Genomic DNA, 72,089 nt, shown 5'->3' with positions numbered 1-72,089 from the left:
CATTCAACGGAATATCAGGAGAGTTCTCATACAACGCTCGCCGAGTCAACAAAAACACCGTCGAGTAAATTGAACCGTCTTTTACAACTGGTTGTGGTTACCATCGTTGCACGTGGGCAATCCATTGTCGAAATTATTAACCATTGTCGAATTACACTTACGCTAAAGAATTTAATTTTTTGATCGACTCTATAATTCTTCGCCTCGTCGGAAAATAATAACTTTTGATGGGACAACAGACCCCATTACATTTATTTAGCACCTCGAGGTGCCACTGCTTACGAAGTCAACGTTGAAAACAAGCCGCAAGCCATTCCCCGTCTCTTGACGGACACCGCGGAACACTGGTTCAGGACAAGCCTGATACTCGGAAAATCATGGACAAATTTCAAGAACGTTTCTGGAGCTCTTTCTGCCACCGAGGTATTTTCAGACACTCGAGGACGGGATCCGCACCAGAAACCAGCCCCAACGGTAAAAATGTTTAAACAATACTTGGTGAATATTCGACATATGATCCAAAGAGCGGGATACAGTTCGGAACAGGAATTGGAACGAATATATGAAAATCTACGACCAGATTACCAGCTGTTCACCAGGAGACACGAGTTCGCGATACTGGAGCAACTGACCGCCTTAGCGGTAAACTACGAAGTAAGACGAGGTCGAGATATAGGAAATCGGAGGATGGCCGAACTGCAGCCATCGCCGAGGAGAACTGACCACGGAACCGCGGTATATTCAGGCAAACCACCAATGAGTCGCCAGAACGTCACGCCAAAACCCAAACGAACACTACTACAAGCTGCTGCGATTCCAGAGCAGATTCCTCGAGTGGGAAATTTGTCAACGGTGCCGAACTTCAGACTCACTTGCATTGTGCAGAAGAGGGACATCTTTCACACAAGTGCCGCAATCCCAGAGTTTTCTTCTGTTGGGAGTGTAGTCGCCAAAAAATACGGACAGTAGAATGCTGCCGTCGTATCCGCTCGGGAAACGAGAGCAGTCTTCGCCATCTCGGGGAGCGGCCGAAGACAGCAAGGAGGAATCCCCGGAATTGGGAGATATACAACAGGTCCATGCCAGCAGAATTATCGCACAGGTACGAATTAAGGGTCGGGTGTTCAACGTAACTATAAATATAGGGCCCAGCTAAAGCTTTGTAAGCGAAAGAGTCGTCCAACTCGTAGGAACACCACACGGACGGACGGTACGCACGCAGGTTAGCCTTCATATGGGCCATCAGGAAACTATGGTGTTACCTGGAAAGGTACCGATTCAAGGTAATAACGGACCACCTCACCTTGAACTGGCTCAACTCATTCGATAACCCCACTGGCCGGATCGCACGCTGGGCGTTGGAACTGCAGCAATACCAGTTCGACGTCACATACCGGCGCGGGAACCAGAATATTGTCGCGGACGCCAGGAGGATATACCTGCATGCACATGCAATCAGCGGATTCAAACTCGTCCAGGACAAGCCAGAAGATTTCCCAGAGTACGTGTACGAAAACCAACAGTTATATAACATATTGGATAAAGGCTTCAATAGCAGTTTTCAAACAGACGTCATTTACACTGACTTTAGTAAAGCATTTGACTCTGTAAATCACTTACTTCTTATTCAAAAACTTGACCTGTTAGGTTTTCCAATTGATCTGCTTAAATGGATTTCAAGTTATCTGAACGGCAGGTCACAAAGGGTCCTTTTTAAATATTCAATTTCTGAAATTCTCCGTGTTACCTCCGGTGTCCCACAAGGGAGCCATCTGGGTCCTTTATTTTTTACATTATTTATTAACGATCTTCCCTCAATTATAAGTCATTCTCGCGTACTTATGTACGCAGATGATGTTAAGTTGTGCCTGCAGTATAAGGACATTTCCTGCCATTTAGACTTGCAATCCGATCTAGATAATTTTCAAAACTGGTGCCGAGATAATTTACTAAATTTAAACCCATCCAAGTGCAAGCTGATGACTTTTTATCGGGTCAATCCGATATACGCGACATACACATTAAGTGGCAGCTCTTTAGATAGAATAACTCTTGTAAACGATCTTGGCGTTCTCTTGGACCCTAAACTAAAATTTTCAAACCACATTTCGTCCATGGTTAATAAAGCCAGAGGAGTGCTTGGATTTATTAAAAGGTGGTCAAAAGAATTCGATGATCCTTATTTAACTAAAACTTTATTTATTTCGTTAGTCCGTCCGATTCTGGAGTATGGGTCTCCCGTCTGGAGTCCGCAATACGGAATACATATTGGTCTGGTATTGAATCAGTACAAAAAAACTTTCTTCTTTTTGCTTTACGGCGCCTAAACTGGGATGCAAATCTTAACTTACCTTCTTATTCTAGTAGACTTCTGTTGATTAATTTACCCTCCCTAGCCAACCGTAGAACGATGCTTGGTACTGTCTTCATTTATAACCTTATACATGGAGATATTGACTCCCCCGACTTGGTAAGTCGGCTTAACTTTTCTGTGCCAAGTAGATTAACTAGAAATTATATTCCCCTAATATTAAATCATTGTAGATCTAACTATGCCTTGCATGAGCCTTTCAGAGTATTGTGTTCTGACTATAATAGATTTTTTCCTATAATCTCAAATCTTGACTCTCTGCCGCTCTTAAAACGATTAATACTAGCTTCATTGGCACAAAATTGATTTACTATTACTTTTTTCCCCGGACTATTACCTATATTTCCTTATCTCGCGTCTATCTTCTCGCGAATCGTGCCGTACGATACACGGCTGCGCCCCTCGGTCGGTTGGGCGGGTAAATGGGCCGTGGGACTCCGCGCGAAAAAAAAAAAGACCCGACGATGAGGACTTTGTGCCATGGAAACTGTGTGTGGCTAAGGAACATCGACAGCGAGTGCTCTCGGAGTGTCATGACCAGCCCACGGCAGGACATATCAGAATCAGAAAGACAACCACCCGGATCGCCCAGAAGTATTACTGGCCGTGACTCTTTCGTGATGTAGCCAGTTATGTTCGTAAGTGTGCCAACGGTTCAAGGTAAGCCAAAACAAACCAGCGGGTAAGAGGTTTACCAGGCAGATCAGTGAACCCTTTGACACCGTCTGCGCCGATTTTATTGGACCCCTTCCGTGGTCTAAGAGCGGAAATACAATGCTTTTGGAATTTTTGAACGCCTTTTCAAAATGGGTTGAGTTAGTCCCCTTAAGAAAAGCTACATTAGCGCATCTTGAGAAATCCTTTTGGGAAAGAATTCTAAATCACTTTTGGATTCCATTCAACCCGTCCTTCGTTATTCAAGGCAATGATCCATGACTCCCAGGGGCCCTGTATGATGAGCGGTGCTCCCCGATCACCCGTCGTGAAGGCGGAAATGCTTCGAGACGTGATCAAGGTGGTCCAAACGCAGAGTAAGCAGCGCAGAACAGCATCACTCGGAGACCTGAAGGAAGCGATCTACGATCCCGCAACCCAGGGCCTGGTACCCGAAAAGCTGGTCAACACAAAGGACGCCAAGATGACAGCTCAAGCTTAGCGGTCGAGTGACGCTAAACTCCAGAGCAGCAGGAAGCCCGAACGACGGCGGCACAACATCAGGAAGCCCCCACGGCGGCAAAGCATCTAAGGGGGAAACTCAACGCTTTCAGTGTCTACACTAAATCACCGCTCGAAAACTAACGCCTAACATCGACCACAAACGCTTGGTAGCCCCTTAGTAAACGTAAAACTAATAACACTTGTTTCCCCACAGATATGGCGTCGGGCGACTTCCCCGATTGGATGCACCTGGTGCAGTGCATCGAGGAAGCCATTGGGTCATGTCCAGGCCACACGTACAAGCACCTGCAAGGAGCCGGACGAGGCCCCTTCGACGAACGAGATCGCACCGCATTTATTGCGGGTCAAGACGGGCGGTCCCATTGCCGTTCTGGAGGGCCTCGATCCGGACGGTGTCGTCCTCGATTACCCGGGGAAAACGAGGACGACGGCCAGACCAACGCTCACTATGTCAGAGACGATCACCATATCGGACTAGGGCGAACCCGCCAAATCCCCGCCGGTTGCCACGGGCGGCAGCTTTGGACAGAAAACAGGCCATAGCCCGAATCCCCAGGACGACAAACTTTCGTGGGAGGTTAACAGCTTGGACCTTACCCCGCCCCGAGACCCCGGCCGAAGCAGTCTGCTCGGAGACACCGGCAGCCCGCCGGCTTCCCTGATCACTTCACTGATCAGGCATGGGAGCGACGATTTAGCCACATTGACGACCGTGGACAAGCGGTGGATATGGAACCCACTCTGCACACTGCGCGGGAAGATCCTTCAAGGCCAACGACGGAGGGACACTCGAGCCTGGGACAAGGCTCACGAATACGCAGATGTGGACAAGGAAATACCAGCTCTGATTCCCCGCGACGCTCCCGGCGATACAGACACCTGAATGCCAGCTCTGATTCCCTTCTGTGGACGCGACACCAACATTTGGAAGCTGGGCAGAAGATATGGACTGGGAAAACAAACAACGCGAGGAGACGCGAGGAGATGCGAAAAGCCATCCCGAGTCCATCGCGGTGACGCCCCCTACTACATACACTGACGAGGACTGGGTTCGGCCGCCGGGCCACTGGCACATTCGAGTAGATGGGGACCATCGCTCGCTCATGGACCATCTCCACCCACAGGAGGGCACCCACCGGCGAGTGGACCGGAAGTTCCTCTGCCTTGCCGGGGAGACGGAATTCACGGTCCACATTAACATGCTCGTCGAGATCACTATCTCTCAATGACGAAGAAGGGCGATTATAAGCATTAAATATAAGTAGTAAATAACTTAGATTTAAGACCAAGAGGCATAACGACAGTTAGAAACAACGCTCATCCGCACACGAACACAAAAATACCAACGCAAACACAGAAACTCACCAAACAGTGGAGAAAATAAATGTTGGATTGCCACTTCTTCGGCAAGAGGAGTGGAAACGACGCGTAGCCAGGTGGTCGCTTGACACCTGTGCCGATCCGTGCCACTACCCAGCAGCAGATCCGGGCATCAATAAGCCCTACTCAGCAGCGCCAGGCCTAGAGTCCCATCAGCAGTCGATTGATGGTGACTGCGCGGCCTATCGGAGCCCCAGGAGGACCACCAAGAAGAATGGGTCTCTCTTCTCGTCGAGTGACGACTGGAGTCAAGGAGAAGACCAGCAGAGGAACGGTTGTGCCGGCCCAGGACCAGCGGCGGAGCGCAAGCCTTCACACAGCGTGCGTGTGTGTGCGCGAGACGGGTGAGTGGAACTAGGTGAAACTGCAATGAGTGGCCAGAAGAAATACCACGAGGAAAAGGGTGAAACAATACAAATGCAACGGGAAGAAAACTTGTAAAACCTAGAAACTCTTGGCAAACTTATTTCTCCTAAATATATACATATGCGCATACCTATTTACTTGGCAGGGGTCAGTCGAAGCCGACCATATACATCGCATTGGGCCTGTCAGCGAGTGCTGGCGATGGTGCATCGGACCCATGGTGGCGACCCATACGGAGAGTGCCGGAAGTGATCCCACCTGGCGGATGCATAGGATCTCACGAGGAAGCCCTGCCCTAGAACTGTGAGAAGCGTTCCCTGATTTATTCTTCATTTAGGCCTCCTGTCGAGTGCCGTGATTCCGGCCCAATACGCGTTGCCGCTGACCCTTTTCTCTTAATGCTAGAACCAAACAAAACCGGTTTCCTACTTTATAACCCGGTGGCTGACAACCTACATCAGCCCACCGTTCATCGAAGACCCCTGTCCTATCTTTTATAAATTGTCTGTAAAGAGATCTTGGCGTAACTGAGTTTCACCTCAGCCTTAGAACTACTTCACAGATGGCGCCCAGGCCGGGACATGGGGCTTACGAATTTTAGATGAGTATATATGGCCTAAGAACCCATCTCGTTACCCTTAGATAGAGAGTAGAATTTTTCAGTTGGTACGCAGAGCCCTACATATCAAGGAACACAAGAAATAAAAACAAAAGGAATCGAGAATATATATATATTTGCGCGAGAACAAAATGGCACGTGCATAACCTAGAAAACCAGAGACATGGATAGTTAAGCAAACATTCTGAGTAACGAGATCACGCGGCCAGAATACCGTGTGAGCCGCTATACATAAGCAAAGCAATCAGAACAAAAGAGAAAACCGCTACATAGCAAAGAGAGAGAGGGGGGCCCTCTACAGGTAAACCAGTCAGGTTGTGAGATTTAAAAGCACAAGGCAGGGTGAAGCTAACCTATACTCCTCACAGCGCAGCCATCTTGATTCACTCTCGTCGTCGTCTCTTACACTTCCACCACATTCAACGGAATATCAGGAGAGTTCTCATACAACGCTCGCCGAGTCAACAAAAACACCGTCGAGTAAATTGAACCGTCTTTTACAACTGGTTGTGGTTACCATCGTTGCACGTGGGCAATCCATTGTCGAAATTATTAACCATTGTCGAATTACACTTACGCTAAAGAATTTAATTTTTTGATCGACTCTATAATTCTTCGCCTCGTCGGAAAATAATAACTTTTGATGGGACAACAGACCCCATTACATTTATTTAGCACCTCGAGGTGCCACTGCTTACGAAGTCAACGTTGAAAACAAGCCGCAAGCCATTCCCCGTCTCTTGACGGACACCGCGGAACACTGGTTCAGGACAAGCCTGATACTCGGAAAATCATGGACAAATTTCAAGAACGTTTCTGGAGCTCTTTCTGCCACCGAGGTATTTTCAGACACTCGAGGACGGGATCCGCACCAGAAACCAGCCCCAACGGTAAAAATGTTTAAACAATACTTGGTGAATATTCGACATATGATCCAAAGAGCGGGATACAGTTCGGAACAGGAATTGGAACGAATATATGAAAATCTACGACCAGATTACCAGCTGTTCACCAGGAGACACGAGTTCGCGATACTGGAGCAACTGACCGCCTTAGCGGTAAACTACGAAGTAAGACGAGGTCGAGATATAGGAAATCGGAGGATGGCCGAACTGCAGCCATCGCCGAGGAGAACTGACCACGGAACCGCGGTATATTCAGGCAAACCACCAATGAGTCGCCAGAACGTCACGCCAAAACCCAAACGAACACTACTACAAGCTGCTGCGATTCCAGAGCAGATTCCTCGAGTGGGAAATTTGTCAACGGTGCCGAACTTCAGACTCACTTGCATTGTGCAGAAGAGGGACATCTTTCACACAAGTGCCGCAATCCCAGAGTTTTCTTCTGTTGGGAGTGTAGTCGCCAAAAAATACGGACAGTAGAATGCTGCCGTCGTATCCGCTCGGGAAACGAGAGCAGTCTTCGCCATCTCGGGGAGCGGCCGAAGACAGCAAGGAGGAATCCCCGGAATTGGGAGATATACAACAGGTCCATGCCAGCAGAATTATCGCACAGGTACCAATTAAGGGTCGGGTGTTCAACGTAACCATAAATATAGGGCCCAGCTAAAGCTTTGTAAGCGAAAGAGTCGTCCAACTCGTAGGAACACCACACGGACGGACGGTACGCACGCAGGTTAGCCTTCATATGGGCCATCAGGAAACTATGGTGTTACCTGGAAGGTACCGATTCAAGGTAATAACGGACCACCTCACCTTGAACTGGCTCAACTCAATCGATAACCCCACTGGCCGGATCGCACGCTGGGCGTTGGAACTGCAGCAATACCAGTTCGACGTCACATACCGGCGCGGGAACCAGAATATTGTCGCGGACGCCAGGAGGATATACCTGCATGCACATGCAATCAGCGGATTCAAACTCGTCCAGGACAAGCCAGAAGATTTCCCAGAGTACGTGTACGAAAACCAACAGTTATATAACATATTGGATAAAGGCTTCAATAGCAGTTTTCAAACAGACGTCATTTACACTGACTTTAGTAAAGCATTTGACTCTGTAAATCACTTACTTCTTATTCAAAAACTTGACCTGTTAGGTTTTCCAATTGATCTGCTTAAATGGATTTCAAGTTATCTGAACGGCAGGTCACAAAGGGTCCTTTTTAAATATTCAATTTCTGAAATTCTCCGTGTTACCTCCGGTGTCCCACAAGGGAGCCATCTGGGTCCTTTATTTTTTACATTATTTATTAACGATCTTCCCTCAATTATAAGTCATTCTCGCGTACTTATGTACGCAGATGATGTTAAGTTGTGCCTGCAGTATAAGGACATTTCCTGCCATTTAGACTTGCAATCCGATCTAGATAATTTTCAAAACTGGTGCCGAGATAATTTACTAAATTTAAACCCATCCAAGTGCAAGCTGATGACTTTTTATCGGGTCAATCCGATATACGCGACATACACATTAAGTGGCAGCTCTTTAGATAGAATAACTCTTGTAAACGATCTTGGCGTTCTCTTGGACCCTAAACTAAAATTTTCAAACCACATTTCGTCCATGGTTAATAAAGCCAGAGGAGTGCTTGGATTTATTAAAAGGTGGTCAAAAGAATTCGATGATCCTTATTTAACTAAAACTTTATTTATTTCGTTAGTCCGTCCGATTCTGGAGTATGGGTCTCCCGTCTGGAGTCCGCAATACGGAATACATATTGGTCTGGTATTGAATCAGTACAAAAAAACTTTCTTCTTTTTGCTTTACGGCGCCTAAACTGGGATGCAAATCTTAACTTACCTTCTTATTCTAGTAGACTTCTGTTGATTAATTTACCCTCCCTAGCCAACCGTAGAACGATGCTTGGTACTGTCTTCATTTATAACCTTATACATGGTGATATTGACTCCCCGACTTGGTAAGTCGGCTTAACTTTTCTGTGCCAAGTAGATTAACTAGAAATTATATTCCCCTAATATTAAATCATTGTAGATCTAACTATGCCTTGCATGAGCCTTTCAGAGTATTGTGTTCTGACTATAATAGATTTTTCCTATAATCTCAAATCTTGACTCTCTGCCGCTCTTAAAACGATTAATACTAGCTTCATTGGCACAAAATTGATTTACTATTACTTTTTTCCCCGGACTATTACCTATATTTCCTTATCTCGCGTCTATCTTCTCGCGAATCGTGCCGTACGATACACGGCTGCGCCCCTCGGTCGGTTGGGCGGGTAAATGGGCCGTGGGACTCCGCGCGAAAAAAAAAAGACCCGACGATGAGGACTTTGTGCCATGGAAACTGTGTGTGGCTAAGGAACATCGACAGCGAGTGCTCTCGGAGTGTCATGACCAGCCCACGGCAGGACATATCAGAATCAGAAAGACAACCACCCGGATCGCCCAGAAGTATTACTGGCCGTGACTCTTTCGTGATGTAGCCAGTTATGTTCGTAAGTGTGACCCAACGGTTCAAGGTAAGCCAAAACAAACCAGCGGGTAAGAGGTTTACCAGGCAGATCAGTGAACCCTTTGACACCGTCTGCGCCGATTTTATTGGACCCCTTCCGTGGTCTAAGAGCGGAAATACAATGCTTTTGGAATTTTTGAACGCCTTTTCAAAATGGGTTGAGTTAGTCCCCTTAAGAAAAGCTACATTAGCGCATCTTGAGAAATCCTTTTGGGAAAGAATTCTAAATCACTTTTGGATTCCATTCAACCCGTCCTTCGTTATTCAAGGCAATGATCCATGACTCCCAGGGGCCCTGTATGATGAGCGGTGCTCCCCGATCACCCGTCGTGAAGGCGGAAATGCTTCGAGACGTGATCAAGGTGGTCCAAACGCAGAGTAAGCAGCGCAGAACAGCATCACTCGGAGACCTGAAGGAAGCGATCTACGATCCCGCAACCCAGGGCCTGGTACCCGAAAAGCTGGTCAACACAAAGGACGCCAAGATGACAGCTCAAGCTTAGCGGTCGAGTGACGCTAAACTCCAGAGCAGCAGGAAGCCCGAACGACGGCGGCACAACATCAGGAAGCCCCCACGGCGGCAAAGCATCTAAGGGGGAAACTCAACGCTTTCCAGTGTCTACACTAAATCACCGCTCGAAAACTAACGCCTAACATCGACCACAAACGCTTGGTAGCCCCTTAGTAAACGTAAAACTAATAACACTTGTTTCCCCACAGATATGGCGTCGGGCGACTTCCCCGATTGGATGCACCTGGTGCAGTGCATCGAGGAAGCCATTGGGTCATGTCCAGGCCACACGTACAAGCACCTGCAAGGAGCCGGACGAGGCCCCTTCGACGAACGAGATCGCACCGCATTTATTGCGGGTCAAGACGGGCGGTCCCATTGCCGTTCTGGAGGGCCTCGATCCGGACGGTGTCGTCCTCGATTACCCGGGGAAAACGAGGACGACGGCCAGACCACGCTCACCATGTCAGAGACGATCACCATATCGGACTAGGGCGAACCCGCCAAATCCCCGCCGGTTGCCACGGGCGGCAGCTTTGGACAGAAAACAGGCCATAGCCCGAATCCCCAGGACGACAAACTTTCGTGGGAGGTTAACAGCTTGGACCTTACCCCGCCCCGAGACCCCGGCCGAAGCAGTCTGCTCGGAGACACCGGCAGCCCGCCGGCTTCCCTGATCACTTCACTGATCAGGCATGGGAGCGACGATTTAGCCACATTGACGACCGTGGACAAGCGGTGGATATGGAACCCACTCTGCACACTGCGCGGGAAGATCCTTCAAGGCCAACGACGGAGGGACACTCGAGCCTGGGACAAGGCTCACGAATACGCAGATGTGGACAAGGAAATACCAGCTCTGATTCCCCGCGACGCTCCCGGCGATACAGACACCTGAATGCCAGCTCTGATTCCCTTCTGTGGACGCGACACCAACATTTGGAAGCTGGGCAGAAGATATGGACTGGGAAAACAAACAACGCGAGGAGACGCGAGGAGATGCGAAAAGCCATCCCGAGTCCATCGCGGTGACGCCCCCTACTACATACACTGACGAGGACTGGGTTCGGCCGCCGGGCCACTGGCACATTCGAGTAGATGGGGACCATCGCTCGCTCATGGACCATCTCCACCCACAGGAGGGCACCCACCGGCGAGTGGACCGGAAGTTCCTCTGCCTTGCCGGGGAGACGGAATTCACGGTCCACATTAACATGCTCGTCGAGATCACTATCTCTCAATGACGAAGAAGGGCGATTATAAGCATTAAATATAAGTAGTAAATAACTTAGATTTAAGACCAAGAGGCATAACGACAGTTAGAAACAACGCTCATCCGCACACGAACACAAAAATACCAACGCAAACACAGAAACTCACCAAACAGTGGAGAAAATAAATGTTGGATTGCCACTTCTTCGGCAAGAGGAGTGGAAACGACGCGTAGCCAGGTGGTCGCTTGACACCTGTGCCGATCCGTGCCACTACCCAGCAGCAGATCCGGGCATCAATAAGCCCTACTCAGCAGCGCCAGGCCTAGAGTCCCATCAGCAGTCGATTGATGGTGACTGCGCGGCCTATCGGAGCCCCAGGAGGACCACCAAGAAGAATGGGTCTCTCTTCTCGTCGAGTGACGACTGGAGTCAAGGAGAAGACCAGCAGAGGAACGGTTGTGCCGGCCCAGGACCAGCGGCGGAGCGCAAGCCTTCACACAGCGTGCGTGTGTGTGCGCGAGACGGGTGAGTGGAACTAGGTGAAACTGCAATGAGTGGCCAGAAGAAATACCACGAGGAAAAGGGTGAAACAATACAAATGCAACGGGAAGAAAACTTGTAAAACCTAGAAACTCTTGGCAAACTTATTTCTCCTAAATATATACATATGCGCATACCTATTTACTTGGCAGGGGTCAGTCGAAGCCGACCATATACATCGCATTGGGCCTGTCAGCGAGTGCTGGCGATGGTGCATCGGACCCATGGTGGCGACCCATACGGAGAGTGCCGGAAGTGATCCCACCTGGCGGATGCATAGGATCTCACGAGGAAGCCCTGCCCTAGAACTGTGAGAAGCGTTCCCTGATTTATTCTTCATTTAGGCCTCCTGTCGAGTGCCGTGATTCCGGCCCAATACGCGTTGCCGCTGACCCTTTTCTCTTAATGCTAGAACCAAACAAAACCGGTTTCCTACTTTATAACCCGGTGGCTGACAACCTACATCAGCCCACCGTTCATCGAAGACCCCTGTCCTATCTTTATAAATTGTCTGTAAAGAGATCTTGGCGTAACTGAGTTTCACCTCAGCCTTAGAACTACTTCACAGATGGCGCCCAGGCCGGGACATGGGGCTTACGAATTTTAGATGAGTATATATGGCCTAAGAACCCATCTCGTTACCCTTAGATAGAGAGTAGAATTTTTCAGTTGGTACGCAGAGCCCTACATATCAAGGAACACAAGAAATAAAAACAAAAGGAATCGAGAATATATATATATTTGCGCGAGAACAAAATGGCACGTGCATAACCTAGAAAACCAGAGACATGGATAGTTAAGCAAACATTCTGAGTAACGAGATCACGCGGCCAGAATACCGTGTGAGCCGCTATACATAAGCAAAGCAATCAGAACAAAAGAGAAAACCGCTACATAGCAAAGAGAGAGAGGGGGGGCCCTCTACAGGTAAACCAGTCAGGTTGTGAGATTTAAAAGCACAAGGCAGGGTGAAGCTAACCTATACTCCTCACAGCGCAGCCATCTTGATTCACTCTCGTCGTCGTCTCTTACACTTCCACCACATTCAACGGAATATCAGGAGAGTTCTCATACAACGCTCGCCGAGTCAACAAAAACACCGTCGAGTAAATTGAACCGTCTTTTACAACTGGTTGTGGTTACCATCGTTGCACGTGGGCAATCCATTGTCGAAATTATTAACCATTGTCGAATTACACTTACGCTAAAGAATTTAATTTTTTGATCGACTCTATAATTCTTCGCCTCGTCGGAAAATAATAACTTTTGATGGGACAACAGACCCCATTACATTTATTTAGCACCTCGAGGTGCCACTGCTTACGAAGTCAACGTTGAAAACAAGCCGCAAGCCATTCCCCGTCTCTTGACGGACACCGCGGAACACTGGTTCAGGACAAGCCTGATACTCGGAAAATCATGGACAAATTTCAAGAACGTTTCTGGAGCTCTTTCTGCCACCGAGGTATTTTCAGACACTCGAGGACGGGATCCGCACCAGAAACCAGCCCCAACGGTAAAAATGTTTAAACAATACTTGGTGAATATTCGACATATGATCCAAAGAGCGGGATACAGTTCGGAACAGGAATTGGAACGAATATATGAAAATCTACGACCAGATTACCAGCTGTTCACCAGGAGACACGAGTTCGCGATACTGGAGCAACTGACCGCCTTAGCGGTAAACTACGAAGTAAGACGAGGTCGAGATATAGGAAATCGGAGGATGGCCGAACTGCAGCCATCGCCGAGGAGAACTGACCACGGAACCGCGGTATATTCAGGCAAACCACCAATGAGTCGCCAGAACGTCACGCCAAAACCCAAACGAACACTACTACAAGCTGCTGCGATTCCAGAGCAGATTCCTCGAGTGGGAAATTTGTCAACGGTGCCGAACTTCAGACTCACTTGCATTGTGCAGAAGAGGGACATCTTTCACACAAGTGCCGCAATCCCAGAGTTTTCTTCTGTTGGGAGTGTAGTCGCCAAAAAATACGGACAGTAGAATGCTGCCGTCGTATCCGCTCGGGAAACGAGAGCAGTCTTCGCCATCTCGGGGAGCGGCCGAAGACAGCAAGGAGGAATCCCCGGAATTGGGAGATATACAACAGGTCCATGCCAGCAGAATTATCGCACAGGTACGAATTAAGGGTCGGGTGTTCAACGTAACCATAAATATAGGGCCCAGCTAAAGCTTTGTAAGCGAAAGAGTCGTCCAACTCGTAGGAACACCACACGGACGGACGGTACGCACGCAGGTTAGCCTTCATATGGGCCATCAGGAAACTATGGTGTTACCTGGAAAGGTACCGATTCAAGGTAATAACGGACCACCTCACCTTGAACTGGCTCAACTCAATCGATAACCCCACTGGCCGGATCGCACGCTGGGCGTTGGAACTGCAGCAATACCAGTTCGACGTCACATACCGGCGCGGGAACCAGAATATTGTCGCGGACGCCAGGAGGATATACCTGCATGCACATGCAATCAGCGGATTCAAACTCGTCCAGGACAAGCCAGAAGATTTCCCAGAGTACGTGTACGAAAACCAACAGTTATATAACATATTGGATAAAGGCTTCAATAGCAGTTTTCAAACAGACGTCATTTACACTGACTTTAGTAAAGCATTTGACTCTGTAAATCACTTACTTCTTATTCAAAAACTTGACCTGTTAGGTTTTTCAATTGATCTGCTTAAATGGATTTCAAGTTATCTGAACGGCAGGTCACAAAGGGTCCTTTTTAAATATTCAATTTCTGAAATTCTCCGTGTTACCTCCGGTGTCCCACAAGGGAGCCATCTGGGTCCTTTATTTTTTACATTATTTATTAACGATCTTCCCTCAATTATAAGTCATTCTCGCGTACTTATGTACGCAGATGATGTTAAGTTGTGCCTGCAGTATAAGGACATTTCCTGCCATTTAGACTTGCAATCCGATCTAGATAATTTTCAAAACTGGTGCCGAGATAATTTACTAAATTTAAACCCATCCAAGTGAAAGCTGATGACTTTTTATCGGGTCAATCCGATATACGCGACATACACATTAAGTGGCAGCTCTTTAGATAGAATAACTCTTGTAAACGATCTTGGCGTTCTCTAAAAAAAAAAATTTATAAAAGGTGGTCAAAAGAAAATTCGATGATCCTTATTTAACTAAAACTTTATTTATTTCGTTAGTCCGTCCGATTCTGGAGTATGGGTCTCCCGTCTGGAGTCCGCAATACGGAATACATATTGGTCGTATTGAATCAGTACAAAAAAATTTCTTCTTTTTGCTTTACGGCGCCTAAACTGGGATGCAAATCTTAACTTACCTTCTTATTCTAGTAGACTTCTGTTGATTAATTTACCCTCCCTAGCCAACCGTAGAACGATGCTTGGTACTGTCTTCATTTATAACCTTATACATGGAGATATTGACTCCCCCGACTTGGTAAGTCGGCTTAACTTTTCTGTGCCAAGTAGATTAACTAGAAATTATATTCCCCTAATATTAAATCATTGTAGATCTAACTATGCCTTGCATGAGCCTTTCAGAGTATTGTTCAAATCTTGACTCTCTGCCGCTCTTAAAACGATTAATACTAGCTTCATTGGCACAAAATTGATTTACTATTACTTTTTTCCCCGGACTATTACCTATATTTCCTTATCTCGCGTCTATCTTCTCGCGAATCGTGCCGTACGATACACGGCTGCGCCCCTCGGTCTGTTGGGCGGGTAAATGGGCCGTGGGACTCCGCGCGAAAAAAAAAAAAGACCCGACGATGAGGACTTTGTGCCATGGAAACTGTGTGTGGCTAAGGAACATCGACAGCGAGTGCTCTCGGAGTGTCATGACCAGCCCACGGCAGGACATATCAGAATCAGAAAGACAACCACCCGGATCGCCCAGAAGTATTACTGGCCGTGACTCTTTCGTGATGTAGCCAGTTATGTTCGTAAGTGTGACACTTGCCAACGGTTCAAGGTAAGCCAAAACAAACCAGCGGGTAAGAGGTTTACCAGGCAGATCAGTGAACCCTTTGACACCGTCTGCGCCGATTTTATTGGACCCCTTCCGTGGTCTAAGAGCGGAAATACAATGCTTTTGGAATTTTTGAACGCCTTTTCAAAATGGGTTGAGTTAGTCCCCTTAAGAAAAGCTACATCAGCGCATCTTGAGAAATCCTTTTGGGAAAGAATTCTAAATCACTTTTGGATTCCATTCAACCCGTCCTTCGTTATTCAAGGCAATGATCCATGACTCCCAGGGGCCCTGTATGATGAGCGGTGCTCCCCGATCACCCGTCGTGAAGGCGGAAATGCTTCGAGACGTGATCAAGGTGGTCCAAACGCAGAGTAAGCAGCGCAGAACAGCATCACTCGGAGACCTGAAGGAAGCGATCTACGATCCCGCAACCCAGGGCCTGGTACCCGAAAAGCTGGTCAACACAAAGGACGCCAAGATGACAGCTCAAGCTTAGCGGTCGAGTGACGCTAAACTCCAGAGCAGCAGGAAGGCCGAACGACGGCGGCACAACATCAGGAAGCCCCCACGGCGGCAAAGCATCTAAGGGGGAAACTCAACGCTTCCAGTGTCTACACTAAATCACCGCTCGAAAACTAACGCCTAACATCGACCACAAACGCTTGGTAGCCCTTAGAAAACGTAAAACTAATAACACTTGTTTCCCCACAGATATGGCGTCGGGCGACTTCCCCGATTGGATGCACCTGGTGCAGTGCATCGAGGAAGCCATTGGGTCATGTCCAGGCCACACGTACAAGCACCTGCAAGGAGCCGGACGAGGCCCCTTTGACGAACGAGATCGCACCGCATTTATTGCGGGTCAAGACGGGCGGTCCCATTGCCGTTCTGGAGGGCCTCGATCCGGACGGTGTCGTCCTCGATTACCCGGGGAAAACGAGGACGACGGCCAGACCACGCTCACCATGTCAGAGACGATCACCATATCGGACTAGGGCGAACCCGCCAAATCCCCGCCGGTTGTCACGGGCGGCAGCTTTGGACAGAAAACAGGCCATAGCCCGAATCCCCAGGACGACAAACTTTCGTGGGAGGTTAACAGCTTGGACCTTACCCCGCCCCGAGACCCCGGCCGAAGCAGTCTGCTCGGAGACACCGGCAGCCCGCCGGCTTCCCTGATCACTTCACTGATCAGGCATGGGAGCGACGATTTAGCCTCATTGACGACCGTGGACAAGCGGTGGATATGGAACCCACTCTGCACACTGCGCGGGAAGATCCTTCAAGGCCAACGACGGAGGGACACTCGAGCCTGGGACAAGGCTCACGAATACGCAGATGTGGACAAGGAAATACCAGCTCTGATTCCCCGCGACGCTCCCGGCGATACAGACACCTGAATGCCAGCTCTGATTCCCTTCTGTGGACGCGACACCAACATTTGGAAGCTGGGCAGAAGATATGGACTGGGAAAACAAACAACGCGAGGAGACGCGAGGAGATGCGAAAAGCCATCCCGAGTCCATCGCGGTGACGCCCCCTACTACATACACTGACGAGGACTGGGTTCGGCCGCCGGGCCACTGGCACATTCGAGTAGATGGGGACCATCGCTCGCTCATGGACCATCTCCACCCACAGGAGGGCACCCACCGGCGAGTGGACCGGAAGTTCCTCTGCCTTGCCGGGGAGACGGAATTCACGGTCCACATTAACATGCTCGTCGAGATCACTATCTCTCAATGACGAAGAAGGGCGATTATAAGCATTAAATATAAGTAGTAAATAACTTAGATTTAAGACCAAGAGGCATAACGACAGTTAGAAACAACGCTCATCCGCACACGAACACAAAAATACCAACGCAAACACAGAAACTCACCAAACAGTGGAGAAAATAAATGTTGGATTGCCACTTCTTCGGCAAGAGGAGTGGAAACGACGCGTAGCCAGGTGGACGCTTGACACCTGTGCCGATCCGTGCCACTACCCAGCAGCAGATCCGGGCATCAATAAGCCCTACTCAGCAGCGCCAGGCCTAGAGTCCCATCAGCAGTCGATTGATGGTGACTGCGCGGCCTATCGGAGCCCCAGGAGGACCACCAAGAAGAATGGGTCTCTCTTCTCGTCGAGTGACGACTGGAGTCAACGAGAAGACCAGCAGAGGAACGGTTGTGCCGGCCCAGGACCAGCGGCGGAGCGCAAGCCTTCACACAGCGTGCGTGTGTGTGCGCGAGACGGGTGAGTGGAACTAGGTGAAACCGCAATGAGTGGCCAGAAGAAATACCACGAGGAAAAGGGTGAAACAATACAAATGCAACGGGAAGAAAACTTGTAAAACCTAGAAACTCTTGGCAAACTTATTTCTCCTAAATATATACATATGCGCATACCTATTTACTTGGCAGGGGTCAGTCGAAGCCGACCATATACATCGCATTGGGCCTGTCAGCGAGTGCTGGCGATGGTGCATCGGACCCATGGTGGCGACCCATACGGAGAGTGCCGGAAGTGATCCCACCTGGCGGATGCATAGGATCTCACGAGGAAGCCCTGCCCTAGAACTGTGAGAATCGTTCCCTGATTTATTCTTCATTTAGGCCTCCTGTCGAGTGCCGTGATTCCGGCCCAATACGCGTTGCCGCTGACCCTTTTCTCTTAATGCTAGAACCAAACAAAACCGGTTTCCTACTTTATAACCCGGTGGCTGACAACCTACATCAGCCCACCGTTCATCGAAGACCCCTGTCCTATCTTTATAAATTGTCTGTAAAGAGATCTTGGCGTAACTGAGTTTCACCTCAGCCTTAGAACTACTTCACAGATGGCGCCCAGGCCGGGACATGGGGCTTACGAATTTTAGATGAGTATATATGGCCTAAGAACCCATCTCGTTACCCTTAGATAGAGAGTAGAATTTTTCAGTTGGTACGCAGAGCCCTACATATCAAGGAACACAAGAAATAAAAACAAAAGGAATCGAGAATATATATATATTTGCGCGAGAACAAAATGGCACGTGCATAACCTAGAAAACCAGAGACATGGATAGTTAAGCAAACATTCTGAGTAACGAGATCACGCGGCCAGAATACCGTGTGAGCCGCTATACATAAGCAAAGCAATCAGAACAAAAGAAAAAACCGCTACATAGCAAAGAGAGAGAGGGGGGGCCCTCTACAGGTAAACCAGTCAGGTTGTGAGATTTAAAAGCACAAGGCAGGGTGAAGCTAACCTATACTCCTCACAGCGCAGCCATCTTGATTCACTCTCGTCGTCGTCTCTTACACTTCCACCACATTCAACGGAATATCAGGAGAGTTCTCATACAACGCTCGCCGAGTCAACAAAAACACCGTCGAGCAAATTGAACCGTCTTTTACAACTGGTTGTGGTTACCATCGTTGCACGTGGGCAATCCATTGTCGAAATTATTAACCATTGTCGAATTACACTTACGCTAAAGAATTTAATTTTTTGATCGACTCTATAATTCTTCGCCTCGTCGGAAAATAATAACTTTTGATGGGACAACAGACCCCATTACATTTATTTAGCACCTCGAGGTGCCACTGCCTACGAAGTCAACGTTGAAAACAAGCCGCAAGCCATTCCCCGTCTCTTGACGGACACCGCGGAACACTAGTTCAGGACAAGCCTGATACTCGGAAAATCATGGACAAATTTCAAGAACGTTTCTGGATTTCTTTCTGCCACCGAGGTATTTTCAGACACTCGAGGACGGGATCCGCACCAGAAACCAGCCCCAACGGTAAAAATGTTTAAACAATACTTGGTGAATATTCGACATATGATCCAAAGAGCGGGATACAGTCCGGAACAGGAATTGGAACGAATATATGAAAATCTACGACCAGATTACCAGCTGTTCACCAGGAGACACGAGTTCGCGATACTGGAGCAACTGACCGCCTTAGCGGTAAACTACGAAGTAAGACGAGGTCGAGATATAGGAAATCGGAGGATGGCCGAACTGCAGCCATCGCCGAGGAGAACTGACCACGGAACCGCGGTATATTCAGGCAAACCACCAATGAGTCGCCAGAACGTCACGCCAAAACCCAAACGAACACTACTACAAGCTGCTGCGATTCCAGAGCAGATTCCTCGAGTGGGAAATTTGTCAACGGTGCCGAACTTCAGACTCACTTGCATTGTGCAGAAGAGGGACATCTTTCACACAAGTGCCGCAATCCCAGAGTTTTCTTCTGTTGGGAGTGTAGTCGCCAAAAAATACGGACAGTAGAATGCTGCCGTCGTATCCGCTCGGGAAACGAGAGCAGTCTTCGCCATCTCGGGGAGCGGCCGAAGACAGCAAGGAGGAATCCCCGGAATTGGGAGATATACAACAGGTCCATGCCAGCAAAATTATCGCACAGGTACGAATTAAGGGTCGGGTGTTCAACGTAACCATAAATATAGGGCCCAGCTAAAGCTTTGTAAGCGAAAGAGTCGTCCAACTCGTAGGAACACCACACGGACGGACGGTACGCACGCAGGTTAGCCTTCATATAGGCCATCAGGAAACTATGGTGTTACCTGGAAGGGTACCGATTCAAGGTAATAACGGACCACCTCACCTTGAACTGGCTCAACTCAATCGATAACCCCACTGGCCGGATCGCACGCTGGGCGTTGGAACTGCAGCAATACCAGTTCGACGTCACATACCGGCGCGGGAACCAGAATATTGTCGCGGACGCCAGGAGGATATACCTGCATGCACATGCAATCAGCGGATTCAAACTCGTCCAGGACAAGCCAGAAGATTTCCCAGAGTACGTGTACGAAAACCAACAGTTATATAACATATTGGATAAAGGCTTCAATAGCAGTTTTCAAACAGACGTCATTTACACTGACTTTAGTAAAGCATTTGACTCTGTAAATCACTTACTTCTTATTCAAAAACTTGACCTGTTAGGTTTTCCAATTGATCTGCTTAAATGGATTTCAAGTTATCTGAACGGCAGGTCACAAAGGGTCCTTTTTAAATATTCAATTTCTGAAATTCTCCGTGTTACCTCCGGTGTCCCACAAGGGAGCCATCTGGGTCCTTTATTTTTTACATTATTTATCTTCCCTCAATTATAAGTCATTCTCGCGTACTTATGTACGCAGATGATGTTAAGTTGTGTCTGCAGTATAAGGACATTTCCTGCCATTTAGACTTGCAATCCGATCTAGATAATTTTCAAAACTGGTGCCGAGATAATTTACTAAATTTAAACCCATCCAAGTGAAAGCTGATGACTTTTTATCGGGTCAATCCGATATACGCGACATACACATTAAGTGGCAGCTCTTTAGATAGAATAACTCTTGTAAACGATCTTGGCGTTCTCTAAAATGGTCAAAAGAATTCGATGATCCTTATTTAACTAAAACTTTATTTATTTCGTTAGTCCGTCCGATTCTGGAGTATGGGTCTCCCGTCTGGAGTCCGCAATACGGAATACATATTGGTCGTATTGAATCAGTACAAAAAAATGTTCTTCTTTTTGCTTTACGGCGCCTAAACTGGGATGCAAATCTTAACTTACCTTCTTATTCTAGTAGACTTCTGTTGATTAATTTACCCTCCCTAGCCAACCGTAGAACGATGCTTGGTACTGTCTTCATTTATAACCTTATACATGGAGATATTGACTCCCCGACTTGGTAAGTCGGCTTAACTTTTCTGTGCCAAGTAGATTAACTAGAAATTATATTCCCCTAATATTAAATCATTGTAGATCTAACTATGCCTTGCATGAGCCTTTCAGAGTATTGTGTTCTGACTATAATAGATTTTTTCCTATAATCTCAAATCTTGACTCTCTGCCGCTCTTAAAACGATTAATACTAGCTTCATTGGCACAAAATTGATCTTACTATTACTTTTTACCCCGGACTATTACCTATATTTCCTTATCTCGCGTCTATCTTCTCGCGAATCGTGCCGTACGATACACGGCTGCGCCCCTCGGTCGGTTGGGCGGGTAAGTGGGCCGTGGGACTCCGCGCGAAAAAAAAAAAAAAAAGCCCCGACGATGAGGACTTTGTGCCATGGAAACTGTGTGTGGCTAAGGAACATCGACAGAGAGTGCTCTCAGAGTGTCATGACCAGCCCACGGCAGGACATATCAGAATCAGAAAGACAACCACCCGGATCGCCCAGAAGTATTACTAGCCGTGACTCTTTCATGATGTAGCCAGTTATGTTCGTAAGTGTGACACTTGCCAACGGTTCAAGGTAAGCCAAAACAAACCAGCGGGTAAGAGGTTTACCAGGCAGATCACTGAATCCTTTGACACCGTCTGCGCCGATTTTATTGGACCCCTTCCGTGGTCTAAGAGCGGAAATACAATGCTTTTGGAATTTTTGAACGCCTTTTCAAAATGGGTTGAGTTAGTCCCCTTAAGAAAAGCTACATCAGCGCATCTTGAGAAATCCTTTTGGGAAAGAATTCTAAATCACTTTTGGATTCCATTCAACCCGTCCTTCGTTATTCAAGGCAATGAGCCACGACTCCCAGGGGCCTTGTATGATGAGCGGTGCTCGCCGATCACCCGTCGTGAAAGCGGAAATGCTTCGAGACGTGATCAAGGTGGTCCAAACGCAGAGTAAGCAGCGCAGAACAGCATCACTCGGAGACCTGAAGGAAGCGATCTACGATCCCGCAACCCAGACCCTGGTACCCGAAAAGCTGGTCAACACAAAGGACGCCAAGATGACAGCTCAAGCTTAGCGGTCGAGTGACGCTAAACTCCAGAGCAGCAGGAAGTTCGCACGACGGCGGCACAACATCAGGAAGCCCCCACGGCGGCAAAGCATCTAAGGGGGAAACTTAACGCTCCCAGTGTCTACACTAAATCACCGCTCGAAAACTAACGCTTAACATCGACCACAAACGCTTGGTAGCCCCTTAGTAAACGTAAAACTAATAACACTTGTTTCCCCACAGATATGGAGTCGGCCGACTTCCCCGATTGGATGCACCTGGTGCAGAGCTTCGAGGAAGCCATTGGGTTATGTCCAGGCCACACGTACAAGCACCTGCAAGGAGCCGGACGAGGCCCCTTCCACGAACGAGATCGCACCGCATTTATTGCGGGTCAAGACGGGCGGTCCCATTGCCGTTCTGGAGGGCCTCGATCCGGACGGTGTCGTCCTCGATTACCCGGGGAAAACGAGGACGACGGCCAGACCACGCTCACCATGTCAGAGACGATCACCATATCGGACTAGGGCGAACCCGCCGAATCCCCGCCGGTTGCCACGGGCGGCAGCTTTGGACAGAAAACAGGCCATAGCCCGAATCCCCAGAACGACAAACTTTCGTGGGAGGTTAACAGCTTGGACCTTACCCCGCCCCGAGACCCCGGCCGAAGCAGTCTGCTCGGAGACACCGGCAGCCCGCCGGCTTCCCTGATCACTTCACTTATCAGGCATGGGAGCGACGATTTAGCCACACTGACGACCGTGGACAAGCGGTGGATATGGAACCCACTCTGCACACTGCGCGGGAAGATCCTTCAAGGCCAACGACGGAGGGACACTCGAGCCTGAGACAAGGCTCACGAATACGCAGATGTGGACAAGGAAATACCAGCTCTGATTCCCCGCGACGCTCCCGGCGATACAGACACCTGAATGCCAGCTCTGATTCCCTTCTGTGGACGCGACACCAACATTTGGAAGCTGGGCAGAAGATATGGACTGGGAAAACAAACAACGCGAGGAGACGCGAGGAGATGCGAAAAGCCATCCCGAGTCCATCGCGGTGACGCCCCCTACTACATACACTGACGAGGACTGGGTTCGGCCGCCGGGCCACTGGCACATTCGAGTAGATGGGGACCATCGCTCGCTCATGGACCATCTCCACCCACAGGAGGGCACCCACCGGCGAGTGGACCGGAAGTTCCTCTGCCTTGCCGGGGAGACGGAATTCACGGTCCACATTAACATGCTCGTCGAGATCACTATCTCTCAATGACGAAGAAGGGCGATTATAAGCATTAAATATAAGTAGTAAATAAATTAGATTTAAGACCAAGAGGCATAACGACAGTTAGAAACAACGCTCATCCGCACACGAACACAAAAATACCAACGCAAACACAGAAACTCACCAAACAGTGGAGAAAATAAATGTTGGATTGCCACTTCTTCGGCAAGAGGAGTGGAAACGACGCGTAGCCAGGTGGTCGCTTGACACCTGTGCCGATCCGTGCCACTACCCAGCAGCAGATCCGGGCATCAATAAGCCCTACTCAGCAGCGCCAGGCCTAGAGTCCCATCAGCAGTCGATTGATGGTGACTGCGCGGCCTATCGGAGCCCCAGGAGGACCACCAAGAAGAATGGGTCTCTCTTCTCGTCGAGTGACGACTGGAGTCAAGGAGAAGACCAGCAGAGGAACGGTTGTGCCGGCCCAGGACCAGCGGCGGAGCGCAAGCCTTCACACAGCGTGCGTGTGTGTGCGCGAGACGGGTGAGTGGAACTAGGTGAAACCGCAATGAGTGGCCAGAAGAAATACCACGAGGAAAAGGGTGAAACAATACAAATGCAACGGGAAGAAAACTTGTAAAACCTAGAAACTCTTGGCAAACTTATTTCTCCTAAATATATACATATGCGCATACCTATTTACTTGGCAGGTGTCAGGCGAAGCCGACCATATACATCGCATTGGGCCTGTCAGCGAGTGCTGGCGATGGTGCATCGGACACATGGTGGCGACCCATACGGAGAGTGCCGGAAGTGATCCCACCTGGCGGATGCATAGGATCTCACGAGGAAGCCCTGCCCTAGAACTGTGAGAAGAGTTCCCTGATTTATTCTTCATTTAGGCCTCCTGTCGAGTGCCGTGATTCCAGCCAAATACGCGTTGCCGCTGACCCTTTTCTCTTAATGCTAGAACCAAACAAAACCGGTTTCCTACTTTATAACCCGGTGGCTGACAACCTACATCAGCCCACCGTTCATCGAAGACCCCTGTCCTATCTTTATAAATTGTCTGTAAAGAGATCTTGGCGTAACTGAGTTTCACCTCAGCCTTAGAACTACTTCACAGATGGCGCCCAGGCCGGGACATGGGGCTTACGAATTTTAGATGAGTATATATGGCCTAAGAACCCATCTCGTTACTCTTAGATAGAGAGTAGAATTTTTCAGTTGGTACGCAGAGCCCTACATATCAAGGAACACAAGAAATAAAAACAAAAGGAATCGAGAATATATATATATTTGCGCGAGAACAAAATGGCACGTGCATAACCTAGAAAACCAGAGATATGGATAGTTAAGCAAACATTCTGAGTAACGAGATCACGCGGCCAGAGCACCGTGTGAGCCGCTATACATTAGCAAAGCAATCAGAACAAAAGAGAAAACCGCTACATAGCAAAGAAAGAGAGAGAGCGGACCCTCTACAGGTAAACCAGTCAGGTTGTGAGATTTAAAAGCACAAGGCAGGGAGAAGCTAACCTATACTCCTCACAGCGCAGCCATCTTAATTCACTCTCGTCGTCGTCTCTTACACTTCCACCACAGTCAGCGGAATATCAGGAGAGTTCTCATACAACGGTCGCCGAGTCAACAAAAACACCATCGAGCGAATTGAACTGTCTTTTACAACTAGTTGTGGTTACCATCGTTGCACGTGTCGAAATTTATAACCATTGTCGAATTACACTTACGCTATAGAATTTGATTTTTTTTTAAGATTCGTTCGACCGACTCTATAATTCTCGTCGGAAAATAATAACTTTTGATGGGACAACAGACCCCATTTTATTTATTTAGCATCTCGAGGACGAGATCCGCACCAGATACCAGCGCCAAGGAAAAATGTTCAAGCAATACTTGGTTATTATTCGACATATGATCCAAAGAGCGGGATACAGTCCGGAACAGGAATTGGAACGAATATATGAAAATCTACGACCAGATTCCCAGCTGTTCACCAGGAGTCACGAGTTCGCGATACTGGAGCAACTGACCGCCTTAGCGGTAAACTACGAAGTAACACGAGGTCGAGATATAGGAAATCATGCCAGGAGGATGGCCGAACTGAAGCCATCGCCGAGGAGAACTGACCACGGAACCGCGGTATATTCAGGCGAGCCACCAATGAGTCGCCAGAACGGCACGCCAACACCCAAAACAGATTCCTCGAGTGGGAAATTTGTCAACGGTGCCGAACTTCAGACTCGCTTGCATTGTGCAGAAGAGGGACATCTTTCACACGAGTGCTGCAATCCCAGAGTTTTCTTCTGTTGGGAGTGTAGTCGTCAAAGAATACGGACAGTAGAATGCTGCCATCGTATTCGCTCGGGAAACGAGAGGAGTCTTCGCCATCTCGGGGAGCGGCCGGAGACAGCAAGGAGGACTCCCCGGAATTAATAGATATACAACAGGTCCATGCCAGCAGAATTATCGCACAGGTACGAATTAAGGGTCGGATGTTCAACGCAACCATAAATACAGGGCCCAGCTAAAGCTTTGTGAGCGAAAGAGTCGTCCAACTCGTAGGAACACCACATAACGTACGGACGGTTCGCACGCAGGTTAGCCGAAGGCTCACGAAAGGAAATAACCAAGTCACTCGTAGCAAAAGTCCAGTTGGACCAACGCTGTGTCACATTTTCACTCTTTGTTTTTTTTAGCCTCAATTATGGAAGATGTGCTTTTAGGCATGGACTTTCTCTGCAGTGTGTCCGCCACCTTTCAAAGTGGTCGCGTTGCTCTCCAGCTTAATCAACTTCTTTTAACCAGCACCAAGAACGATTCAGTCCTTTCCTCTCTTTCTATAAATGAGTCTTCTCCAAAGTCAGCGTCGAATTCACCGCACCGGACCCATAAATCAACGAACCAGATCGCGGAATGAAAGCCGTCCTGACAAACAGTATTTTAGGGCCCCAAGACGAATCAGCCGTGCGAAGCAACCCGTTTCGAAGGAACCAGGGGACCATTTTTACTAGGATAACTCAAACACGAGAGGAAGTATCAGAACGAAGCAGAGATGAGAGTAACGCCCGAGGTGACTTACTCCCCAGCCAGACCAAAGTATTCACCTGACGCTGCAGGAACACTAGGAGTTCAAGGAGACCGCAGAGCTGCTGCGCAACGATTTTATAGACCCCTCTCTGAGCCCCCATAGCGCCCCTATTGTACACGTGGGCAAGAAATCTTGTGATATGAGGCTATGTGTGGATTTTCGGCAACTGAACGCCGCCTCTATTCCAGATGAATAGACATGAACAACGCCAGTCGCGAGAGCACTGCGTTTACGGTTCCAGGGAGAGGACTGTACCACTGGAAAGTTAAGCCCTTTGGTCTCCACTCAGCACCAGCCACTTTTCAGCGGGCGCTCGATAGCGTTATTGGGCCCGATATGGAGCTCAACGCATTTGCCTACTTGGATGATATGTTATCATCGGACGTACTCTCGAGGAACACGTGCAGGATTTGCAGAAAGTATTCCGACAGCTACGGATGGCGAAGAAATGTAGTTGCTTTAAGCGCAGCCTGGTATACTTAGCGCATGTCATCAGTGAGGAAGGAATTCACACTGACCCCGAGAAGATTTCGGCCGTACGTCAGCTGAGTCCGCTCACTTCATGCAAGGAGTAACGAAGGTGTCTTGGTATCGCCTCATGGTACAGGAGATTTGTGCCAAACTTTGCAAGCATAGTGCTCAAGATAGGAAAAAATTGGCAATGGCAACAAGAGCAACAGGAAGCGTTTGAAGAACTAACGAGGAAGGTGCACCCGTGCTTGCTTGCCGGGATTTTAACGAAAAGTTTGTTATCCAAACGGACTCTAGCGACATAGGTCTAGGAGCCGTTTTAACCCAGAGGATCCAGGGAGAGGAACGAGTAATTGCATTCGCTAGCAGACGTCTCATAGTCGCTGAGGAGAATTACTCCGCCACAGAGGAGTGTCTGTCTCGCGGACGCCAGGAGGATATACCTGTGCATGCAATCAGCGGATTCAAACTTGTCCAGGACAAGTCAGAAGATTTCCCAGTTCCCAACAGTTCCAATATGTTATATATATTGGATGAAGGCTTCAATAGCAGTTTTCAAGCAGACGTCATTTTCACTGACTTTAGTAAAGCATTTGACTCTGTAAATCACTTACTTCTTATTCAAAAACTTGAACTGTTAGGTTTTCCAATTGATCTGCTTAAATGGATTTCAAGTTATCTGAACGGCAGGTCACAAAGGGTCCTTTTTAAAAATTCAATTTCTGAAATTCTCCGTGTTACCTCCGGTGTCCCACAAGGGAGCCATCTGGGTCCTTTACTTTTTACATTATTTATTAACGATCTTTCCTCAATTATAAGTCATTCTCGCGTACTTATGTACGCAGATGATGTTAAGTTGTGCCTGCAGTATAAGGACATTTCCTGCCATTTAGACTTGCAATCCGATCTAGATAATTTTCAAAACTGGTGCCGAGATAATTTACTAAATTTAAACCCATCCAAGTGCAAGCTGATGACTTTTTATCGGGTCAATCCGATATACGCGACATACACATTAAGTGGCAGCTCTTTAGATAGAATAACTCTTGTAAACGATCTTGGCGTTCTCTTGGACCCTAAACTAAAATTTTCAAACCACATTTTGTCCATGGTTAATAAAGCCAGAGGAGTGCTTGGACTTATTAAAAGGTGGTCAAATTAATTCGATGATCCTTATTTAACTAAAACTTTATTTATTTCGTTAGTCCGTCCGATTCTGGAGTATGGGTCTCCCGTCTGGAGTCCGCAATACGGAATACATATTGGTCGAATTGAATCAGTACAAAACAACTTTCTTTTTTTTTGCTTTACGGCGCCTAAACTGGGATGCAAATCTTAACTTACCTTCTTATTCTAGTAGACTTCTGTTGATTAATTTACCCTCCCTAGCCAACCGTAGAACGATGCTTGGTACTGTCTTCATTTATAACCTTGTACATGGAGATATTGACTCCCCCGACTTGGTAAGTCGGCTAAACTTTTCTGTGCCAAGTAGATTAACTAGAAATTATATTCCCCTAATATTAAATCATTGTAGATCTAACTATGCCTTGCATGAGCCTTTCAGAGTATTGTGTTCTGACTATAATAGAGTTTTTCCTATAATCTCAAATCTTGACTCTCTGCCGCTCTTAAAACGATTAATACTAGCTTCATTGGCACAAAATTGATCTTACTATTACTTTTTTCCCCGGACTATTACCTATATTTCCTTATCTCTCGTCTATCTTCTCGCAAATCGTGCCGTACGATACACGGCTGCGCCCCTCGGTCGGTTGGGCGGGTAAATGGGCGTGGGACTCCGCGCGAAAAAAAAAAAAAAGACCCGACGATGAGGACTTTGTGCCATGGAAACTGTGTGTGGCTAAGAAACATCGACAGCGAGTGCTCTCGGAGTGTCATGACCAGCCCACGGCAGGACATATCAGAATCAGAAAGACAACCACCCGGATCGCCCAGAAGTATTACTGGCCGTGACTCTTTCGTGATGTAGCCAGTTATGTTCGTAAGTGTGACACTTGCCAACGGTTCAAGGTAAGCCAAAACAAACCAGCAGGTAAGAGGTTTACCAGGCAGATCAGTGAACCCTTTGACACCGTCTGCTCCGATTTTATTGGACCCCTTCCGTGGTCTAAGAGCGGAAATACAATGCTTTTGGAATTTTTGAACGCCTTTTCAAAATGGGTTGAGTTAGTCCCCTTAAGAAAAGCTACATCAGCGCATCTTGAGAAATCCTTTTGGGAAAGAATTCTAAATCACTTTTGGATTCCATTCAACCCGTCCTTCGTTATTCAAGGCAATGAGCCATGACTCCCAGGGGCCCTGTATGATGAGCGGTGCTCCCCGATCACCCGTCGTGAAAGCGGAAATGCTTCGAGACGTGATCAAGGTGGTCCAAACGCAGAGTAAGCAGCGCAGAACAGCATCACTCGGAGACCTGAAGGAAGCGATCTACGATCCCGCAACCCAGAGCCTGGTACCCGAAAAGCTGGTCAACACAAAGGACGCCAAGATGACAGCTCAAGCTTAGCGGTCGAGTGAAGCTAAACTCCAGAGCAGCAGGAAGCCCGAACCACGGCGGCACAACATCAGGAAGCCCCCACGGCGGCAAAGCATCTAAGGGGGAAACTCAACGCTTCCAGTGTCTACACTAAATCACCGCTCGAAAACTAACGCCTAACATCGACCACAAACGCTTGGTAGCCCCTTAGTAAACGTAAAACTAATAACACTTGTTTCCCCACAGATATGGCGTCGGGCGACTTCCCCGATTGGATGCACCTGGTGCAGTGCAACGAGGAAGCCATTGGGTTATGTCCAGGCCACACGTACAAGCACCTGCAAGGAGCCGGACGAGGCCCCTTCGACGAACGAGATCGCACCGCATTTATTGCGGGTCAAGACGGGCGGTCCCATTGCCGTTCTGGAGGGCCTCGATCCGGACGGTGTCGTCCTCGATTACCCGGGGAAAACGAGGACGACGGCCAGACCACGCTCACCATGTCAGAGACGATCACCATATCGGACTAGGGCGAACCCGCCGAATCCCCGCCGGTTGCCACGGGCGGCAGCTTTGGACAGAAAACAGGCCATAGCCCGAATCCACAGGACGACAAACTTTCGTGGGAGGTTAACAGCTTGGACCCTACCCCGCCCCGAGACCCCGACCGAAGCAATCTGCTCGGAGACACCGGCAGCCCGCAGGCTTCCCTGATCACTTCACTGATCAGGCATGGGAGCGACGATTTAGCCACACTGACGACCGTGGACAAGCGGTGGATATGGAACCCACTCTGCACACTGCGCGGGAAGATCCTTCAAGGCCAACGACGGAGGGACACTCGAGCCTGGGACAAGGCTCACGAATACGCAGATGTGGACAAGGAAATACCAGCTCTGATTACCCGCGACGCTCCCGGCGATACAGACACCTGAATGCCAGCTCTGATTCCCTTCTGTGGACGCGACACCAACATTTGGAAGCTGGGCAGAAGATATGGACTGGGAAAACAAACAACGCGAGGAGATGCGAAAAGCCATCCCGAGTCCATCGCGGTGACGCCCCGTACTACATACACTGACGAGGACTGGGTTCGGCCGCCGGGCCACTGGCACATTCGAGTAGATGGGGGTCACATTTCTCGCTCGCTCATGGACCATCTCCACCCACAGGAGGGCACCCACCAGCGAGTGGACCGGAAGTTCCTCTGCCTTGCCGGGGAGACGGAATTCACGGTCCACATTAACATGCTCGTCGAGATCACTATCTCTCAATGACGAAGAAGGGCGATTATAAGCATTAAATATAAGTAGTAAATAAATTAGATTTAAGACCAAGAGGCATAACGACAGTTAGAAACAACGATCATCCGCACACGAACACAAAAATACCAACGCAAACACAGAAACTCACCAAACAGTGGAGAAAATAAATGTTGGATTGCCACTTCTTCGGCAAGAGGAGTGGAAACGACGCGTAGTCAGGTGGTCGCTTGACACCTGTGCCGATCCGTGCCACTACCCAGCAGCAGATCCGGGCATCAACAAGCCCTACTCAGCAGCGCCAGGCCTAGAGTCGATTGGTGGTGACTGCGCGGCCTATCGGAGCCCCAGGAGGACCACCAAGAAGAATGGGTCTCTCTTCTCGTCGAGTGACGACTGGAGTCAAGGAGAAGACCAGCAGAGGAACGGTTGTGCCGGCCCAGGACCAGCGGCGGAACGCAAGCCTTCACACAGCGTGCGTGTGTGTGCGCGAGACGGGTGAGTGGAACTAGGTGAAACCGCAATGAGTGGCCAGAAGAAATACCACGAGGAAAAGGGTGAAACAATACAAATGCAACGGGAAGAAAACTTGTAAAACCTAGAAACTCTTGGCGAACTTATTTCTCCTAAATATATACATATGCGCATACCTATTTACTTGGCAGGGGACAGTCGAAGCCGACCATATACATCGCATTGGGCCTGTCAGCGAGTGCTGGCGATGGTGCATCGGACCCATGGTGGCGACCCATACGGAGAGTGCCGGAAGTGATCCCACCTGGCGGATGCATAGGATCTCACGAGGAAGCCCTGCCCTAGAACTGTGAGAAGCGTTCCCTGATTTATTCTTCATTTAGGCCTCCTGTCGAGTGCCGTGATTCCGACCCAATACGCGTTGCCGCTGACCCTTTTCTTTTAATGCTAGAACCAATAAAAACCGGTTTCCTACTTTATAACCCGGTGGCTGACAACCTACATCAGCCCACCGTTCATCGAAGACCCCTGTCCTATCTTTATAAATTGTCTGTAAAGAGATCTTGGCGTAACTGAGTTTCACCTCAGCCTTAGAACTACTTCACAGATGGCGCCCAGGCCGGGACATGGGGCTTACGAATTTTAGATGAGTATATATGGCCTAAGAACCCATCTCGTTACCCTTAGATAGAGAGTAGAATTTTTCAGTTGGTACGCAGAGCCCTACATATCAAGGAACACAAGAAATAAAAACAAAAAGAATCGAGAATATATATATATTTGCGCGAGAACAAAATGGTACGTGCATAACCTAGAAAACCAGAGACATGGATAGTTAAGCAAACATTCTGAGTAACGAGATCACGCGGCCAGAATACCGTGTGAGCCGCTATACATAAGCAAAGCAATCAGAACAAAAGAGAAAACCGCTACATAGCAAAGAGAGAGAGGGGGGCCCTCTACAGGTAAACCAGTCAGGTTGTGAGATTTAAAAGCACAAGGCAGGGTGAAGCTAACCTATACTCCTCACAGCGCAGCCATCTTGATTCACTCTCGTCGTCGTCTCTTACACTTCCACCACATTCAACGGAATATCAGGAGAGTTCTCATACAACGCTCGCCGAGTCAACAAAAACACCGTCGAGCAAATTGAACCGTCTTTTACAACTGGTTGTGGTTACCATCGTTGCACGTGGGCAATCCATTGTCGAAATTATTAACCATTGTCGAATTACACTTACGCTAAAGAATTTAATTTTTTGATCGACTCTATAATTCTTCGCCTCGTCGGAAAATAATAACTTTTGATGGGACAACAGACCCCATTACATTTATTTAGCACCTCGAGGTGCCACTGCTTACGAAGTCAACGTTGAAAACAAGCCGCAAGCCATTCCCCGTCTCTTGACGGACACCGCGGAACACTGGTTCAGGACAAGCCTGATACTCGGAAAATCATGGACAAATTTCAAGAACGTTTCTGGATTTCTTTCTGCCACCGAGGTATTTTCAGACACTCGAGGACGGGATCCGCACCAGAAACCAGCGCCAACGGTAAAAATGTTTAAACAATACTTGGTGAATATTCGACATATGATTCAAAGAGCGGGATACAGTCCGGAACAGGAATTGGAACGAATATATGAAAGTCTACGACCAGATTACCAGCTGTTCACCAGGAGACACGAGTTCGCGATACTGGAGCAACTGACCGCCTTAGCGGTAAACTACGAAGTAAGACGAGGTCGAGATATAGGAAATCGGAGGATGGCCGAACTGCAGCCATCGCCGAGGAGAACTGACCACGGAACCGCGGTATATTCAGGCAAACCACCAATGAGTCGCCAGAACGTCACGCCAAAACCCAAACGAACACTACTACAAGCTGCTGCGATTCCAGAGCAGATTCCTCGAGTGGGAAATTTGTCAACGGTGCCGAACTTCAGACTCACTTGCATTGTGCAGAAGAGGGACATCTTTCACACAAGTGCCGCAATCCCAGAGTTTTCTTCTGTTGGGAGTGTAGTCGCCAAAGAATACGGACAGTAGAATGCTGCCGTCGTATCCGCTCGGGAAACGAGAGCAGTCTTCGCCATCTCGGGGAGCGGCCGAAGACAGCAAGGAGGAATCCCCGGAATTGGGAGATATACAACAGGTCCATGCCAGCAGAATTATCGCACAGGTACGAATTAAGGGTCGGGTGTTCAACGCAACCATAAATATAGGGCCCAGCTAAAGCTTTGTGAGCGAAAGAGTCGTCCAACTCGTAGGAACACCACACGGACGGACGGTACGCACGCAGGTTAGCCTTCATATGGGCCATCAGGAAACTAAGGTGTTACCTGGAAGGGTACCGATTCAAGGTAATAACGGACCACCTCACCTTGAACTGGCTCAACTCAATCGATAACCCCACTGGCCGGATCGCACGCTGGGCGTTGGAACTGCAGCAATACCAGTTCGACGTCACATACCGGCGCGGGAACCAGAATATTGTCGCGGACGCCAGGAGGATATACCTGCATGCACATGCAATCAGCGGATTCAAACTCGTCCAGGACAAGCCAGAAGATTTCCCAGAGTACGTGTACGAAAACCAACAGTTATATAACATATTGGATAAAGGCTTCAATAGCAGTTTTCAAACAGACGTCATTTACACTGACTTTAGTAAAGCTTTTGACTCTGTAAATCACTTACTTCTTATTCAAAAACTTGACCTGTTAGGTTTTCCAATTGATCTGCTTAAATAGATTTCAAGTTATCTGAACGGCAGGTCACAAAGGGTCCTTTTTATACCCTTGCAGAGGGTATTATAATTTTGGTCAAAAGTGTGCAACGCAGTGAAGGAGACATCTCCGACCCTATAAAGTATATATATTCTTGAGCAGGATCACCTCCTGAGTTGATATAGCCATGTCCGTCTGTCCGTCTGTCCCTCTGTCTGTTTCTACGCAAACTAGTCTCTCAGTTTTAAAGCTATCGAGTTGAAACTTTGCACACAGCCTTCTTTCCTTTGCACGCAGTATATAAGTCGGAACGGCTATATCCTATAGCTGCCATATAACTGATTGATCTGAAATGCCATAACTTTGGTGTTTGTTAAGTTAGGAAGTTGGGATTTTCTATGGGTTTTATTTTTGGCCAATCAATCCGACCTACCAAAGTTTATAAGGATCGGCCGACTATATCTTATAGCTGCCATATAACTGAACGATTGGAAATGCTATAACTTTGGTGTTTTTAAAGTTAGGATGTTGGGATTTTTTATGAGTATTAAGAATGCATCATATGAATAATTTTGGAGAATATAATTTACAGAGTATTCTGCAAGGGTATATCAACTTCGGCTCCGCCCGAAGTTAGCTTGCCTTTCTTGTTAAATATTCAATTTCTGAAATTCTCCCTGTTACCTCCGGTGTCCCACAAGGGAGCCATCTGGGTCCTTTATTTTTTAACATTATTTATTAACGATCTTCCCTCAATTATAAGTCATTCTCGCGTACTTATGTACGCAGATGATGTTAAGTTGTGTCTGCAGTATAAGGACATTTCCTGCCATTTAGACTTGCAATCCGATCTAGATAATTTTCAAAACTGGTGCCGAGATAATTTACTAAATTTAAACGCATCCAAGTGCAAGCTGATGACTTTTTATCGGGTCAATCCGATATACGCGACATACACATTAAGTGGCAGCTCTTTAGATAGAATAACTCTTGTAAACGATCTTGGCGTTCTCTAAAATGGTCAAAAGAATTCGATTATCCTTATTTAACTAAAACTTTATTTATTTCGTTAGTCCGTCCGATTCTGGAGTATGGGTCTCCCGTCTGGAGTCCGCAAGACGGAATACATATTGGTCGTATTGAATCAGTACAAAAAAATGTTCTTCTTTTTGCTTTACGGCTCCTAAACTGGGATGCAAATCTTAACTTACCTTCTTATTCTAGTAGACTTCTGTTGATTAATTTACCCTCACTAACCAACCGTAGAACGATGCTTGGTACTGTCTTCATTTATAACCTTATACATGGAGATATTGACTCCCCCGACTTGGTAAGTCGGCTTAACTTTTCTGTGCCAAGTAGATTAACTAGAAATTATATTCCCCTAATATTAAATCATTGTAGATCTAACTATGCCTTGCATGAGCCTTTCAGAGTATTGTGTTCTGACTATAATAGATTTTTTCCTATAATCTCAAATCTTGACTCTCTGCCGCTCTTAAAACGATTAATACTAGCTTCATTGGCACAAAATTGATCTTACTATTACTTTTTTCCCCGGACTATTACCTATATTTCCTTATCTCGCGTCTATCTTCTCGCGAATCGTGCCGTACGATACACGGCTGCGCCCCTCGGTCGGTTGGGTGGGTAAGTGGGCCGTGGGACTCCACGCGAAAAAAAAAAAAGACCCGACGATGAGGACTTTGTGCCATGGAAACTGTGTGTGGCTAAGGAACATCGACAGAGAGTGCTCTCAGAGTGTCATGACCAGCCCACGGCAGGACATATCAGAATCAGAAAGACAACCACCCGGATCGCCCAGAAGTATTACTAGCCGTGACTCTTTCATGATGTAGCCAGTTATGTTCGTAAGTGTGACACTTGCCAACGGTTCAAGGTAAGCCAAAACAAACCAGCGGGTAAGAGGTTTACCAGGCAGATCACTGAACCCTTTGACACCGTCTGCGCCGATTTTATTGGACCCTTCCGTGGTCTAAGAGCGGAAATACAATGCTTTTGGAATTTTCGAACGCCTTTTCAAAATGGGTTGAGTTAGTTCCCTTAAGAAAAGCTACATCAGCGCATCTTGAGAAATCCTTTTGGGAAAGAATTCTAAATCACTTTTGGATTCCATTCAACCCGTCCTTCGTTATTCAAGGCAATGAGCCACGACTCCCAGGGGCCTTGTATGATGAGCGGTGCTCGCCGATCACCCGTCGTGAAAGCGGAAATGCTTCGAGACGTGATCAAGGTGGTCCAAACGCAGAGTAAGCAGCGCAGAACAGCATCACTCGGAGACCTGAAGGAAGCGATCTACGATCCCGCAACCCAGACCCTGGTACCCGAAAAGCTGGTCAACACAAAGGACGCCAAGATGACAGCTCAAGCTTAGCGGTCGAGTGACGCTAAACTCCAGAGCAGCAGGAAGTTCGCACGACGGCGGCACAACATCAGGAAGCCCCCACGGCGGCAAAGCATCTAAGGGGGAAACTCAACGCTCCCAGTGTCTACACTAAATCACCGCTCGAAAACTAACGCCTAACATCGACCACAAACGCTTGGTAGCCCCTTAGTAAACGTAAAACTAATAACACTTGTTTCCCCACAGATATGGCGTCGGGCGACTTCCCCGATTGGATGCACCTGGTGCAGTGCATCGAGGAAGCCATTGGGTTATGTCCAGGCCACACGTACAAGCACCTGCAAGGAGCCGGACGAGGCCCCTTCGACTAACGAGATCGCACCGCATTTATTGCGGGTCAAGACGGGCGGTCCCATTGCCGTTCTGGAGGGCCTCGATCCGGACGGTGTCGTCCTCGATTACCCGGGGAAAACGAGGACGACGGCCAGACCACGCTCACCATGTCAGAGACGATCACCATATCGGACTAGGGCGAACCCGCCAAATCCCCGCCGGTTGACACGGGCGGCAGCTTTGGACAGAAAACAGGCCATAGCCCGAATCCCCAGGACGACAAACTTTCGTGGGAGGTTAACAGCTTGGACCTTACCCCGCCCCGAGACCCCGGCCGAAGCAGTCTGCTCGGAGACACCGGCAGCCCGCCGGCTTCCCTGATCACTTCACTGATCAGGCATGGGAGCGACGATTTAGCCACACTGACGACCGTCGACAAGCGGTGGATATGGAACCCACTCTGCACACTGCGCGGGAAGATCCTTCAAGGCCAACGACGGAGGGACACTCGAGCCTGGGACAAGGCTCACGAACACGCAGATGTGGACAAGGAAATACCAGCTCTGATTCCCCGCGACGCTCCCAGCGATACAGACACCTGAATGCCAGCTCTGATTCCCTTCTGTGGACGCGACACCAACATTTGGAAGCTGGGCAGTAGATATGGACTGGGAAAACAAACAACGCGAGGAGACGCGAGGAGATGCGAAAAGCCATCCCGAGTCCATCGCGGTGACGCCCCGTACTACATACACTGACGAGGACTGGGTTCGGCCGCCGGGCCACTGGCACATTCGAGTAGATGGGGGTCACATTTCTCGCTCGCTCATGGACCATCTCCACCCACAGGAAGGCACCCACCAGCGAGTGGACCGGAAGTTCCTCTGCCTTGCCGGGGAGACGGAATTCACGGTCCACATTAACATGCTCGTCGAGATCACTATCTCTCAATAACGAAGAAGGGCGATTATAAGCATTAAGTATAAGTAGTAAATAAATTAGATTTAAGACCAAGAGGCATAACGACAGTTAGAAACAACGCTCATCCGCACACGAACACAAAAATACCAACGCAAACACAGAAACTCACCAAACAGTGGAGAAAATAAATGTTGGATTGCCACTTCTTCGGCAAGAGGAGTGGAAACGACGCGTAGTCACCTGTGCCGATCCGTGCCACTACCCAGCAGCAGATCCGGGCATCAACAAGCCCTACTCAGCAGCGCCAGGCCTAGAGTCGATTGGTGGTGACTGCGCGGCCTATCGGAGCCCCAGGAGGACCACCAAGAAGAATGGGTCTCTCTTCTCGTCGAGTGACGACTGGAGTCAAGGAGAAGACCAGCAGAGGAACGGTTGTGCCGGCCCAGGACCAGCGGCGGAACGCAAGCCTTCACACAGCGTGCGTGTGTGTGCGCGAGACGGGTGAGTGGAACTAGGTGAAACCGCAATGAGTGGCCAGAAGAAATACCACGAGGAAAAGGGTGAAACAATACAAATGCAACGGGAAGAAAACTTGTAAAACCTAGAAACTCTTGGCAAACTTATTTCTCCTAAATATATACATATGCGCATACCTATTTACTTGGCAGGGGTCAGTCGAAGCCGACCATATACATCGCATTGGGCCTGTCAGCGAGTGCTGGCGATGGTGCATCGGACCCATGGTGGCGACCCATACGGAGAGTGCCAGAAGTGATCCCACCTGGCGGATGCATAGGATCTCACGAGGAAGCCCTGCCCTAGAACTGTGAGAAGCGTTCCCTGATTTATTCTTCATTTAGGCCTCCTGTCGAGTGCCGTGATTCCAGCCCAATACGCGTTGCCGCTGACCCTTTTCTTTTAATGCTAGAACCAATAAAAACCGGTTTCCTACTTTATAACCCGGTGGCTGACAACCTACATCAGCCCACCGTTCATCGAAGACCCCTGTCCTATCTTTATAAATTGTCTGTAAAGAGATCTTGGCGTAACTGAGTTTCACCTCAGCCTTAGAACTACTTCACAGATGGCGCCCAGGCCGGGACATGGGGCTTACGAATTTTAGATGAGTATATATGGCCTAAGAACCCATCTCGTTACCCTTAGATAGAGAGTAGAATTTTTCAGTTGGTACGCAGAGCCCTACATATCAAGGAACACAAGAAATAAAAACAAAAAGAATCGAGAATATATATATATTTGCGCGAGAACAAAATGGTACGTGCATAACCTAGAAAACCAGAGACATGGATAGTTAAGCAAACATTCTGAGTAACGAGATCACGCGGCCAGAATACCGTGTGAGCCGCTATACATAAGCAAAGCAATCAGAACAAAAGAGAAAACCGCTACATAGCAAAGAGAGAGAGGGGGGGCCCTCTACAGGTAAACCAGTCAGGTTGTGAGATTTAAAAGCACAAGGCAGGGTGAAGCTAACCTATACTCCTCACAGCGCAGCCATCTTGATTCACTCTCGTCGTCGTCTCTTACACTTCCACCACATTCAACGGAATATCAGGAGAGTTCTCATACAACGCTCGCCGAGTCAACAAAAACACCGTCGAGCAAATTGAACCGTCTTTTACAACTGGTTGTGGTTACCATCGTGGCACGTGGGCAATCCATTGTCGAAATTATTAACCATTGTCGAATTACACTTACGCTAAAGAATTTAATTTTTTGATCGACTCCATAATTCTTCGCCTCGTCGGAAAATAATAACTTTTGATGGGACAACAGACCCCATTACATTTATTTAGCACCTCGAGGTGCCACTGCTTACGAAGTCAACGTTGAAAACAAGCCGCAAGCCATTCCCCGTCTCTTGACGGACACCGCGGAACACTGGTTCAGGACAAGCCTGATACTCGGAAAATCATGGACAAATTTCAAGAACGTTTCTGGATTTCTTTCTGCCACCGAGGTATTTTCAGACACTCGAGGACGGGATCCGCACCAGAAACCAGCGCCAACGGTAAAAATGTTTAAACAATACTTGGTGAATATTCGACATATGATTCAAAGAGCGGGATACAGTCCGGAACAGGAATTGGAACGAATATATGAAAGTCTACGACCAGATTACCAGCTGTTCACCAGGAGACACGAGTTCGCGATACTGGAGCAACTGACCGCCTTAGCGGTAAACTACGAAGTAAGACGAGGTCGAGATATAGGAAATCGGAGGATGGCCGAACTGCAGCCATCGCCGAGGAGAACTGACCACGGAACCGCGGTATATTCAGGCAAACCACCAATGAGTCGCCAGAACGTCACGCCAAAACCCAAACGAACACTACTACAAGCTGCTGCGATTCCAGAGCAGATTCCTCGAGTGGGAAATTTGTCAACGGTGCCGAACTTCAGACTCACTTGCATTGTGCAGAAGAGGGACATCTTTCACACAAGTGCCGCAATCCCAGAGTTTTCTTCTGTTGGGAGTGTAGTCGCCAAAGAATACGGACAGTAGAATGCTGCCGTCGTATCCGCTCGGGAAACGAGAGCAGTCTTTGCCATCTCGGGGAGCGGCCGAAGACAGCAAGGAGGAATCCCCGGAATTGGGAGATATACAACAGGTCCATGCCAGCAGAATTATCGCACAGGTACGAATTAAGGGTCGGGTGTTCAACGCAACCATAAATATAGGGCCCAGCTAAAGCTTTGTGAGCGAAAGAGTCGTCCAACTCGTAGGAACACCACACGGACGGACGGTACGCACGCAGGTTAGCCTTCATATGGGCCATCAGGAAACTAAGGTGTTACCTGGAAGGGTACCGATTCAAGGTAATAACGGACCACCTCACCTTGAACTGGCTCAACTCAATCGATAACCCCACTGGCCGGATCGCACGCTGGGCGTTGGAACTGCAGCAATACCAGTTCGACGTCACATACGGCGCGGGAACCAGAATATTGTCGCGGACGCCAGGAGGATATACCTGCATGCACATGCAATCAGCGGATTCAAACTCGTCCAGGACAAGCCAGAAGATTTCCCAGAGTACGTGTACGAAAACCAACAGTTATATAACGTATTGGATAAAGGCTTCAATAGCAGTTTTCAAACAGACGTCATTTACACTGACTTTAGTAAAGCTTTTGACTCTGTAAATCACTTACTTCTTATTCAAAAACTTGACCTGTTAGGTTTTCCAATTGATCTGCTTAAATGGATTTCAAGTTATCTGAACGGCAGGTCACAAAGGGTCCTTTTTACACCCTTGCAGAGGGTATTATAATTTTGGTCAAAAGTGTGCAACGCAGTGAAGGAGACATCTCCGACCCTATAAAGTATATATATTCTTGATCAGGATCACCTCCTGAGTTGATATAGCCATGTCCGTCTGTCCGTCTGTCCCTCTGTCTGTTTCTACGCAAACTAGTCTCTCAGTTTTAAAGCTATCGAGTTGAAACTTTGCACACAGCCTTCTTTCCTTTGCACGCAGTATATAAGTCGGAACGGCCGGGATCGGCCGACTATATCCTATAGCTGCCATATAACTGATTGATCGGAAATGCCATAACTTTGGTGTTTGTAAAGTTAGGAAGTTGGAATTTTCTATGGGCTTTATATTTGGCCAATCAATCCGACCTAACAAATTTCATAAGGATCGGCCGACTATATCCTATAGCCGCCATATAACTGATTGATCTGAAATGCCATAACTTTGGTGTTTGTTAAGTTAGGAAGTTGGGATTTTCTATGGGTTTTATTTTTGGCCAATCAATCCGACCTACCAAAGTTTATAAGGATCGGCAAACTATATCTTATAGCTGCCATATAACTGAACGATTGGAAATGCTATAACTTTGGTGTTTTTAAAGTTAGGATGTTGAGATTTTTTATGAGTATTAAGAATGCATCATATGAATAATTTTGGAGAATATAATTTACAGAGTATTCTGCAAGGGTATATCAACTTCGGCTCCGCCCGAAGTTAGCTTGCCTTTCTTGTTAAATATTCAATTTCTGAAATTCTCCCTGTTACCTCCGGTGTCCCACAAGGGAGCCATCTGGGTCCTTTATTTTTTACATTATTTATTAACGATCTTCCCTCAATTATAAGTCATTCTCGCGTACTTATGTACGCAGATGATGTTAAGTTGTGTCTGCAGTATAAGGACATTTCCTGCCATTTAGACTTGCAATCCGATCTAGATAATTTTCAAAACTGGTGCCGAGATAATTTACTAAATTTAAACGCATCCAAGTGCAAGCTGATGACTTTTTATCGGGTCAATCCGATATACGCGACATACACATTAAGTGGCAGCTCTTTAGATAGAATAACTCTTGTAAATGATCTTGGCGTTCTCTAAAATGGTCAAAAGAATTCGATTATCCTTATTTAACTAAAACTTTATTTATTTCGTTAGTCCGTCCGATTCTGGAGTATGGGTCTCCCGTCTGGAGTCCGCAATACGGAATACATATTGGTCGTATTGAATCAGTACAAAAAAATGTTCTTCTTTTTGCTTTACGGCTCCTAAACTGGGATGCAAATCTTAACTTACCTTCTTATTCTAGTAGACTTCTGTTGATTAATTTACCCTCATTAGCCAACCGTAGAACGATGCTTGGTACTGTCTTCATTTATAACCTTATACATGGAGATATTGACTCCCCCGACTTGGTAAGTCGGCTTAACTTTTCTGTGCCAAGTAGATTAACTAGAAATTATATTCCCCTAATATTAAATCATTGTAGATCTAACTATGCCTTGCATGAGCCTTTCAGAGTATTGTGTTCTGACTATAATAGATTTTTTCCTATAATCTCAAATCTTGACTCTCTGCCGCTCTTAAAACGATTAATACTAGCTTCATTGGGACAAAATTGATCTTACTATTACTTTTTTCCCCGGACTATTACCTATATTTCCTTATCTCGCGTCTATCTTCTCGCGAATCGTGCCGTACGATACACGGCTGCGCCCCTCAGTCGGTTGGGTGGGTAAGTGGGCCGTGGGACTCCGCGCGAAAAAAAAAAAAAAAGACCCGACGATGAGGACTTTGTGCCATGGAAACTGTGTGTGGCTAAGGAACATCGACAGAGAGTGCTCTCAGAGTGTCATGACCAGCCCACGGCAGGACATATCAGAATCAGAAAGACAACCACCCGGATCGCCCAGAAGTATTACTAGCCGTGACTCTTTCATGATGTAGCCAGTTATGTTCGTAAGTGTGACACTTGCCAACGGTTCAAGGTAAGCCAAAACAAACCAGCGGGTAAGAGGTTTACCAGGCAGATCACTGAACCCTTTGACACCGTCTGCGCCGATTTTATTGGACCCCTTCCGTGGTCTAAGAGCGGAAATACAATGCCTTTGGAATTTTCGAACGCCTTTTCAAAATGGGTTGAGTTAGTCCCCTTAAGAAAAGCTACATCAGCGCATCTTGAGAAATCCTTTTGGGAAAGAATTCTAAATCACTTTTGGATTCCATTCAACCCGTCCTTCGTTATTCAAGGCAATGAGCCACGACTCCCAGGGGCCTTGTATGATGAGCGGTGCTCCCCGATCACCCGTCGTGAAAGCGTAAATGCTTCGAGACGTGATCAAGGTGGTCCAAACGCAGAGTAAGCAGCGCAGAACAGCATCACTCGGAGACCTGAAGGAAGCGATCTACGATCCCGCAACCCAGACCCTGGTACCCGAAAAGCTGGTCAACACAAAGGACGCCAAGATGACAGCTCAAGCTTAGCGGTCGAGTGACGCTAAACTCCAGAGCAGCAGGAAGTTCGCACGACGGCGGCACAACATCAGGAAGCCCCCACGGCGGCAAAGCATCTAAGGGGGAAACTCAACGCTCCCAGTGTCTACACTAAATCACCGCTCGAAAACTAACGCCTAACATCGACCACAAACGCTTGGTAGCCCCTTAGTAAACGTAAAACTAATAACACTTGTTTCCCCACAGATATGGCGTCGGGCGACTTCCCCGATTGGATGCACCTGGTGCAGTGCATCGAGGAAGCCATTGGGTTATGTCCAGGCCACACGTACAAGCACCTGCAAGGAGCCGGACGAGGCCCCTTCGACTAACGAGATCGCACCGCATTTATTGCGGGTCAAGACGGGCGGTCCCATTGCCGTTCTGGAGGGCCTCGATCCGGACGGTGTCGTCCTCGATTACCCGGGGAAAACGAGGACGACGGCCAGACCACGCTCACCATGTCAGAGACGATCACCATATCGGACTAGGGCGAACCCGGCAAATCCCCGCCGGTTGACACGGGCGGCAGCTTTGGACAGAAAACAGGCCATAGCCCGAATCCCCAGGACGACAAACTTTCGTGGGAGGTTAACAGCTTGGACCTTACCCCGCCCCGAGACCACGGCCGAAGCAGTCTGCTCGGAGACACCGGCAGCCCGCCGGCTTCCCTGATCACTTCACTGATCAGGCATGGGAGCGACGATTTAGCCACACTGACGACCGTGGACAAGCGGTGGATATGGAACCCATTCTGCACACTGCGCGGGAAGATCCTTCAAGGCCAACGACGGAGGGACACTCGAGCCTGGGACAAGGCTCACGAACACGCAGATGTGGACAAGGAAATACCAGCTCTGATTCCCCGCGACGCTCCCAGCGATACAGACACCTGAATGCCAGCTCTGATTCCCTTCTGTGGACGCGACACCAACATTTGGAAGCTGGGCAGAAGATATGGACTGGGAAAACAAACAACGCGAGGAGACGCGAGGAGATGCGAAAAGCCATCCCGAGTCCATCACGGTGACGCCCCGTACTACATACACCGACGAGGACTGGGTTCGGCCGCCGGGCCACTGGCACATTCGAGTAGATGGGGGTCACATTTCTCGCTCGCTCATGGACCATCTCCACCCACAGGAGGGCACCCACCGGCGAGTGGACCGGAAGTTCCTCTGCCTTGCCGGGGACACGGAATTCACGGTCCACATTAACATGCTCGTCGAGATCACTATCTCTCAATGACGGAGAAGGGCGATTATAAGCATTAAATATAAGTAGTTAGAAACAACGCTCATCCGCACACGAACACAAAAATACCAACGCAAACACAGAAACTCACCAAACAGTGGAGAAAATAAATGTTGGATTGCCACTTCTTCGGCAAGAGGAGTGGAAACGACGCGTAGCCAGGTGGTCGCTTGACACCTGTGCCGATCCTGTGCCACTACCCAGCAGCAGATCCGGGCATCAATAAGCCCTACTCAGCAGCGCCAGGCCTAGAGTCCCATCAGCAGTCGATTGATGGTGACTGCGCGGCCTATCGGAGCCCCAGGAGGACCACCAAGAAGAATGGGTCTCTCTTCTCGTCGAGTGACGACTGGAGTCAAGGAGAAGACCAGCAGAGGAATGCAAGCCTTCACACAGCGTGCGTGTGTGTGCGCGAGACGGGTGAGTGGAACTAGGTGAAACCGCAATGAGTGGCCAGAAGAAATACCACGAGAAAAAGGGTGAAACAATACAAATGCAACGGGAAGAAAACTTGTAAAACCAAGAAACTCTTGGCAAACTTATTTCTCCTAAATATATACATATGCGCATACCTATTTACTTGGCAGGGGTCAGTCGAAGCCGACCATATACATCGCTTTGGGCCTGTCAGCGAGTGCTGGCGATGGTGCATCGGACCCGTGGTGGCGACCCATTCGGAGAGTGCTGGAAGTGATCCCACCTGGCGTATTCATAGGATCTCACGAGGAAGCCCTGCCCTAGAACTGTGAGAAGCGTTCCCTGATTTATTCTTCATTTGGGCCTCCTGTCGAGTGCCGTGATTCCGGCCCAATACGCGTTGCCGCTGACCCTTTTCTCTTAATGCTAGAACCAAACAAAACCGGTTTCCTACTTTATAACCCGGTGGCTGACAACCTCCATCCTACATCAGCCCACCGTTCATCGAAGACCCCTGTCCTATCTTTATAAATTGTCTGTAAAGAGATCTTGGCGTAACTGAGTTTCACCTCAGCCTTAGAACTACTTCACAGATGGCGCACAGGCCGGGACATGGGGCTTACGAATTTTAGATGAGTATATATGGCCTAAGAACCCATCTCGTTACCCTTAGATAGAGAGTAGAATTTTTCAGTTGGTACGCAGAGCCCTACATATCAAGGAACACAAGAAATAAAAACAAAAGGAATCGAGAATATATATATATTTGCGCGAGAACAAAATGGCACGTGCATAACCTAGAAAACCAGAGACATGGATAGTTAAGCAAACATTCTGAGTAACGATATCACGCGGCCAGAACACCGTGTGAGCCGCTATACATAAGCAAAGCAATCAGAACAAAAGAGAAAACCGCTACATAGCAAAGAGAGAGAGAGAGCGGACCCTCTACAGGTAAACCAGTCAGGTTGTGAGATTTAAAAGCACAAGGCAGGGAGAAGCTAACCTATACTCCTCACAGCGCAGCCATCTTAATTCACTCTCGTCGTCGTCTCTTACACTTCCACTACAGTCAAGGGAATGTCAGGAGAGTTCTCATACAACGGTCGCCGAGTCAACAAAAACACCATCGAGCAAATTGAACTGTCTTTTACAACTAGTTGTGGTTACCATCGTTGCACGTGTCGAAATTTATAACCATTGTCGAATTACACTTACGCTATAGAATTTGATTTTTTTTTAAGATTCGTTCGACCGACTCTATAATTCTTTGCCTCGTCGGAAAATAATAACTTTTGATGGGACAACAGACCCCATTTTATTTATTAAGCATCTCGAGGACGAGATCCGCACCAGAAACCAGCGCCAACGGTAAAAATGTTTAAACAATACTTGGTTAATATTCGACATATGATCCAAAGAGCGGGATACAGTCCGGAACAGGAATTGGAACGAATATATGAAAATCTACGACCAGATTCCCAGCTGTTCACCAGGAGTCACGAGTTCGCGATACTGGAGCAACTGACCGCCTTAGCGGTAAACTACGAAGTAACACGAGGTCGAGATATAGGAAATCATGCCAGGAGGATAGCCGAACTGAAGCCATCGCCGAGGAGAACTGACCACGGAACCGCGGTATATTCAGGCGAGCCACCAATGAGTCGCCAGAACGTCACGCCAACACCCAGAGCAGATTCCTCGAGTGGGAAATTTGTCAACGGTGCCGAACTTCAGACTCGCTTGCATTGTGCAGAAGAGGGACATCTTTCACACGAGTGCTGCAATCCCAGAGTTTTCTTCTGTTGGGAGTGTAGTCGTCAAAGAATACGGACAGTAGAATGCTGCCATCGTATTCGCTCGGGAAACGAGAGGAGTCTTCGCCATCTCGGGGAGCGGCCGGAGACAGCAAGGAGGACTCCCCGGAATTAATAGATATACAACAGGTCCATGCCAGCAGAATTATCGCACAGGTACGAATTAAGGGTCGGATGTTCAACGCAACCATAAATACAGGGCCCAGCTAAAGCTTTGTGAGCGAAAGAGTCGTCCAACTCGTAGGAACACCACATAACGTACGGACGGTTCGCACGCAGGTTAGCCGAAGGCTCACGAAAGGAAATAACCAAGTCACTCGTAGCAAAAGTCCAGTTGGACCAACGCTGTGTCACATTTCCACTCTTTGTTTTTTTTACCCTCAATTGGACATGGACTTTCTCTGCAGTGTGTCCGCCACCTTTCAAAGTGGTCGCGTTGCTCTCCAGCTTAATCAACTTCTTTTAACCAGCACCAAGAACGATTCAGTCCTTTCCTCTCTTTCTATAAATGAGTCTTCTCCAAAGTCAGCGTCGAATTCACCGCACCGGACCCATAAATCAACGAACCAGATCGCGGAATGAAAGCCGTCCTGACAAACAGTATTTTAGGGCCCCAAGACGAATCAGCCGTGCGAAGCAACCCATTTCGAAGGAACCAGGGGACCATTTTTACTAGGATAACTCAAACACGAGAGGAAGTATCAGAACGAAGCAGAGATGAGAGTAACGCCCGAGGTGACTTACTCCCCAGCCAGACCAAAGTATTCACCTGACGCTGCAGGAACACTAGGAGTTCAAGGAGACCGCAGAGCTGCTGCGCAACGATTTTATAGACCCCTCTCTGAGCCCCCATAGCGCCCCTATTGTACTCGTGGGCAAGAAATCTTGTGATATGAGGCTATATGTGGATTTTCGGCAACTGAACGCCGCCTCTATTCCAGATGAATAGACATGAACAACGCCAGTCGCGAGAGCACTGCGTTTACGGTTCCAGGGAGAGGACTGTACCACTGGAAAGTTAAGCCCTTTGGTCTCCACTCAGCACCAGCCACTTTTCAGCGGGCGCTCGATAGCGTTATTGGGCCCGATATGGAGCTCAACGCATTTGCCTACTTGGATGATATGTTATCATCGGACGTACTCTCGAGGAACACGTGCAGGATTTGCAGAAAGTATTCCGACAGCTACGGATGGCGAAGAAATGTAGTTGCTTTAAGCGCAGCCTGGTATACTTAGCGCATGTCATCAGTGAGGAAGGAATTCACACTGACCCCGAGAAGATTTCGGCCGTACGTCAGCTGAGTCCGCTCACTTCATGCAAGGAGTAACGAAGGTGTCTTGGTATCGCCTCATGGTACAGGAGATTTGTGCCAAACTTTGCAAGCATAGTGCTCAAGATAGGAAAAAATTGGCAATGGCAACAAGCGCAACAGGAAGCGTTTGAAGAACTAACGAGGAAGGTGCACCCGTGCTTGCTTGCCGGGATTTTAACGAAAAGTTTGTTATCCAAACGGACTCTAGCGACATAGGTCTAGGAGCCGTTTTAACCCAGAGGATCCAGGGAGAGCAACGAGTAATTGCATTCGCTAGCAGACGTCTCATAGTCGCTGAGGAGAATTACTCCGCCACAGAGGAGTGTCTGGCCTTCATATGGGCCATCAGGAAACTAAGGTGTTACCTGGAAGGGTACCGATTCAAGGTAAAAACGGACCACCTCGCCTTGAACTGGCTCAACTCAATCGATAACCCCACTGGCCGGATCGCACGCTGGGCGTTGGAACTGCAGCAATACCAAATCGACGTCACATACCGGCGCGGGAACCAGAATATTCTCGCGCACCTGTGCATGCAATCAGCGGATTCAAACTTGTCCAGGACAAGTCAGAAGATTTCCCAGTTCCCAACAGTTATATAACATATTGGATGAAGGCTTCAATAGCAGTTTTCAAGCAGACGTCTTTTTCACTGACTTTAGTAAAGCATTTGACTCTGTAAATCACTTACTTCTTATTCAAAAACTTGAACTGTTAGGTTTTCCAATTGATCTGCTTAAATGGATTTCAAGTTATCTGAACGGCAGGTCACAAAGGGTCCTTTTTAAAAATTCAATTTCTGAAATTCTCCGTGTTACCTCCGGTGTCCCACAAGGGAGCCATCTGGGTCCTTTACTTTTTACATTATTTATTAACGATCTTTCCTCAATTATAAGTCATTCTCGCGTACTTATGTACGCAGATGATGTTAAGTTGTGCCTGCAGTATAAGGACATTTCCTGCCATTTAGACTTGCAATCCGATCTAGATAATTTTCAAAACTGGTGCCGAGATAATTTACTAAATTTAAACCCATCCAAGTGCAAGCTGATGACTTTTTATCGGGTCAATCCGATATACGCGACATACACATTAAGTGGCAGCTCTTTAGATAGAATAACTCTTGTAAACGATCTTGGCGTTCTCTTGGACCCTAAACTAAAATTTTCAAACCACATTTCGTCGTAAAGCCAGAGGAGTGCTTGGATTTATTAAAAGGTGGTCAAATTAATTCGATGATCCTTATTTAACTAAAACTTTATTTATTTCGTTAGTCCGTCCGATTCTGATCCCATCCAAGTGCAAGCTGATGACTTTTTATCGGGTCAATCCGATATAAGCGACATACACATTAAGTGGCAGCTCTTTAGATAGAATAACTCATGTAAACGATCTTGGCGTTCTCTTGGACCCTAAACTAAAATTTTCAAACCACATTTCGTCGTAAAGCCAGAGGAGTGCTTGGATTTATTAAAAGGTGGTCAAATTAATTCGATGATCCTTATTTAACTAAAACTTTATTTATTTCGTTAGTCCGTCCGATTCTGGAGTATGGGTCTCCCGTCTGGAGTCCGCAATACGGAATACATATTGGTCGTATTGAATCAGTACAAAACAACTTTCTTCTTTTTGCTTTACGGCGCCTAAACTGGGATGCAAATCTTAACTTACCTTCTTATTCTAGTAGACTTCTGTTGATTAATTTACCCTCCCTAGCCAACCGTAGAACGATGCTTGGTACTGTCTTCATTTATAACCTTGTACATGGAGATATTGACTCCCCCGACTTGGTAAGTCGGCTAAACTTTTCTGTGCCAAGTAGATTAACTAGAAATTATATTCCCCTAATATTAAATCATTGTAGATCTAACTATGCCTTGCATGAGCCTTTCAGAGTATTGTGTTCTGACTATAATAGAGTTTTTCCTATAATCTCAAATCTTGACTCTCTGCCGCTCTTAAAACGATTAATACAAGCTTCATTGGCACAAAATTGATCTTACTATTACTTTTTTCCCCGGACTATTACCTATATTTCCTTATCTCGCGTCTATCTTCTCGCGAATCGTGCCGTACGATACACGGCTGCGCCCCTCGGTCGGTTGGGCGGGTAAATGGGCGTGGGACTCCGCGCGAAAAAAAAAAAAAAAGACCCGACGATGAGGACTTTGTGCCATGGAAACTGTGTGTGGCTAAGGAACATCGACAGCGAGTGCTCTCGGAGTGTCATGACCAGCCCACGGCAGGACATATCAGAATCAGAAAGACAACCACCCGGATCGCCCAGAAGTATTACTGGCCGTGACTCTTTCGTGATGTAGCCAGTTATGTTCGTAAGTGTGACACTTGCCAACGGTTCAAGGTAAGCCAAAACAAACCAGCGGGTAAGAGGTTTACCAGGCAGATCAGTGAACCCTTTGACACCGTCTGCTCCGATTTTATTGGACCCCTTCCGTGGTCTAAGAGCGGAAATACAATGCTTTTGGAATTTTTGAACGCCTTTTCAAAATGGGTTGAGTTAGTCCCCTTAAGAAAAGCTACATCACCGCATCTTGAGAAATCCTTTTGGGAAAGAATTCTTAATCACTTTTGGATTCCATTCAACCCGTCCTTCGTTATTCAAGGCAATGAGCCATGACTCCCAGGGGCCCTGTATGATGAGCGGTGCTCCCCGATCACCCGTCGTGAAAGCGGAAATGCTTCGAGACGTGATCAAGGTGGTCCAAACGCAGAGTAAGCAGCGCAGAACAGCATCACTCGGAGACCTGAAGGAAGCGATCTACGATCCCGCAACCCAGGGCCTGGTACCCGAAAAGCTGGTCAACACAAAGGACGCCAAGATGACAGCTCAAGCTTAGCGGTCGAGTGACGCTAAACTCCAGAGCAGCAGGAAGCCCGAACCACGGCGGCACAACATCAGGAAGCCCCCACGGCGGCAAAGCATCTAAGGGGGAAACTCAACGCTTCCAGTGTCTACACTAAATCACCGCTCGAAAACTAACGCCTAACATCGACCACAAACGCTTGGTAGCCCCTTAGTAAACGTAAAACTAATAACACTTGTTTCCCCACAGATATGGCGTCGGGCGACTTCCCCGATTGGATGCACCTGGTGCAGTGCATCGAGGAAGCCATTGGGTTATGTCCAGGCCACACGTACAAGCACCTGCAAGGAGCCGGACGAGGCCCCTTCGACGAACGAGATCGCACCGCATTTATTGCGGGTCAAGACGGGCGGTCCCATTGCCGTTCTGGAGGGCCTCGATCCGGACGGTGTCGTCCTCGATTACCCGGGGAAAACGAGGACGACGGCCAGACCACGCTCACCATGTCAGAGACGATCACCATATCGGACTAGGGCGAACCCGCCGAATCCCCGCCGGTTGACACGGGCGGCAGCTTTGGACAGAAAACAGGCCATAGCCCGAATCCCCAGGACGACAAACTTTCGTGGGAGGTTAACAGCTTGGACCTTACCCCGCCCCGAGACCCCGGCCGAAGCAATCTGCTCGGAGACACCGGCAGCCCGCCGGCTTCCCTGATCACTTCACTGATCAGGCATGGGAGCGACGATTTAGCCACACTGACGACCGTGGACAAGCGGTGGATATGGAACCCACTCTGCACACTGCGCGGGAAGATCCTTCAAGGCCAACGACGGAGGGACACTCGAGCCTGGGACAAGGCTCACGAACACGCAGATGTGGACAAGGAAATACCAGCACTGATTCCCCGCGACGCTCCCGGCGATACAGACACCTGAATGCCAGCTCTGATTCCCTTCTGTGGACGCGACACCAACATTTGGAAGCTGGGCAAAAGATATGGACTGGGAAAACAAACAACGCGAGGAGACGCGAGGAGACGCGAGGAGATGCGAAAAGCCATCCCGAGTCCATCGCGGTGACGCCCCGTACTACATACACTGACGAGGACTGGGTTCGGCCGCCGGGCCACTGGCACATTCGAGTAGATGGGGGTCACATTTCTCGCTCGCTCATGGACCATCTCCACCCACAGGAGGGCACCCACCAGCGAGTGGACCGGAAGTTCCTCTGCCTTGCCGGGGAGACGGAATTCACGGTCCACATTAACATGCTCGTCGAGATCAATATCTCTCAATGACGAAGAAGGGCGATTATAAGCATTAAATATAAGTAGTAAATAAATTAGATTAAGACCAAGAGGCATAACGACAGTTAGAAACAACGCTCATCCGCACACGAACACAAAAATACCAACGCAAACCCAGAAACTCACCAAACAGTGGAGAAAATAAATGTTGGATTGCCACTTCTTCGGCAAGAGGAGTGGAAACGACGCGTAGTCAGGTGGTCGCTTGACACCTGTGCCGATCCGTGCCACTACCCAGCAGCAGATCCGGGCATCAACAAGCCCTACTCAGCAGCGCCAGGCCTAGAGTCGATTGGTGGTGACTGCGCGGCCTATCGGAGCCCCAGGAGGACCACCAAGAAGAATGGGTCTCTCTTCTCGTCGAGTGACGACTGGAGTCAAGGAGAAGACCAGCAGAGGAACGGTTGTGCCGGCCCAGGACCAGCGGCGGAACGCAAGCCTTCACACAGCGTGCGTGTGTGTGCGCGAGACGGGTGAGTGAAACTAGGTGAAACCGCAATGAGTGGCCAGAAGAAATACCACGAGGAAAAGGGTGAAACAATACAAATGCAACGGGAAGAAAACTTGTAAAACCTAGAAACTCTTGGCAAACTTATTTCTCCTAAATATATACATATGCGCATACCTATTTTCTTGGCAGGGGTCAGTCGAAGCCGACCATATACATCGCATTGGGCCTGTCAGCGAGTGCAGGCGATGGTGCATCGGACCCATGGTGGCGACCCATACGGAAAGTGCCGGAAGTGATCCCACCTGGCGGATGCATAGGATCTCACGAGGAAGCCCTGCCCTAGAACTGTGACAAGCGTTCCCTGATTTATTCTTCATTTAGGCCTCCTGTCGAGTGCCGTGATTCCGGCCCAATACGCATTGCCGCTGACCCTTTTCTCTTAATTCTAGAACCAAACAAAACCGGTTTCCTACTTTATAACCCGGTGGCTGACAACCTACATCAGCCCACCGTTCATCGAAGACCCCTGTCCTATCTTTATAAATTGTCTGTAAAGAGATCTTGGCGTAACTGAGTTTCACCTCAGCCTTAGAACTACTTCACAGATGGCGCCCAGGCCGGGACATGGGGCTTACGAATTTTAGATGAGTATATATGGCCTAAGAACCCATCTCGTTACCCTTAGATAGAGAGTAGAATTTTTCAGATGGTACGCAGAGCCCTACATATCAAGGAACACAAGAAATAAAAACAAAAAGAATCGAGAATATATATATATTTTGCGCGAGAACAAAATGGTACGTGCATAACCTAGAAAACCAGAGACATGGATAGTTAAGCAAACATTCTGAGTAACGAGATCACGCGGCCAGAATACCGTGTGAGCCGCTATACATAAGCAAAGCAATCAGAACAAAAGAGAAAACCGCTACATAGCAAAGAGAGAGAGGGGGGCCCTCTACAGGTAAACCAGTCAGGTTGTGAGATTTAAAAGCACAAGGCAGGGTGAAGCTAACCTATACTCCTCACAGCGCAGCCATCTTGATTCACTCTCGTCGTCGTCTCTTACACTTCCACCACATTCAACGGAATATCAGGAGAGTTCTCATACAACGCTCGCCGAGTCAACAAAAACACCGTCGAGCAAATTGAACCGTCTTTTACAACTGGTTGTGGTTACCATCGTTGCACGTGGGCAATCCATTGTCGAAATTATTAACCATTGTCGAATTACACTTACGCTAAAGAATTTAATTTTTTGATCGACTCTATAATTCTTCGCCTCGTCGGAAAATAATAACTTTTGACCCCATTACATTTATTTAGCACCTCGAGGTGCCACTGCTTACGAAGTCAACGTTGAAAACAAGCCGCAAGCCATTCCCCGTCTCTTGACGGACACCGCGGAACACTGGTTCAGGACAAGCCTGATACTCGGAAAATCATGGACAAATTTCAAGAACGTTTCTGGAGCTCTTTCTGCCACCGAGGTATTTTCAGACACTCGAGGACGGGATCCGCACCAGAAACCAGCCCCAACGGTAAAAATGTTTAAACAATACTTGGTGAATATTCGACATATGATCCAAAGAGCGGGATACAGTCCGGAACAGGAATTGGAACGAATATATGAAAATCTACGACCAGATTACCAGCTGTTCACCAGGAGACACGAGTTCGCGATACTGGAGCAACTGACCGCCTTAGCGGTAAACTACGAAGTAAGACGAGGTCGAGATATAGGAAATCGGAGGATGGCCGAACTGCAGCCATCGCCGAGGAGAACTGACCACGGAACCGCGGTATATTCAGGCAAACCACCAATGAGTCGCCAGAACGTCACGCCAAAACCCAAACGAACACTACTACAAGCTGCTGCGATTCCAGAGCAGATTCCTCGAGTGGGAAATTTGTCAACGGTGCCGAACTTCAGACTCACTTGCATTGTGCAGAAGAGGGACATCTTTCACACAAGTGCCGCAATCCCAGAGTTTTCTTCTGTTGGGAGTGTAGTCGCCAAAGAATACGGACAGTAGAATGCTGCCGTCGTATCCGCTCGGGAAACGAGAGCAGTCTTCGCCATCTCGGGGAGCGGCCGAAGACAGCAAGGAGGAATCCCCGGAATTGGGAGATATACAACAGGTCCATGCCAGCAGAATTATCGCACAGGTACGAATTAAGGGTCGGGTGTTCAACGCAACCATAAATATAGGGCCCAGCTAAAGCTTTGTGAGCGAAAGAGTCGTCCAACTCGTAGGAACACCACACGGACGGACGGTACGCACGCAGGTTAGCCTTCATATGGGCCATCAGGAAACTAAGGTGTTACCTGGAAGGGTACCGATTCAAGGTAATAACGGACCACCTCACCTTGAACTGGCTCAACTCAATCGATAACCCCACTGGCCGGATCGCACGCTGGGCGTTGGAACTGCAGCAATACCAGTTCGACGTCACATACCGGCGCGGGAACCAGAATATTGTCGCGGACGCCAGGAGGATATACCTGCATGCACATGCAATCAGCGGATTCAAACTCGTCCAGGACAAGCCAGAAGATTTCCCAGAGTACGTGTACGAAAACCAACAGTTATACAACATATTGGATAAAGGCTTCAATAGCAGTTTTCAAACAGACGTCATTTACACTGACTTTAGTAAAGCATTTGACTCTGTAAATCACTAACTTCTTATTCAAAAACTTGACCTGTTAAATTTTCCAATTGATCTGCTTAAATGGATTTCAAGTTATCTGAACGGCAGGTCACAAAGGGTCCTTTTTAAATATTCAATTTCTGAAATTCTCCGTGTTACCTCCGGTGTCCCACAAGGGAGCCATCTGGGTCCTTTATTTTTTACATTATTTATTAACGATCTTCCCTCAATTATAAGTCATTCTCGCGTACTTATGTACGCAGATGACGTTAAGTTGTGTCTGCAGTATAAGGACATTTCCTGCCATTTAGACTTGCAATCCGATCTAGATAATTTTCAAAACTGGTGCCGAGATAATTTACTAAATTTAAACGCATCCAAGTGCAAGCTGATGACTTTTTATCGGGTCAATCCGATATACGCGACATACACATTAAGTGGCAGCTCTTTAGATAGAATAACTCTTGTAAACGATCTTGGCGTTCTCTAAAATGGTCAAAAGAATTCGATTATCCTTATTTAACTAAAACTTTATTTATTTCGTTAGTCCGTCCGATTCTGGAGTATGGGTCTCCCGTCTGGAGTCCGCAATACGGAATACATATTGGTCGTATTGAATCAGTACAAAAAAATGTTCTTCTTTTTGCTTTACGGCTCCTAAACTGGTATGCAAATCTTAACTTACCTTCTTATTCTAGTAGACTTCTGTTGATTAATTTACCCTCACTAGCCAACCGTAGAACGATGCTTGGTACTGTCTTCATTTATAACCTTATACATGGAGATATTGACTCCCCCGACTTGGTAAGTCGGCTTAACTTTTCTGTGCCAAGTAGATTAACTAGAAATTATATTCCCCTAATATTAAAGCATTGTAGATCTAACTATGCCTTGCATGAGCCTTTCAGAGTATTGTGTTCTGACTATAATAGATTTTTTCCTATAATCTCAAATCTTGACTCTCTGCCGCTCTTAAAACGATTAATACTAGCTTCATTGGCACAAAATTGATCTTACTATTACTTTTTTCCCCGGACTATTACCTATATTTCCTTATCTCACGTCTATCTTCTCGCGAATCGCGCCGTACGATACACGGCTGCGCCCCTCGGTCGGTTGGGCGGGTAAGTGGGACGTGGGACTCCGCGCGAAAAAAAAAAAAAAGACCCGACGATGAGGACTTTGTGCCATGGAAACTGTGTGTGGCTAAGGAACATCGACAGAGAGTGCTCTCAGAGTGTCATGACCAGCCCACGGCAGGACATATCAGAATCAGAAAGACAACCACTCGGATCGCCCAGAAGTATTACTAGCCGTGACTCTTTCATGATGTAGCCAGTTATGTTCGTAAGTGTGACACTTGCCAACGGTTCAAGGTAAGCCAAAACAAACCAGCGGGTAAGAGGTTTACCAGGCAGATCACTGAACCCTTTGACACCGTCTGCGCCGATTTTATTGGACCCCTTCCGTGGTCTAAGAGCGGAAATACAATGCTTTTGGAATTTTTGAACGCCTTTTCAAAATGGGTTGAGTTAGTCCCCTTAAGAAAAGCTACATCAGCGCATCTTGAGAAATCCTTTTGGGAAAGAATTCTAAATCACTTTTGGATTCCATTCAACCCGTCCTTCGTTATTCAAGGCAATGAGCCATGACTCCCAGGGGCCCTGTATGATGAGCGGTGCTCCCCGATCACCCGTCGTGAAAGCGGAAATGCCGAAAAGCTGGTCAACACAAAGGACGCCAAGATGACAGCTCAAGCTTAGCGGTCGAGTGACGCTAAACTCCAGAGCAGCAGGAAGTTCGCACGACGGCGGCACAACATCAGGAAGCCCCCACGGCGGCAAAGCATCTAAGGGGGAAACTCAACGCTCCCAGTGTCTACACTAAATCACCGCTCGAAAACTAACGCCTAACATCGACCACAAACGCTTGGTAGCCCCTTAGTAAACGTAAAACTAATAACACTTGTTTCCCCACAGATATGGCGTCGGGCGACTTCCCCGATTGGATGCACCTGGTGCAGTGCATCGAGGAAGCCATTGGGTTATGTCCAGGCCACACGTACAAGCACCTGCAAGGAGCCGGACGAGGCCCCTTCGACGAACGAGATCGCACCGCATTTATTGCGGGTCAAGACGGGCGGTCCCATTGCCGTTCTGGAGGGCCTCGATCCGGACGGTGTCGTCCTCGATTACCCGGGGAAAACGAGGACGACGGCCAGACCACGCTCACCATGTCAGAGACTATCACCATATCGGACTAGGGCGAACCCGCCGAATCCCCGCCGGTTGCCACGGGCGGCAGCTTTGGACAGAAAACAGGCCATAGCCCGAATCCCCAGGACGACAAACTTTCGTGGGAGGTTAACAGCTTGGACCTTACCCCGCCCCGAGACCCCGGCCGAAGCAGTCTGCTCGGAGACACCGGCAGCCAGCCGGCTTCCCTGATCACTTCACTGATCAGGCATGGGAGCGACGATTTTGCCACACTGACGACCGTTAACAAGCGGTGGATATGGAACCCACTCTGCACACTGCGCGGGAAGATCCTTCAAGGCCAACGACGGAGGGACACTCGAGCCTGGGACAAGGCTCACGAATACGCAGATGTGGACAAGGAAATACCAGCTCTGATTCCCCGCGACGCTCCCGGCGATACAGACACCTGAATGCCAGATCTGATTCCCTTCTGTGGACGCGACACCAACATTTGGAAGCTGGGCAGAAGATATGGACTGGGAGGAGATGCGAAAAGCCATCCCGAGTCCATCACGGTGACGCCCCGTACTACATACACTGACGAGGACTGGGTTCGGCCGCCGGGCCACTGGCACATTCGAGTAGATGGGGGTCACATTTCTCGCTCGCTCATGGACCATCTCCACCCACAGGAGGGCACCCACCGGCGAGTGGACCGGAAGTTCCTCTGCCTTGCCGGGGAGACGGAATTCACGGTCCACATTAACATGCTCGTCGAGATCACTATCTCTCAATGACGGAGAAGGGCGGTGATAAGCATTAAATATAAGTAGTTAGAAACAACGCTCATCCGCACACGAACACAAAAATACCAACGCAAACACAGAAACTCACCAAACAGTGGAGAAAATAAATGTTGGATTGCCACTTCTTCGGCAAGAGGAGTGGAAACGACGCGTAGCCAGGTGGTCGCTTGACACCTGTGCCGATCCGTGCCACTACCCAGCAGCAGATCCGGGCATCAATAAGCCCTACTCAGCAGCGCCAGGCCTAGAGTCCCATCAGCAGTCGATTGATGGTGTGTAGTGTGCATACATACAGAGTACACACTGTACCATCGGCAACAATGTTAGCCAAATGTTAAGATATAATTTATGGTTCACAGCACTTTAGTTAGAAATATAAACGCACTGGTTTTATTTTAATTTATAATTTATTTTTATTGATACTTCGTTGTCTTGCCGTCGTTTCTAGACTGGCCGGCCTATATTCTATTTGGGCTTAGCTCTATGTTGCGCGGTCGGCGCTGTCGGTCAAGCCGGCAGCGACGCAACCGCCTTATATATTAGCTTATGTTTATCTCTGAGAACGGTGCCCAGAGAGAGAATGGAATGTTATGTGCATACATGGATATATTTGTTGCAGTCGCCAAGCTGTGGGAATAAACTGGCGCGACTTATCACTCGCTGATGGCGTGTGTGGTCAAATTACGTTTGCACTTGAAGAGTGCTGATCCTGCAGACTTGACTAACATTGTTGCCGATGGTACAGTGTGTACTCTGTATGTATGCACACTACATCTCCCTCCTTTTAAAAAAATAACGTAATATATGAAGTTATTTTATCATAATATATATATATATTCTTAAAGTCTTAAAAGAAATTATATTTTTATTTTTTTCGTTTTGTTTGTTTGTCTGTTTTTTTTTTTTGTTTTGATTTGTTGTTTTTTTTTTTTTCTTTAATGCGAATATATATTTGTATTTATATATGACATTACAATGGTCATACTAAGTATCAAAAATGGTTTATTTGAAAATATAAGAATATAAAATGTCAATAAAAATGTAATAAAATTTGATAAAAATTATAAAATTGTAGTTAAAAGTAAAATTAGGAAATATAAATTGGAAATATAATTGGAAAATGTTGTTGTAATGTTCCTTCTTCTTCTTTTTTTTTTTGGGTACCCGTATGGTTGATCAGGCCATACGAGATAACAAAGTATTTATACGTGAAAAATCTTAAGCCTATCTTTATGAACAACTTGTTTTTTATTTTTATCGCTCATTACTACTATGTTTTCATTTTCTTTTATTTCTACCACTTTGTAAGGGCCTAAATATTTGTTATCTAATTTATGACCGGTTTCATTTCTTAATAAAACCTGGTCTCCTATCTCTAACTTAAAATCAATAGTGTTTTTGTCGTAATTAGATTTTTCTTTTTGTTTATTTTTATCTAGCATAATTCTTGCTCTTTTGTAAGCATTTTCTAGTCTAAATTTTGCTTCTTTAGTATAGTCATCTATGTTATATAAAGGGTCTATTCTATCTGTTGAATTAAAAGATGTACTTAAATTTGGATGTTTGCTAAAAACCAATTCATAGGGGCAATAGTTGTGTGTCATAGAAGGTGTTGTATTGAAACAATAGACGAAGTATTGTAGCCATATGTCCCAATCTGTTTTATCAACGGATATATAGGATCGAATGTATTCGTTAAGTGTTCGGTGACTACGTTCTATTGTTCCTAATGTCTGGTGGTGGTGCGCTGTAGATGTTATGTTTTTTATACCAAGGTATTTACATAAATCTTCAATAATTGAATTTTTATATTCAGTTCCCATGTCCGATATGAACGTCTTCATTGGACCGTACTTTAGAATACAATTTTCAAAAATAGCTTTAGCTACTGATTTTGCGCTTTTGTTTGGTATTGGTATGGCAATTAAATATTTCGTTAAGTCGCATATCAAAGTTACCGCGTATTCATTGCCCTGATCCGATTTTGGTAATGGACCTATCGTATCAACAATTACTCTGTCAAATGCCATAGTTGGAGTCTCTGTTAAAGTTAATGGGGTTTTTGTGTGTTTAGTTATTTTAGATTTCTGGCATTTTGGACATGTCTTTACGTAGTTCGTTATGTCCCTAGACATGTTTTTCCAATAGAAATGTTGTCTTATTTTTGACAAGGTTTTGGCTATTCCGGTATGGCCGCCTTGTAGTGGATCGTCATGGTTTTCAGACAGTATAGCTTCTTTTTCTTTCTTATCTTTTATTATGGTCACTGGTTTGAGTAGCGCTACTCTTAATTTTTTTAATATTTTATTGCCCATTTTTTTAAACGAATCAACTGAAATATTTTCAAAGATTTTTTCACACAGTGCCATTTTAAGTTGGCTGATCTTGTATATACCGGCTTCTTTTTCAAGCCTTTGGAAAAATTGACCTAAATCAAATGTACCATTGGTATATAGATCGCTAACATTTATTCTTGCAATAACTTTTTTACCATGCTTAAAATAGCATTTGAAATTATTTAAATGCAAGGTCACTACTTTCTTTACTTCGTCGTTGTTAAGGACGTCGTATATTTTGGGCATAGAAGCTTTTTCAACACACTGCCTAGGCAGCTGTGCTTGATTTTTCCCTGCGCAGGGTTTATTCTGTCTGTACTGATTTCTTGTAGTGACTTGTAAAATTTGCTTTTGTATGTTTTTTAGTTCTTTGATGGTTATTCTAGATAACGCATCAGCAACGTAATTGTCCTTTCCCTTAAGATACTCAACTGTAAATTCGTATTCTTCCAAATCTAGTCTTATTCTTGTTAATTTAGAGTTTGGATTAACCATGGAAAAGAGGAATGTTAATGGTCTATGGTCTGTTTTAACTAGGAAATGTCGCCCATAAACGTAAGGTCTAAAATGGTTAATTGCCCAATGTATTGCTAGTAGTTCTTGTTCCGTTGTGCTTTTATTGGATTCTCCTTTAGTAAATGATCTCGATGCATAAGATACAGGAAGCTGTATGCCATTATGTTCTTGTGTAAGGACTGCTCCGCAAGCTTGCTTACTTGCGTCCGTGATTATGCAAAATTCTTTAGAAAAATCGGGGTATTGAAGTAGTGTTGGACTCATTAATTTTTTCTTTAAGTAATCAAAAGCACTTTGACACTCTGGTGTCCATTCGAATTTAACACCTTTTTTGCATAATTTAGTTATGTGACGGGAATAATCTGCAAAGTTTTTAATGAATCGACGATAATAATTGCAAAATGCAACAAATCTGCGGGCGCTATCAGCGTCCGTGGGGACTGGGTATTTTTCAATGACCTCATATTTTTTGTCATCTGGCATTATACCTTGATCTGTACATTTGTGACCAAGAAAGGTCACTTCATGCATGAAAAATGAGCATTTCTCTGGATGTAGTTTAAGATTGTTTTTTCTGCAAAGTTCAAAGACGTTTGTTAAGTTTTTCAACATATGATTTTCGGAACATCCTACAACTATTAGGTCGTCCATGTAGAGGAATGCCTGGGATGGCTCCAAGCCGGAAAATGCAATTGTCATCATACGCTGGAAAGAATTTGGGGCTATTTTTAAGCCATAAGGTAATCGTGTAAAACGATAAGAGCCATAGCTCGTTGAAAATGAAGTTATATTTCTGGACGATTCCTCCAATTCAATTTGGTGGAATCCGGACATAAGATCTAAACAAGAGAAATACTTTGCTCGGCCCAATTGATCAAGTATATCATCGATTCTAGGTAGTGGAAATTTGTCTGCTAAAAGTTTTTTATTAATTTGGCGATAATCAATTACTAAACGCCATCTTTTCTCTTTTGAGTCAGGTAATGGTTTTTTTGGAACAAGTAACAGAGGGCTATTATATTCTGATACTGAGGGCTCTACTATTTTATTTTTTATAAGTTTGTCCACTTCCTTAGTTATTTCCTCTTTATGACATTGTGGACTTCTATAGTTTTTTATATACACGGGTTCATCATCTTTTACTCTTAATTTTTGCTTGTAGAAATTGTTAGTAGATATCGGTTCGGTTTCAAGACCGAATATGTCACTATATTTTGAACAAAGATTTGTTAAGACATTTTTAAATTGAGTCGGAAAATTTTGTTTTAGTTTATTGATGACTTTTTCGTTTCTATTTGTGCCATTTAAATGGACAATATTATAGTTGTCGATAGATTCGTGTTTAATGTTCTTAAGGTTAACTATTTTGTTCTCATTTGTAGTGTTTAAAATTCGGACGAATGTGGTTTGGGGATCGGAAATTGTATTTCCTATGAATATACCATCTTCAATTTCTTGATTTGGTATTAGGAGGGTTTTATTACTTTCGGTTAAATTTATTTTTCTAATTACTTCGGAGCGGGCTGGTATAATTATTTCGTTAGTTTCTATGTTATGAAGAATTGGAATTTTTATTGGAAATTTTAAATTATCAGGTCTTAAAATGAAAAGGTCATTATCTTGATTGAAGTCCAATATACAATTAAATTTCTTTATGAAGTCTATTCCAATTATTCCGTCTACCGGTATTGAAAAGTTATGGGGAACTATATGAAAGTTATGTGGTATTATATAATTGCTTGTTCTTAATTCAATAAATGATAGTCCTATTGTAGTTATTGAGCCTTTGCCTATTCCCGATATTTGTATAGTGTTATTGAAGTCCGTATCAATGAAGTTGTCGGAATTTTCTTTAATGAGAGAAATATCCGCTCCGGTGTCTATCAAAAAGGTGAGTGATTTTTGTGTAAGTTCATGTTTTACTTTTACAAATATATTTAAATTAAGAGTAATAGAGTGAACTGTGTTGTTTTTTATTGTTGACTTCTTAAGGGAGCTTCCTCGTTTTCCGAGTTAGTTTGAGCCATTCTCACAGTGTTATTTCTGCCATTTTGATTGGTGTAGTTTGTGTTGTTGCCTCCATTACCGCGGTTTTGACCCCGATAGTTTCCTCGGCCTCGGTTATTGTAATTATTATCATAATGATTATAGTTATTATAATTATTTTGGTGATATCCTCGGCCATAGCCTCTTCCTCTATAGTTTCCTCTATAGTTTCCTCTATAGTTATTACCACGGAAGTAATTATTTTTATTTGTATAAAATATGTTGTTTGCATTTCCTGTCATTTCCGTGCTGCAATGAATATATTTTGTAACAGCTTCATTCATTGTTTTGAATGTGCCTGCTTCCAGAATGGTTTTTAATTTGACATTTTCACAATTTTTTATCATTGTAGAAATGGCTTCTTTTGTGCTGAACGTATCTGCATGTTCGGCACTTAATCCTTCGTCAATGTAAGAAGCTTCTAATAGTTTCCGTAGATTGTCTACTTCAGTTGTAAATTGCGTAGCCGTTTTTCCCTTTTGGTATATGTTTAATAATTTCGCTTTTACAACGTCAGAAGAATCGCCCACTATAGTGACCTGGAGTTTACTGATTATGTTATTAATAGTTGTTTCGTTTTGTACTTTGTACAATGTTGTTCCAACTATTTTGGATTTGATTACCTCAACAGCTATGTTTTCGTATGGTCCCTTGGTAAGGTTGACCAATTTCAATGCTGTTAAGAATCTTTGCAGGTGGATTTTTTTCCATCGAACTCTGGAATTGCCGAGCTGATTTCCTTCATGTAAGCTCTATTGGCAATCGAGTCGTCCGTCATATTGATTATATTATTTTCCAAATTTTCGTATGATATATTTTCTTCGGAATCCGACAGTTCGGTCAGCGTTAATACCGCTGGAATAGTCAGGTTGTGTATGTCCTCGGTTTTTGGGAATTCTGTTTCTTTGTTTGTTTCGACTAAATTTTCCGTATCGGAATCTTTATCTTCTATTTCTTCTAATTTCAATTCCTCCTCAAATGTTAATGGTGTATTAAGGATAGATGGAATTAAAATGTCTAACTTATATTTTTCTTTTATATTTTTAAGATTGTTTTTAAATTTAGATAATAATTTTGAGATATCTGTCCAGTGTTTACTGGATAATTTATCTCTGTGTTCGTAAATTATAAGGCGTGCTTCATTAAAGCTGTCTACTAGAACTTTAGCGTGTTTTTGTATGGTTGTTCCCTGAACATTTCGGTTTTGCGAAAGACATTTGTATGACTTGTCGAAATTTGTTCTTATTTCTTTTAATTTATCAGAAATAGTTTTCCAATCCATTAGGCTTTATTTCATAATAATTTTAAAGATTATTATATTGCCAAGCAATGCATTTTTGTCAATGACGGAAAAAACCTTACAGTTTTGTATTGTTGATAATACTATAGCTTTTTGCGTATTATTACAATGTATTAATGGGGAACTACTTAGGTTGAATTTTTCCATATATTCAATTTCTAGTTCATACACTGAGATGGGGTTCCAAAGTGTTTCGAGGATAGATCTTACTCTATAATCGAACATGGGTTCCCTTTCCCGTGTTTTTTCTATACATCTGTTTGTATCCATAATAAAAAAAACAGATTTGTAAATAAAAAAAATTTTTTTTTTTTGTTTTTATTTTATTTTTATTATTATTTTATTATTTTACAGACCAGTATGTTTGGGGCTTTGTGTGTTTGCATGTGTATTCACAGTATGGTGACAATAAAGGGCCTGGGCAGTCTGCCGGGCATTCCTTTTTAAGAACTGGCAAAAATTTATCTTTTGGAGGAGATTTATTGTCAACAGTTTCCCCGATGATTTCAATATTTTTGTAACATTTTTCGGGTTCTTGATTTTTCTTTAGTTTAGAGCTTACAAATTTTTTTAGGGAGTCTAGCTCTGCGTGAAGTTCACATGCTTGTTCCCATGATGTATTATCACTGGCTGCTAATTCATTTCGAATGGCGGCTATTCTTTTAAATGCCTTTTTTCTTAATCCTCCTTTCCTTTTATTATTTTTCGTTTTACGGTCCATCCTTGTTAGGTGGACAATATATTTAAATGTATGTCTTTTATAGAAAGATGCAAAAAAAATGAGTGTTTCTCCAATAGGGTAAAAAAAAGATAAATGAATTTAAACCTTGTCCAAGTCGTTAGCTCTGCTTATATAACGTCTTTTAATTATTTTATTATGTTTAACGTATAATGCGAGCACGAATTGAGCAACGCTACTAATTGTCAGGATCAAAAGTAGTATCCACATTGACTTAATAGCATCCGTATGATCAACTATTTGAACATTATTAACAACATTAGCTTTATTTCCCGTAGACTGGGTGTCGTCTGAGCCGAACCAACCCATTGTAATTTTTTAATTTTGCATGGGGAGTTAAAAGAATAATAGAAGACAATGCTAATATTGTAATTTAAAAAAATGTTGTTAAAGTTTATAGTTTTTTTTTTTTTTAATTCTTATATTCTGTTTACTTATTTTACATTTTTATTTTTTTTTTAAAAATTTTTTTTTTTTTTTTTTTTTTTTTTGAAAAAAAAATTAATTTTCAAACATATATTCGCATTTAATATTTAATATATTTACTACTTTTTTTTTTCAAAATTCCCTGCCTATTTATAATCTTTTTGGGCCATCTTCTTTTTAAAGCTCAAAATAACACAAATATTTTAAAAATAAAATTGGTTGTACGTTATTATATTATTTTCCATTCTTTTTACAAATTATTTTTCCTGCCTTTCAAAAAAATGTTCTAATTCGGGCCGTCTTCTTGTACAGCTCAAACTTACAATTTTATAATATATTTATATATACAAAAAAAATTGTTCTTCTGCATCCTTGTCCTTAGTATCTTCTCGTCTTCAAGGTCCTGGGCCTTTTTGACTCGGGCGGTGCCGGTGCTGGTCCTTGCACAGGCTATTATTTTTTTTGATGTTCCGGGCCCTTTGGACTCGGGCGGTACCGGTGCTGGTCCTCGCACAGGTTATTTCCTTTTTATTTTGATGATTTGAATTGTTTTATAATTATTATTTTTTTTTTTAGATATTCCTGGCCCTTTGGACTCGGGCGGTGCCGGTGCTGGTCATCGCACAAGCTATTTTATTTGATGTGTCGCAGGATAAAAGAAGGGTTCCAGGCCGTTTTCCTTTAATCAGGGTGTTTTCTTTTCTCAACGTTAAAGTTTTTCGATATATTTTATCATAATCGTTTCAACTCAGTTTTCATAGCTTTTTGTGTACCATATATTATTCCATTTCATAATCTTGTAGTAACACAACCATAACCATTTTCTTCAATTTTTGTTGATGATTTTTTTCTTTCTTCTCTTTTTTTTTTTTTAACAATAGTGTTTTTTATTTGTAATAAAATTTTTTTTTTTTGTTGTTTATTTTTTATCACTTTTTAACAGTGTTTTTAATTGCTTGACATAAATCCATGTCACGGTCGCCATGTTAAGATATAATTTATGGTTCACAGCACTTTAGTTAGAAATATAAACGCACTGGTTTTATTTTAATTTATAATTTATTTTTATTGATACTTCGTTGTCTTGCCGTCGTTTCTAGACTGCCGGCCTATATTCTATTTGGGCTTAGCTCTATGTTGCGCGTTTGGCGCTGTCGGTCAAGCCGGCAGCGACGCAACCGCCTTATATATTAGCTTATGTTTATCTATGAGAACGGTGCCCAGAGAGAGAATGGAATGTTATGTGCATACATGGATATATTTGTTGCAGTCGCCAAGCTGTGGGAATAAACTGGCGCGACTTATCACTCGCTGATGGCGTGTGTGGTCAAATTACGTTTGCACTTGAAGAGTGCTGATCCTGCAGACTTGGCTAACATTGTTGCCGATGGTACAGTGTGTACTCTGTATGTATGCACACTACAGGTGACTGCGCGGCCTATCGGAGCCCCAGGAGGACCACCAAGAAGAATGGGTCTCTCTTCTCGTCGAGTGACGACTGGAGTCAAGGAGAAGACCAGCAGAGGAACGCAAGCCTTCACACAGCGTGCGTGTGTGTGCGCGAGACGGGTGAGTGGAACTAGGTGAAACCGCAATGAGTGGCCAGAAGAAATACCACGAGAAAAAGGGTGAAACAATACAAATGCAACGGGAAGAAAACTTGTAAAACCAAGAAACTCTTGGCAAACTTATTTCTCCTAAATATATACATATGCGCATACCTATTTACTTGGCAGGGGTCAGTCGAAGCCGACCATATACATCGCTTTGGGCCTGTCAGCGAGTGCTACCTGGAAGGGTACTGGCTCAACTCAATCGCACGCTGGGCGTTGGAACTGCAGCAGAGTACGTGTACGAAAACCAACAGTTATATAACATATTGGATAAAGACCCGACGATGAGGACTTGTGCCATGGAAACTGTGTGTGGCTAAGGAACATCGACAGCGAGTGCTCTCGGAGTGTCATGACCAGCCCACGGCAGGACATATCGGAATCAGAAAGACAACCACCCGGATCGCCCAGAAGTATTACTGGCCGTGACTCTTTCGTGATGTAGCCAGTTATGTTCGTAAGTGTGACACTTGCCAACGGTTCAAGGTAAGCCAAAACAAACCAGCGGGTAAGAGGTTTACCAGGCCGATCAGTGAACCCTTTGACACCGTCTGCGCCGATTTTATTGGACCCCTTCCGTGGTCTAAGAGCGAAATACAATGCTTCGGAATTTTTGGACGCCTTTTCAAAATGGGTTGAGTTGGTCCCCTTAAGAAAAGCGACATCAGTGCATCTTGAGAAATCCTATATCCTACATCAGGCCACCGTTCATCGAAGACCCCTGTCCTATCTTTATAAATTTCCTGTAAAGAGATCCTGGCGTGACTGAGCTTCACCCCGGCTTTGGAACCACTTCACAGTATGGAAGGTAGTGGTTTTCAAGATCAAAAACAATGAGCTGAGTCGGCACTAAGCGTGTCGAGCCAGGACGCAACTCCCTTACAAATGATGACTTATTGGACTTTATGCTGAAAAAGGTGGAGTGTCCTACGAGGACAGTCCGATTAGACGATCAGACGTGCCCGCGGATTTTAGAAAATGGAGAAAGAGCAATATCGGTTCTGATTCGATTCTTTTTGGGAAGGAAATCGCGCAGCGAAATCAAAGAGCGCTTGGATGCTGTGTACGGTGACTCTTCTCTTCGATGGCGACCGTCAAAAATTGGTTTAACGAATTTCATCGTGGTCGCATGTTGGTTTTTGATAAGGCACGCCCAGGTGCCCGAAAAACGGCTACCACGGAGGATAACGTGACAAAATCCACGATCTCGTATTGGCAGACCGCCGATTGAAGATACGCGAGATAGCTGAGACAGTAGGCATGTCAAAAGACCGCGTGGGTCATATCCTGCATGAGAAAGCTGTCGGCGCGATGGGTGCCGCGTTTGCTCACCCGGACAACAAACGCATCCGTGAGACCTCGCTAAGGCCAAATTGGTCGAACTGGGCTACAAACTGCTATCCCATCCACCATATTCTCCAGATTTGGCCCCGTGTGACTTCTTTTTTTTTCCAAACTGGAAAAGTCACTCGCTGGACAGAAATCTGCGTCGAATGAGGAGGTCGTCGCCGCCACAGAGGCCTATTTTACAGACCTCGAGAAAAGTATTTTTCAGAAGGGTTAAAGAAGTTGGAGCAACCCTGGGTCAAGTGTATCAAGCTAAGGAGATTACGTTGAGAAATAAATCTTTGGAGGCTAGTTACTTATCGGACCACCCTCGAATATCTGAAGAGAATCTTTAAAATCAAAAAATCCTGAAAATACTCCCACTTTTCAAGCTTACTGACCTTTTCGAGACTCTCAAAAACAACTTCCTGTAAGGGAAGCCGAGAAATATTTTTTGTTTGGATAAAGCGAGTGTTTTTCCGTTCCTGAGCTAAGAAGAATAAAAGTCTTTAGATTTGAATGTGAGGACAAACAATTTTAAAAATATTTTTGTTTGTTTTAAATAATTTGATTAGTAATTTTTAAATGATGAGTAAACGCTCTTTTCCTGTTATTTTTGATCAAAAAATTAAACAGTTATTTTTAATACATGGATATATCTTATTTTATTTATTAAGTTATTAGATTTGAATACTATTTATTTAAGTAATATGATATTTTACAATTAAGTTGGGTAAATGCTGTAAAAACTGTTTAGCTAATGAAATATAAAATAATATTTTGTCCATAATTTAAAATTTAAATACTTTTTATGCAGTTATTCCTCTTAAAATAATTAACAACCAAAACACATTTTATAATTGCTTTCTAACCATTTCTGAAAGCAATGCAGACACTCATTATTCGACATAACGGCGCCACTTGAATCCTTAGCTCTACAAGAGGTGCTCGTTGTGCGTTGTATGGTTCTGTCTTCATAGCGGGTACGACCCTGTGAAGCCATAGGTCTATTGAGGGTGTTGTTTGCGTTATTTGGTGAACTTGGCGGAGTGCTATGGGCGGTAAAATTTTTACTTATAAAATCCCGCTCTTTCCATCCATTTGTTTTATAAACATCACGTAGTTCGTTATGTTGCCACATAGTGCATAAAACTTGGCTAGCAAATTTTAATACACAAGATGTATATTTTTCTTTTCGTCTTGTTATGTTCATAAGACGATCAATCCCACCTGAATCTAAAAGCTATAATAGTAGAATAAAATATGATCAAACATTTAATATATACGAACATGTTGGAACTTATATCTGTTTTTGCTAAAGCATCCTCCATAATTAATCAATGTATCTTTCAATAAGATCTACTTTACTTAAAATTGTCAAAATTATAAAATTAATTTGTAATTTTGACCAAGGTTTCTCAATGTTTTTTCTATAATTGTTGGTTGGTTAGTTTGTTTTGATTTAAGCAACAGCTTTGTCCAACTACAGCCACACTCTTGTTGGTTGTCTGCCTCTCTGCTTTGGATCATGCTGCGTGCGCCTCTTCCAGCTATACAAAAAAAAATTGTTCTTCTGCATCCTTGTCCTTAGTATCTTCTCGTCTTCAAGGTCCTGGGCCTTTTTGACTCGGGCGGTGCCGGTGCTGGTCCTTGCACAGGCTATTATTTTTGATGTTCCGGGCCCTTTGGACTCGGGCGGTACCGGTGCTGGTCCTCGCACAGGTTATTTCCTTTTATTTTGATGATTTGAATTGTTTTATAATTATTATTTTTTTTTAGATATTCCTGGCCCTTTGGACTCGGGCGGTGCCGGTGCTGGTCATCGCACAAGCTATTTTATTTGATGTGTCGCAGGATAAAAGAAGGGTTCCAGGCCGTTTTCCTTTAATCAGGGTGTTTTCTTTTCTCAACGTTAAAGTTTTTCGATATATTTTATCATAATCGTTTCAACTCAGTTTTCATAGCTTTTTGTGTACCATATATTATTCCATTTCATAATCTTGTAGTAACACAACCATAACCATTTTCTTCAATTTTTGTTGATGATTTTTTCTTTCTTTCTTTTTTTTTTTTTTAACAATAGTGTTTTTATTTGTAATAAAATTTTTTTTTTGTTGTTTATTTTTTATCACTTTTCAACAGTGTTTTTAATTGCTTGACATAAATCCATGTCACGGTCGCCATGTTAAGATATAATTTATGGTTCACAGCACTTTAGTTAGAAATATAAACGCACTGGTTTTATTTTAATTTATAATTTATTTTTATTGATACTTCGTTGTCTTGCCGTCGTTTCTAGACTGCCCGGCCTATATTCTATTTGGGCTTAGCTCTATGTTGCGCGGTCGGCGCTGTCGGTCAAGCCGGCAGCGACGCAACCCCTTATATTAGCTTATGTTTATCTCTGAGAACGGTGCCAGAGAGAAATGGAATGTTATGTGCATACATGGATATATTTGTTGCAGTCGCCAAGCTGGGAATAAACTGGCGCGACTTATCACTCGCTGATGGCGTGTGTGGTCAAATTACGTTTGCACTTGAAGAGTGCTGATCCTGCAGACTTGGCTAACATTGTTGCCGATGGTACAGTGTGTACTCTGTTGTATGCACACTACAGGTGACTGCGCGGCCTATCGGAGCCCCAGGAGGACCACCAAGAAGAATGGGTCTCTCTTCTCGCAGTGACGACTGGAGTCAAGGAGAAGACCAGCAGAGGAAGACGGGTGAGTGGAACTAGGTGAAACCGCAATGAGTGGCCAGAAGAAATACCACGAGAAAAAGGGTGAAACAATACAAATGCAACGGGAAGAAAACTTGTAAAACCAAGAAACTCTTGGCAAACTTATTTCTCCTAAATATATACATATGCGCATACCTATTTACTTGGCAGGGGTCAGTCGAAGCCGACCATATACATCGCTTTGGGCCTGTCAGCGAGTGCTACCTGGAAGGGTACTGGCTCAACTCAATCGCACGCTGGGCGTTGGAACTGCAGCAGAGTACGTGTACGAAAACCAACAGTTATATAACATATTGGATAAAGACCCGACGATGAGGACTTTGTGCCATGGAAACTGTGTGTGGCTAAGGAACATCGACAGCGAGTGCTCTCGGAGTGTCATGACCAGCCCACGGCAGGACATATCGGAATCAGAAAGACAACCACCCGGATCGCCCAGAAGTATTACTGGCCGTGACTCTTTCGTGATGTAGCCAGTTATGTTCGTAAGTGTGACACTTGCC

This window comes from Drosophila rhopaloa, unplaced genomic scaffold (genome assembly GCF_018152115.1).
Source record: "Drosophila rhopaloa isolate 14029-0021.01 unplaced genomic scaffold, ASM1815211v1 contig_133, whole genome shotgun sequence".
Lineage (NCBI taxonomy): Eukaryota > Metazoa > Arthropoda > Insecta > Diptera > Drosophilidae > Drosophila > Drosophila rhopaloa.
The sequence above is the reverse complement of the archived record's forward strand: the minus strand, read 5'-3'. Positions refer to the sequence as shown.